Below are 72089 nucleotides of genomic sequence, written 5' to 3'. Positions count from 1 at the left end.
TCCTCAATTCCTCTTTCAAAATCACCAATTAAATACCAAAAATTGAAGATGGAATCATGGAATATTATTAAAACAAAGTAAAAAATATTTAGACCAATCCATGTAGTGAAAAGTCTCTCCAAAATCGCCCAAAATCGAGCTCTGAATTCCAAAATGTGATAAAATGAACCAACCCTTCGAATATATAAAAGTTTGCCAGTGAGTCCGCTTTTGTAGCCACAAAGTCATATCTACGACTGTCGCTTCTACAGCACATGACTCGCACCTGCGAGAAAGCCTCAACTCACCACCGGTTGCACCTACAATACCATTTCCGCCTCTACGGCCGCGCTTCTGCGTTTCAAGGGGCTATTTCCGTGGACGCACAGATGCGCCCTCGATCCTGCACCTGCAGTTTCTCGCCCTCCAATCCGTACGCACTTCTGCAATAATAATGTCCGCATCTGCAAACTCGCTTCCGCATCCAATCTTACGCATTTGCGGACTTTGATCCCAGGCCAATACTTCCGCTTATGTTCCTTCTTTCCCGCTTATGTGGCTCCGCACGTGTGCCCAAGCTTCAGTAGGTGCGATGACACCAGATTCCAGCCAAACCAGCTATAACCAACATGACTCAAAATTGTCCGAAACCCATCCGAAACTCACTTGAATCCTTCAGGACCCCGTCTGAACATACCAACAAATTCTGAAACATAACATGGACCAATTCAAGGCCTCAAATCATCCATAACAACATCAAAACCACGAATCGCACCTCAAATCAAAATTAATAAAATTTTGAACTTTCTACTTTCAAAACTCCTGCTGAACCATATCAAATCAACTCAGAATACCTCAAATTTTGCAACAAGTTCCAAATGACATAACAAATCTATTCTAACTCCTGGAACAACAATCCAAACCCGATTTTATCAAAGTAAACTCCTGGTCAAACTTATAAACCTTCCAAACCTTCAAATTGACAACTTTCGCCAAATTGTTTACCTTGAAAATGATAATTACAATTAGATTTGATTTTTTGGTTTTAAAAATACGTGATCTATTTTATGCTAGTTGTTTAGGCAATAGATTCAATGTAAAAGATTAGAAAATGAGATAAGAGCTTGTAGATAGTATAATGACCAAACCGAATGGCTGGAAATAAGGGCCTCGAGCTGGCGTATACGGGTCTCGAGGTTGAGTCGAAGGCTCGGCTAGGAGAAATTGAGGGGGGGGGGGGATTAACATTTATGATAGCTTTGATAGAAGCCTTTTATGATCAATAATGATCAATAAATGAAGAATAATAAATAGAACACAATGAATATATGCAATAAATGCAAGTAATGAGATCAAGAGAATATGTTAGAGAGCATAGAGAATGTTCTTGTGTATTCAATATTGAGCATCAGGTCCCTTACAAAATGATAAGGATCCCCTTTATATATGAGGGGGAATCCTAACATAGTACAAATGCATCTATTGCCAAGATACATGATTGATACAACTAATTAATGCCAATGTACGGGCTTGAGCTAGGCAAATAGGCTAGTTTAGCTTTAGTCACATGCCTTGGGAGTCTCCCACTTTTTCCCCATAACTTTAGATCTACACTGCCATGAGGCTGGACATCGACAACCCCTCGGGTGTTAATCTCGACCATAATCTTGAGCCTATAGAAACGTGTTTATGAAGCGTCGTAGTGATCGAAAATTGGACCCTACGATTTTACTGTATACAGATATTCCCTGAGTTTCTTAGAGTGAAAAGATAAGAAACGACTTCGATATCCATCTCCTAGACTTTCCTGCGATGATATCATACTCATGACGTAACCCTTTGTGATAACTGAGGCATCCCGTCGATTCACCTTCCCAGAACCATTCAATGTACCTTTCCATAATCATTCGATGTACCGCCAATTTATATTCTCCAAAGTGATAATGTCACCGCGGTCCAGTTCCCCAAAGCATATTGATTGCGCCTACCGGTACATCTTTCAAAGACATTGATTGCGCCGTCAGTTACGCTGCCACCCTTCCTATAAATGGAAGCCTTCTTGAATCAAAATCTCATTCAAATGTTCTTCAATCAGCCCTTTACCCTTTTCTTCTCTTCATATTCATCCATTGTTATTTCCTATGTTTGAGGCCTGTGGCCTTAAGGTTATATGGCAGTATCCTCATCAGTCATGGCCTTTTTCCAGAGCTTTCCTTTCCCAAGTGAGATTGTATTGATTTGTTGTTGTTGTTGTTGTTGTTGTTATTGTTGGCCTGAGGTAATGAGAGAGAAATCTCAAATTATATTCGCATTAAAGGATATATGGACCACGAACTTCTACTCATCTTCCCTAATTACACGGTGCGACGCCTCGCTCCTTTTGCTTTCCATGGAGTAAGGTGGTGCCATCTACTAACTGTTGCATCCCACATCGGTGCAACGTCTGAAGAAGTGGCTTCACAATAGTAGTGCTGGTGAGACCCATACTCGCCAGATTTTTCACCCAGCCACTTCTTCATTTTTTACTGTTTATTCTTCATATTCTTCTTCTTCTTCTTCTTCGTCATCATTTTCTGCTTCTTCTTTAATTTTGAAGATACGATTTGAAATATCGAGAGAAGATGGTTCTCGAAGACATTACCTTCGAGGATGTACCCCAAAAATGGATTACGCTCGTAGTCATTATATATATATTTTTTCTTTTTTCTTTGGCTTCTCTGTTTCTGTGTAAGGACCCTTCGTGGGCTTTTGTAATCATGTGTTTATGAATACAAAGATGTTTCTTCAATTTGTCTCTGATTTATGCTATATTTCCCTTTATCTGCATTTGTGAAGAATCTGAATGCATGACTCTACCGATTGGTACGAATACCATGCCCAAGTGTAAGTATTTCTTTGACTCTTGATTGATTAACACGATTCCTTGTGGAACCCTTTCCCGTTCCTTGGATCGAGCCTAGATTCGATTGATAAACTTGGGTCGTCGGGACCCCCGACTTCGAGTCGAATGAGAGTAGGGCTTCAAACTTTCAGAATGAAACTTAGCCTTTCAGTCCCCGTGATAGTCCTCGAGGGGGGATTTGCTCGGATTCCTGAGAATAAAGATAGCATTTAGGCTTTTGAGAGCAGTCCCCGAGTGGGGGTTTTTCAAGCTCGGGCGACCTGGAAACTTATTTTTGAACTCAGAGTGAAGATAGTCTTAAGGCATTGCAGATAGATCTCGGATGAGGGCTTACCCGGATTTAGATGGTACCTAGGTTAAAGTAATCGAGAGGACGGTTTTAACTCGACCCGAGGACTCAGGTAGCTCGAGGGCCGGAGGTTCAGGTAAATAACCCGTACTTACAATAACAAAAATCCTTGAGATAGGGTACCACCTCCAGGCCAAGCCCATATGCGTATGTTTTTAGAGCTTATCTTCTTTTTGAGAGAGATCCTCGAGATCAGGTACCATCTCGTGTCTCGTAATGATATCAATGGCTCCTTAGAGCCTATTTTCTTCTTGACAGAGGATCTCGATATCGGGTACCATCTCAAGGCTTATAATGATGTCAATGGCTTCTTGGAGCCTATCTTCTTTTTGACAGAGGTCCTCGAGATCGAGTACCATCTCGAGGCTTGTAATTATGTCAATGGCTTCTTGGAGCCTATCCTCTTTTTGACAGAGGTCCTCGAGATTGGGTACCATCTCGAGGCTTGTAATGATGTCAATGGCTCCTTGGAGAATATATTCTTCTTGATGGAGGTCCTCGAGATCAGGTACCGTCTCGAGGCTCATAATCATATTAATGGCTCCTTAGAGCATACATTCTTCTTGGTGGAGGTCCTCGAGACCGGGTACCATCTTGAGGCTCGTAATGATATTAATGGCTCCTTAGAGCATACATTCTTCTTGGTGGAGGTCCTCAAGATAGGGTACCATCTCGGGGCTTGTAACGATGCATGGGTTTTTGATCCCCGAAATATCGTATGACAGTGTTAATTGCATGACATGGCTTAGTCAGCATTTTTAATTGGCCTTTGAGGCAGGCGGATAGTCGCCGCTTTCTCCACATATAGGGTTATATTCCTTCTTTTGAGGATTTCGCTATTCCGAGTAGTTATCCTCCTCTATATAGTTTTTCTTTCCTATGTTAGGCCCTTCACCATTTCAACTTTGAAGCCCTTGCTCGAATTCCTGCTCCAATTCCCTAGTTTTACCACAATTATTGCTGCTACACTAGGATCCGCTCAGCAAAGAGAGGGGAGTTCCGCCCTTGAAAGCTTTTTGAACCAAAATGCTCAGGGTCATTGGGAGTATGCCTCGAAGTTTATTTCTTTAATAGGAGAGGGGAATCTTGAGTCAATGAGGAAAGATTGCGGATGGGGGGAAAAGGTAGTACTGTGGGAACCTTCCTCGAAAGAGAGCATCATCATGCCGAGGGTTTTTTGAACGTGTACATGTACCCCTTTACGTTGGGCCCCCCAATAGGGTTGTCCTCGACTTATGTCGAAAGTACCAGGTTACCTCAACATAGGTTCACCCGTCATTTTGGAGGATAGTGTTTATGATTAGGTTCTTTAGGGAAGATGTAGGGCGTGAATTCACTCTTAGTTATCCTATCAGGCTGTATCGGCCTTTTTACCATCAGGGTCTGCTGACCCTACGATGCTGATCCACCATGCATTTTGTTGTTGATGATGAAGAAGACGGGGATTAGGGATGGATGATCCGATTCGTCCGAGTACGAACTGTGAATATTATCCCTGTGGAGTTTCTGCCATTTCCCGAGGGATGGAATTTTTCACGTAAGTGATATACTTATGCCTTTGTAGTTTTGCTTATGGTGTAGGCGAGTTCCGCAAATGCGCCTTCTTTCCCTTTCTACAGTAATTTCATGGACGCCGTGCGAGGTCCCCGACCTGTCGGATTGGTCTCGGAAGCTGGCAACTCACTCGACTTATAATGAGCGTAAGTGGCAAGTTTTGTCGAAGGGCAGATGGTAGGCTAAACACCACGGTACGTGCTATGTGATTTGCTCCTTTTTTGAAAGGCACTCTCTTTTTACGCGTACTAACCCCATCATCATAGGCATTAGGGAGTCCTTTGAGGCGAGACCGTGACCTCTCGAAGAGGGAGAAGGATCACCCGCTTCTGGGCTACGGAATGATAACAATAAGCAATAAGGGCCTTCGCAAGGCGACGATGCTTATAGCAAGATGAGTCCAGGCCGGGGGCTTGGAGAGGATGTGTCGGCTGAGCCTGTTGCGCTCGAGATTTCTGGCTTTAGAAAAATGGTTCCACCTCCTTTGTCATCTTCTTTTCTCGTCGAAGGCACCTCGAGGAATGAGGGTTTTCTGCCACCAACTTCTTCTTCTATCGAAGGTACTTCGAGGGATGTTCGAAGCTAGGGGCTGCATACACTGAGCGATTGTGCCCCAACCAGGAGTGATTCTACCGGGGTAGATGGAGCCAGACTAGTAGATGGGTGCTCAACTTTCAAGGAAGCCCAACAACTCTATTCTAAGGTGAGTTTTGTTCGTCCGTGTTGATTTTATAGTTTTGTAATTTTTACTCTCTTATCGAGTTTCTCTTTCATAGGCTTTTAACAAGCTTAAGTCCGAGCTGCTCTGTCGTGAGACTAGGTTGCGAGAAGCCGTGGATGCGGAGAAATCCCTCAGGCTTCTCTTTGATGAATGGGAAGACGAGTTGGCACACTTGTGGTATGAGGCGAGTCGAAGTCTGGACTACAAAAGCTACCTCAAGGAGCAGGTAATGTTTGTTTTGAGAGAGTGCGTGTTTCTTCTTCTACCTTCCGAGGCTAATGTCTAGTTTATTTCAGTTGCAGAAAAAAACGAAGGATATGGAATGCCTTAGGAGCAAAGTTGGTCAAGCCAAGTGCGAGCGTTATGAGCTAAAGCTTGGGTGGACACCCATATGTTGACTAAGAAAGACGCTTTGGCCAAGGCTTCCGCCCTCGAGGTGCAACTTTGCAACGCTCATGAAAAAAGCTTGTTCCGAACGGACATGATTTCAAAGCTCAAGTCTGAGCTCCTGAAGGTGAAGGCCGAAGTTGTGGATGCTCGGGCTGAAGCCAAAGTAATCTGAACTAAGGCTGATAAGAAAGTGGCTGTCTATTTGAAGGACGCTACCGACACTCATGTTGAGCTATGGGGGGCTCTCGACCAGGAGAGTAGGAATAAAGAGTACGTAAGGTGTAAATCTCGGAGGGAAACCCTCGAGGAAATACATGCCAGGGCTTCAACCTCTAGGAAGAGATAAATCAGGTGGAGGCAGAAAAATATGGTGCCAAGATCCTTCTGTCCGATGCCGAAGATGGCGAGAAGGAGGCCGACAGACTATATTCTCCGAGGGGGATGTAGATTAGGCCCTTCCTTTCTTGTTTTATGTGTAGTGCTTTCAGAGAACTTTTGTAAATGAAGCTTGTATTCTCTCACATACATGTATAAAAGTAAGCCTCACGGTTTTATTTTTCATGCATTCCTTTCTGCCTTGATATTTGTTTGTCGTTAGCCAGATGAATTGGTCTTCAAGTTAAAAGGAATCCTTAGATTTATAGTATGGCCCTGGAGCTCATTAGGCTGGCCTGTAGGCTCTTACGTGCTTTGGTCGGTATGACCTTTTAGTATAAGCCGACATTTGAGCTCTTATGCTTTTGCTCTTAGGCATATTTAGTTAACTGTTTCGGGTTCAGTCTCCGAGTCGGGTTTCGACTCGAGCTCATTTGTTCCTTAAGTTTTTGAATTTAAAGCTGGCCCTTAGGCTCTTATGTGTTTGGTCGATACGACCTTTATATGGGTTGGCGGTAGTGGCTCTTACGGGTTGGGTCGGTACGACCTCTAGTATGGACTGGCGATAGTGGCTCTTACACATTTGGTCGGTTCGACCTCTTATATGGGATGACGACAGTGGCTTTTATGCATTGGGTCGGTACGACCTCTAGTATGGGCTGGCGATAGTGCCTCTTACGCATTGGGTCAGAGCGACCTCTAGTATAGGCTAGCAATAGTGGCTCTTACACATTGGGTCAGTACGACCTCTATTAGGCTTTATTTTTCCCTCGTTAAGGACTTTTGAAATTGTGTTTGCCTGACTCTTTGACGGTTTGATAAGGACCTCGATTGTGAGTCGTTATATGGCGATGATCGAGCACCTCAGGAGGTTTGGTTCGGTGGCTGAGTATCTCGAAGCCAATAGTTTGGAGCTGACATGGTCGAAGCTCTTTTGCCTATGTCGAGGGTAGCCTATTTAATCAGTTCTTTTCGAAGTATTTTCGAAGTAATTGAAGGCCTGTGATTTTATAGCGATGGTCGGGCATCCTCGAGTCGTGTTAATTTGGCTGGTATAGCCTTGTGACCGTAGTAATTGGGTTTGGCCGGAGCCTTTCAGTTCCCGAGTGAAGTAATTTTGGCGTCTATATCGAGGGTATGCCTTTTTAGGGGTCTTACAAGTTCAATATATAGCCTTAACTTTAAGATCGGGTTTATTCCTTTTGTAAGGTCTTACAAAATTTTACATACCTTAATTGAGGTTTTACAGTTTTGGTTACTTGGTGCAAGTATGGTTCATGCCTTACTTGAGGTTTTACAGATATTGTCACTTGGTACAAGTGTGGTTCATGCCTTGCTTGAGGTCTTACAGATATTGTTATTTGGTACAAGTATGGTTCATGCCTTGCTTGTGGTCTTACAGATATTGTCACTTGGTACAAGTATCGTTCATACCTTGCTTGAGGTCTTACAGATATTGTTGTTGCCTTATATAGGTCTTACGAGACCGAGGCTGCTCGCATGTAGTCTTATGGCATCGGGTTATGATAAGTCGATGGGGGTGACGATTGGCGGAAGTCCCCAAGTCATCGAAAGTTTCTTGGCTCGGGAGCCATTACTTGTAAACTTGGTATTACCTCATTGAGGGCTTACGATTTTGGAGTTTCCGACACAGAGGTCATGTGGTCTTGAGTTTTCGATGCCAGTCCCAGAGTGTTCGGGATGTTTTTGGCTCTGGGGACGTTTTGTGATCTTGATGTTGCCTCATTGAGGGCTTATGAGTTTGAAGATCCGACCTGGGGGTCATACGGCTTCGAGTTGTTGACGCCAGTCTCCGAGTGTTCGGGACGTTTTTGGCTCTGGAGCTGTTTTTGCAGAAATACCGAGCTTCTTTGAAACATTAAATGCTTTGGAAAGTATTCTTTGATTAATTGGTACAAGTATACACGTTTTTGCTGTTAAAGGCTCAGTTATTCTATACGGACGTAGTTCGTTCGACCGTTTGGCCCGATACATTATTTTCCTATCGAGACCTTATTTAGCGCATCTTGGCTTCTCCGAGTAGGTGACCTTCCGGGGAGATGCCCCTCAGTATTCGAGTTTGATTGAAAAAGAAGCCTTGAATACTTGTTGAGTCTTCCTTAGGTAGCATATAGATGTTGCCTCGTTAAAAACCTTGCCGGTAAAACCCTTCTTAGGATAAAAACATGGTCAAAGAAAAAGAGTGCAACGTATGCTTTTGGAACCGAAGGCCTTCTAGTTGGAAAGCATTTCGGCCATTTAGATCGGATACTTGTATTCAGGTTAGCATAAAATGTAACTGAAAAAGGGGAGATGACCATACCTTAGTGTTGACGGCGCTTCAGACCTCGATGTGATTCAATCGTTTGTTTTAAGGACTGGGTACGGTCCTTCGTTTTGCTTAGTCGGGCGCAGCCAAGAATGTAGTTTGTTATAGCTATCTTACTATTTTCTTATCCTTCGGCTCCTTCTATTTTGGAGGCATTGGTGTTGGTGTCACATCGTGCACTGCGAACATTTCTTTTGCCGTATGCTGTTCCCCGTAGACGGTTTTTACCCCATCCTTTGTCAATTTCATTATTTGATGGAGGGAGGATGGTATTGCTCTCATGTAGTGTATCCATGGCCTCCCGAACAAGGCATTGTATCGCATGTCTCCTTCGATGACATGGAATTTGGCATTTTGGGTTGTGCCGGCCACGTTGACTGGGAGGGTGATTTCCCCTTTCGTTGTTTCGCTCGCCATGTTGAATCTGTTGAGGACTCGAGAGGTGGGCGCATGATTTGGTCAAGCAGTCCGACCTGCTCTAACACCCTCGACCTGATAATATTGGCTGAGCTACCTAGATCCACAAGTACGCATTTAATTTGACATGTATTTACAAGGAAAGCGATTACTAATGCGTCGTTGTGAGGCTGATACAAGGTCTCGATGTAATCATCGCTGAATGTGAGAGCATCCTTGGGTATGTAACCCCGAGTTCACTTTTCTATGGTGTTGGATATGTTTGTTCTTATGATCATGGGTTCTTGTGGAGCATCGATGCCTCCCAAGATCATGTCGATGACATGTTGTGGCTTATTTGTTTCGTTTTTCTTGGTCGCCTCTCTTTCCTGGAAGTGATTTTTGGCCCGGTCGCTGAGGAATTCTCGGGGTGACCTTTGCTGAGTAGTCGGGCTACTTCTTCCTGGAGGTGCCAGCAATCCTTAGTCCTGTGACTGTGCGTGTTGTGGAATTCACACACTAAGTTATGGTCCCTTTTTGAAGGGTCTAATTGCACAGGCCTTGGCCACATGGTGTCTCTAATTTTACTGATGGCGAATACAATGTCTGAAACATCGACATTGAAGTTGTATTCCGACAAGCGAGGTGCCTCCGTTGGCCCTGTGTGCCTACCGAATCCAGCTCTGCTGACAAGTCCCTGAAGGTTCTGGCCTTGATCCATTCTTCGGTCATGGAGGGGTATGTTGCGCCTTTGGGCGTTTCTTCTATCTTCAGTTTATGGTTGGTATCTCTCTTTATTCAGCTTCGACTCCTTCGCCAGGAGCCTGCTAGGATATACCGAGCCTAAGGGGGCTCCTAGTTGGTCGTCTTCGACCCTGATCTTTGATTGGTATCGGTTGTGGACGTCCGACCAAGTTACGGCGGGATATTCGACTAAGTTCTACTTCAGCTGCTTCGAGCTACCGAGCTTCGCTTGATCAAACCTTGAGTGAAGGCCTGCATCGCCCAGTCGTCAGAGACCGGTAGTAGTTCCATTCATTCCATTTGAAAGCGAGATACGAACTCTCACAGTATCTCGTTCTCCCTTTGCATGATTTTGAAGACGTCAAATTTCCTTGTAGCTACTTTGATGGCACAAACATGTGCCTTTATGAAAGAATCTGCCAGCATGGCAAATAAATCTATTGAGTTTGGGGCCAGGTTGTGATACCACATCATTGCCCCTTTTGAAACATCTTTCCAAACATTTTCAGTAGGACGAACTTGATCTCATCATCCTTTAGGTCGTTGCCCTTCACTGCACAAGTGTAAGCAGTGATGTGCTCATTGGGGTCCGAGGTTCTGTTGTAATTCGGAAGGTCGGGCACTCTGAACTTCTTTGGAATGAGTTTTGGGGCCGCTTCTTGTGGGAATGGATTTTATACAAACTTCTTCGAATCTACACCTTTCAGAATCGGGGGTGCGCCAGGAATTTGATCGACCTAGAATTGTAGGTCTCGGCCTTCTTGTCGTTGGCTTCTATCTTCTTCTCGCTCGACTCGATCCTCTTTGTGAGGTTCTCGAGAATCTTTATGATGGGGGGAGGGGTCGGCTGCTGACCTGTTGTTGCTTGATCTTTCTAGTACCTGCTCGGCTCGAAGAGCTGTTTCTCGAGCTACCGTACTGGGAGTCTTTTGGTGGCGTTGCAATTGAGCAATCGCCAGCTGTTGTGCTTGTAACATTTCGAAGATGACATGAAGGCTAACCCCTTGTTCTTCTTGAGCCGGGGTTTTTTGTGCTTCTTGTTGATCTTCCTAGTGTATGCTCCTTTTGGTGTGGGAGCTTATTTCGAGGTGTTGAGCGTTGCGTGAGACCACGTCCACGGGAATTGGTTCTGGTGCATTCTCAGGGTTTCATGGTGGTACACCAACACCTGGAACATCCACACCATTTTCTCCATGGTCTTAAAAGTTGTTGTTTTCACGTACATTTACTGAGTTAGACATTTTAACCTGAAATCAAAAGATCTTGGACAAGAAAAAGCGTGAAAGATAACTTACGTTATGTAGTAAAACCAGCAAGTGTAGACATGTAATTTTTGACCCGCTTATTATAATTACCCTTAATAGTCCTAGTATTTTTTGAATATTACTTGAGCTTGTTCCTATATTAGTTCACTCTATTTTTAAATTTAATTCTATTTCTAGGCACAAAAAAGAGAAAAATACAAAAAATTAGTTTCACTTTTCTATTTAATTCAATATTAGGTATTTTGGAAAGATATATTATTTTTTAACCTACTTTTATTTTAATATAATCATTGAAAAAAAATACAAAAATAGTTTTATATTTTATCTTATTTCTATTTAGTTTAGGTTATTAATATTTTTATAGCAATATACTTTTGTTTTTGTCATGATTTTCACTTTTATTTTTGAATATAATAATTTATATAAAAAAAGATATATAAAAAATATAGTTTCATAGTATGATATATTTAGCTTTAATTAATTAGAATTAATTTTAAATCATTTTTCTAAAAAAGAAAACTTCAAGTTTCTAATTATTGGATTTAAAAGAGGTAGAACCCACTAAATTTTGGCCCAATTTCTGGCAAGAAGAGGCCCAAATCTGGACAGCCCATCGCTTTTCCCTTAACCGCCTGAGATCTGCCCAAACGACCCATCTACCCGTCCCATTTACCCCTCTAAATCTTACCCATTCATCTCATAAAATCCAATGGTCCATATCTATCATCCTTACCATATAAAAGCCATATTTTCCCAAACCCTAACCCTAAAGAGACCAACCCAAAACGGCCCCCCTCATCTCTGCCACCTTCCGCCCGCCCAAAACTCGCCAGAAAACTCACTGATTCTGGAGAGTTAACTCATTGTCCCCTTTCCCTTCTCTCTTTCTTCCACGTGGCCTGGCAAATAACCGATTTTGGTTTGAATATTCCCTTACTCTTTCCTATCCGCATTTTTGATTTGCTTTCTCACACATGAATCTCTTTCAATGGTAGATGATGGACGAAGGGTAGGATATGATTAATGAAAATTAATCATACCCCTCCATTTGCCCAGATTTTTACCGAAAATAAGGAGATTTTCGGAATTTTGGAGTTCTTTTTTCGGATTTGGAGATAAAAATCGATTTCTTGGTGAAGAAGCATAGAAAGTTCGAGACCCCCTATATATTGGGGTGGTTTCTCAGATTTTGGGTGAGAAAAAAATCGGAACAAATTTTCAGAGGAAAAAGCTCTAGGGTTCGGTTTTAGGCTTGGCATAGCTTTCTTCTCTTCTTTTTTTTTTGTTAGAAATTCCATAGTAAAGGTCATTCAAAAATATCAGTCGTTCTTGTTCTTGTTTTATTTTAAAGGTTAGAAAAATTATTATTAAAAAAAAACACACACAAAAAATTAGTTCATTTCTTCTCTTGGATTCCATATTTGATTTAAGCATGGAGTGAGATTGAGTTCCGGTGGTACTCGATTGAAGTTCTGATTGTCGTTCGTGGTTCGAGCTCATAGTTCTGGATTCGATCGTCATTGTTTCATTCAGTCCCTACTAAGTTCATTGTTCGATTTTTTGCTTGTATCATATCCGGACAGACTTATTGGAAATTCGAATTTCAGGTTATCCCATTCTCGTTTCTTCTTACGTTTAAGAGTGTGAATCAAATATTAATAATGAGTTCGTGAGTACAGTTATTCCCTATTTGGTTTCTTTTGATGAGTTTGTTTTCGGAAGTTTGAGTCATGGTTAGTTTCATTTAGTTTATACCTTGCTGCAGTATACCATATGAATTCATATTGACGGTTTGGAGTATTTGTTGTTGTTTCTGTTTGGTCATCTTTATATGAAGAGCGATAGCTAATTTCTGTTATATCATCCAAAGCGTCGAATCATATTGCCTCAGTATTATTTAGTATTTGCAGAATGGGTATTAAGAACCAGTTTAGCTGCTAGAGTTAGATCAGCCCATCTTCTGGATCATGATAATTTTGAGGACAAACTCATCCTACTGTTTTCTTCTAAAGGTGTCATAAAACTATTTCACTCGTTTATTTAATCAAATCTGATATTATGTCTCAATATTAGATGTTGGAATGTTCATTCTTATTCAAATTAGTTAAAGCTCTAAAAATTGGTGTTCCTAGTATGTTGTTTCATTTTTCCGTAGTTACTAGGAGCCTTTTTTAGACTGGTGTAGTAGCTATTTGAGTAAGATTTTGAGTTTATTAGTCTATTTTTCTCAATCTCAAATGATGCACTCACTGTTAGTGTAAAACTTGACTTTTAACTTTCTTTGAAGTGGGCAAAGTGTTTCCGCTCCTACTCCGATTTTGTCTTTCTTGTGGTTTCAGAATTTCCCAACATTGTACCTAATTACTTAAAGTATATTGAGTTTCTCCAAAATCAATGGTAGTTATGTTAATTACTCTTCTAAGTCCACTACGTTAACTCTCTTTTGTCTTGGTGAATTTACTAAGCACTATAAAAATTCTTTGGAGAAAAAATAGTCTTGGCTTGGTTCCTTAGTTAATGGTTTGTTTTCTTGGTTCAATTCTTGTTAAGGTGCAACATGGCGTGAGCCAGTGATGCTTTAGGTGCACCTTGATCATCTAGCAATTGTGATAAACTAAGAAGGCAGATTGGTGCTTAGTGAAATTTGGTTTAATTAGGTGAGAGTGGAAGGCGGGTTAGCTAGATTTAACTGGCTCTTATCAAGATTAAATTCATCGTGTAGTCTTTACTGTTACTCCTTTCTTTCTTTCTTTCTTTTAGCTTGTATGTTCTGGATATCCCTGTTACATGTTTGTGTGGATGATCGCTCGGTTCTGTGATTATTGCGCCATAGGGTAGGGAGAGGCCGAAGCTCATTAGCGATTAAACTATCTGCATGCTTTAGGATCAGGCTCGGCCTAATAAAAATGAAAAGTTAAAAACAAAGTATGAGCATGAAATTGATTTTTATTTATTTTAGTTTTTATTTATTTTACTTTTATTATCTTGTTCGCTAGGAGCATGATTAGGCCGACCACACTCGGGTAGACAAAATTTAGGATTTCCATTTTCTTTTCTTTTATATATGGTGAGAGGTCGCCTCCTTAGTTGAATTTATCCAGGGAATACCCCACGAGATTTGTATATATTTTATCTGGGGTGTGCCCCGAAGTATTTGTATTTGGAGGCTGAAAGTAGAACTCGTAGTATTTCTATTTTTCTTTTATTAGGTGGGGGCGACCTTAAACCTTTCTATGTTCATTTACACTTTTGTGTGTTTTACCTTAATTAGAATATTCCTAAAATCCAACTAGTTCGGGTATGCAACCGTGATTTTTACGGGACTTGGGGAGTGCCTAAACCTTCTCCCCGAGTCAAATGAACCCACTTACCCAAATCTCTGGTGTAGACTTAGTTTTAGAGTTCAAAGTATTTTGAAAGGAAAATTATTATTTTTAGAAAAAACGGTGACCTAACACACAATTTTGTCACTTTTCAAATTGAAAACCTTTTTCAAGCTTTTACTAAATCTTTTATATATTTAAGAGGGTTTAGTTAGTCGTAAAAAAAGGGGTATGACAGCTCTGACGACTCGGCTGGGGAGTTACAGGTTCGAGCTAGTACTTGATCTTGTTGGCTTTTAGGATATTCGGTTGAGGTTTTTATGTGTTTTATTTGCTTTATTCAAGTTTATTTTGATTATGTCGTTTTATTTTGCTAGTTGCTTATTTGCTTACAGTTTTTTCTTTATGTGTTACTGCTTTATAAACTGTCATCATTTGCATAACCACGAGTCTTATTTATGCAACAAGTCTTCCGGAGTATGTTTGAGCATACACAGACTTTTTGTGAGTTACCCATGTCTTTAGGGGGTGGCGTGGGAGCGTGGAATGGGCGGACAGCTAGAGCAGCCGCCATCGACCACGTGCCACCCCGAATTGCCTTGTCTAGTGAACCCCAACCGTAGGTCAGCCTTTAGGTCATGTTTATTTACATCATATCATTTAAACTTAGCAGGGTTTGGTCCAAGACACCGTGTCCTGTTGTAGGAGGCCTATCCAAATTATGTCAAAAATGGGCTTATGGCCCAAAAAGACATTTAATCATCCTTATGTGCTACATGCAGCATTTCTTTAGGGGCAAATGGGTCATTTGGAGGACCAATGATATTTGAGGGTGAAGTATAAAATGAAGCAAGTATAACCTACTCGCATTTTTCTTTCATAATTTTCCAAAAATAAAAAAAACGAAAATGGAAAATCCAAAAAGATTTTGCACTTTTTCATTTTTTTTCAAAAATTCAAAAAAAGGGAGAAAAAAAAATCTAAAAAGATTTTACATTTTCCATTGTTTTCCAAAAATTCAAAAACGGAGAAAAAGAAAATGTGGTTTTTCCAAATTAGTTGCAATTTTTTTAAGGGCTTTCTCCCATATCCAATCTTTCCGAACTACGCGAACCTGATTTTCGTCTTTCGAGACGTGATACGTAGGCAACCCACATAGGGTCCGGTCTTCCTAGTGTCTTAGGTTCTTGGTTTTGCAGTGTCTTAGCCAAATCTTGCATTTCTAGCCTTTTTTGGCCATATCGGCCATTCTTGCAAAATGGTATCATTTTCGCAAAAGTGGTTCAATTACCCATGTCTTCGAATTTTGAGTTCACAACTAGGGGTCATATTACTTTAAAGTCCGTCCTTTTCAAGTTTGTATCTTTAGCCACTTCTGGCCATATTGGACGTTCATGCAAAATGGGCCATTTCTGAAAATTATTTTTGGGCCATGATTATTGGGAGTTTGAACCCATATAAGCTTTAGTGAGGTATTTCCATGTCTTTGAGGTCACCCTTGTTGAGTTTGCACTTTTAGTCGCTTTCGGCCCCACAGGCCATTTTGCAAGAAATAGCCCAACCATCCCCTAGGAAATGTTGTGGTGTCACATAATATCTTGAGTCATTAACCATGTTTTCCCCATTCGAGTATGGATCCACTTACAAATGCTAGAGTATAGATAGTGATCAAAGTCCCTAGAAGGCTAGTAAAATGATGGAACATGTTTACATTACTTGAGCAGCGTGATCTGATGGGTAAATTAGGGACTCTTATTTCTTTGATGGACATCACTCCCCGTCCCGACCTTGTAGAAGCAATGTTGACATTTTGGGACCCACAGGGAATGGTATTCAAGTTTGGGGATCTTGAGATGACACCCACCTTAGCTGAGATAGCCGGGTTAACTCGCCTGCCATACCTAGACAAGGATTTGATTTATACAAGGGCTCATTCAAGCACCAAGTTCCTTAAGATAATAGGGATGGATTTAGAAAATCACATGGGATGTTTAGATCAATCTTGGGTACCTTTGGACTTTTTATTCGAGAGGTTTGCTCGTCCTACTGGGTATGAGTCTTTCATAGATGAATTTTCTATATCATATGATTCTTGGAAGAAGAGGCATCCTATAGTATTCACTATTGCATTGTTGGGTCTTCTGGTATTTCCTTTGGAGGGTAGACATATTAGCACGCGTTTGGGGTCAATATCCTTTGCACTTTTCCTCGATAAACACAGTAGTAAAGTCACCTTGGTTCCGACAATTTTGGCAGAGATCTATCGTGCTTTGACTAGGATTCGAGAAGACGGGAGGTTCTTCGAGGGAAGCAACTTGTTGCTACAGCTGTGGATGATGGAACACTTACATCCCGCCGCCATGTTTGAGAAAGATATGATTAACCGTTGTCTGAGAGATTGAGTGAAGTGCATCGAGCATAGAATGACGTTCGATAAGTTTGCCTTACCACTCGGAGTTCAGGCTTGGGTTGATTATTTTGGATCTTTGACTGAAGAGAAGACTTTGTGTACATACCTATGGATTGATTTGGACGTGATCTTAGTAGGATCTCGCGTTCAAGACTTCTTGGTACTGATTGGACTTTGGTGTACTAGACCATATACCCCTGCTAGAGTGATGCGTCAGTTAGGGAGGCGACAAGAAGTCCCCTACATTCCTGATTCTTGTGACTTCACTAGGGAATTTGACACTATGCCTAACAGGGAGGTTGACATCCAGACCTATTGGCATCATGCAATGAAGATGAGTAGAGATACTTTAACAGCTGACCCACATTCACCTGGGTATACCCATGAGTACTTCATATGGCTACAGTCTACTCACCGGGGGGTTAGCAGGCCATTGCCCCGACGTGTTAGAGGAGTATTTGACAAAGAGGCCACCTCGCAGATATTACTTAGACAGTTGATGGATCGATTTACCCAGGCAGAGGAGGCCCATGCAACAGAAAGGGTTGGGGTTTGAGCTATACTTCAGTCGCTAAGATCACAGTTGGCAGGGTTGGTAGAGAACATGGGACAACACCGTGAGTACCTTACTAGAGTCAGCCTTCCAGATGCAGGCGCGCATTCTAGGATTCTCATTCCCAGCTTCAAAGTGTCCTTGCAGGGTATAATACAGAGCTTATATTCGACAAGATTGATAGGGCCATCCGGACCTTCATCAGACCCGTCCTAGCCAGGACCGTCACATTCAGGAGCAGCTTAAAGAGTCGTTCTATTTAGATGTTTTGGGATTGTCTTATGTTTGTCTTTTACTTTCATGTCTTGTCTAGGAGTACTGAGTCCTTTAGGTAGTGTCAGAGTCTGTCATCGTATAGTCGAGTCTGTCAGGCCTTTCATTATCGTACTTCCCATTGTATTTTAATATCAAAAACTTTTTAAATGAAAATCCCAAAAAGATTTTATTTTTAGTTTATTTTTCATCACTTTTATAGAACTATGTTTGGTCTGATTCATGAGGGATATGATATGTAGGCAACCTACATCGGGTTCGATCAAGCCATTTTTGGTTCCAAAAAAAAGAGAAAGAAAAGAAGAGAGTGATAAGCAAATAGAAAAGAGTGGAAAGAAAATGATGTGCAAGAAAAGAAAGAGAAGGAAGGATTGAAATGAGCAAATTGGGATGATGCCATATGACCCTGCGACCCTCAAGGCCATTTTAGAACCGTTAATTGTTGCTAGGTGCATTGCACGTAACATGATATTATTATTTGATAAATGCCCTAACGCTAACATGGTCATTTTGTGTTGTTGTCCTCTTTTATTTTTATTCAGTTTTTAGGAAGGTGGTTAGTTTGTTGGCATCCTAGCAAGTCATCCATACAACACCTGATCAAAGCGCCAAACAATCATGGCTAGCAAGGAAACAGATACTAGAGTTGTAGACCCACCAAGGGAGAATATTGAGTCAGAATCGGAACTGCAAGAGGAGGTCCAAAGGATGAAACATCAGATGGCGGAAATGTATCAGGCCTGGATTAAGGGATACCATCCACCCTCTTCCCTACCAACTACACAGAAAACCCTGATTCCATTCCACCACTCTCCCAATCCCAGATTCCCAATACCATTGATCTCTCCCCACAACACGCACTGGGCTTTACCCCTTACCACAACTACCCCGGCACTTCGGCCCAAACTTTTCAGGCTCCACTAGCCAAAACAACCTCGTACCCTGTTCCAATATTTGCTCCTATTTTTGTACCCCCTCCACAAGCTACCATTCACCGATCCTCTAGTGAGCCTGCATTCCCAGCTCCAGATACCCAATATTATGCCCCGGAACCCACATTCAAAGTCCCAGATCCTTACTCCTACACTCCCCACTTTGAGCCTCATGTTGAAACTAACAAACCACCCAAGAATGCAGAGCAGGAGGAGATGTTTATGAAGGTAAAGAGTCTGGAGCAATCATTGAGAAATATGTAAGGGTTGGGAAACCAGGTGAGTGTGGCCCATAAGGATTTGTGTTTGTTCCCTGATGTCCAACTGCCTGCCAGGTTTAAAATGCCTAAGTTTGACTTGTATGACGGACATGAGGATCCTGTAGCTCATCTAAGGGGTTATTGCGTTAATTAAGAGGCACCGGGGGAAAAGATAAATTACTAATGGCGTACTTCAGCCAGAGTCTGAGTGGGGCAGTTTTAGAATGGTACACCCGCCAGGACGCCAACATGTGGTACATATGAGACGATATGGCTCAGGCCTTTGCCCGGCACTTTCAGTACAATATAGACATTGTCCTGGACCGCCTATCTTTGACCAAGGTGGAAAAGAAACCCAGTGAAAGATTTAGAGAATATGGGTTCCGATGGAGGGAGCAAGCTGTACGAGTCAATCCTCCGATGGAAGAAGACGAAATGGTTGAATACTTTCTTTAAGACCTGGAGCCCACTTACTATGGACACTTAATCTCAGCCATTAGTAAGTCTTTCAATGATGTGGTTAAAATGGGAGAAATGGTGGAAGAGGGGCTCAAGTCGAGCAAGATCATGAGCTATTCTGCTATAAAAGCAACGAACCAGGCAATCCGGAGTTGTAACGGGAGTATGCTAGGCAAGAAGAAGAAGGAAGATATAACCATAGTTGTCTCTGGACCACGGTATGGCCAGAGGGGTTCACCTTATCAATACACCCATCCTCGACCCCGACCTCAAACCTACGCCCAAGCTCCATATAATCCACCCCAACATTACTTTCCCCCCACAAAACCCCCAATACTCAGCTAAGACATCCCAATACCTTGTTCATCATGCACAGTCATATGCTCAACCCCTCCTTGCCCATAATGGTGTGCCCCAGCCCACAGAATACCTACCCAGCTCCACAAAATACCTTCCACCTCCACAACCCTACCAAAACCCCAATGGTTCAAATTTTCGATCAAGGCCGGAGTATAGAAGAGAGAGGCAGCAGCGGAAACAAACTTTTACCCCGCTTGGAGAGTCCTATGCTAGTCTGTTTCAAAGGTTAAGGCAGTTAGACGTCTTGAGGCTGATTGAGTCAAAGATACCAAATCCCCCTCCAAAGAACCTCGATTATTCCCTAAGATGCGCCTAATGTTCTAATGCTACAGGGCATGACATAGAGAAATGTTTGAATTTGAAAAGGGCAATCCAGGAGCTTATTGATACAAACCAAATTGTAGTCCAAAGCCCAGACACGCCGAACATCAACCAAAACCCTTTGCCAGCCCATGCAGAGACGCATATGATTGAAATAGTTCACAAGGATGGGGAGCCCAAGAAGTTTTCTATGTCCATCATGATGATTCAGGCTAGTGAAAGTAATTTGGTTAAAGCTCCAAACTCTACCAAAGCAAAGCCCTTGATAGTTGAAGGGGCAACAAAAGAGCTGAGCTCACTCAATTTGAAACCCCCGGTGTTGGTCGTGAAAGGGCCTTCGAAAGATATTGGGGCAAGTCCGGAAAGTTCAAAAGTAGTAGTGTCAGGGATTCCAAGTAAGCCTGTCATAGTTGTGAAGGGGGCTCCTATCACCCCTATCATCATTAAACCAGTGACCCAGCTGCCAATGGTTAATGCCAAGGTTGTTCCATGGAATTACAAACAAGTAATAGTGACATACAAAGGAAAAGAAATAGAGGAAGAAGTTAATGAAACTGGAGGATTGACTCGTTCTAGGAGATGTTTCACCCCAGAAGAATTAAGGAAAGCCAAGCCATTCAAGGATAGCCAAAAGCTAGTAAAGAAATCGGTCACCGAGGAGGAGGCTTAAGAGTTCCTAAAAAAGATGAAAGTGCAGGATTATTCCATTGTGGAGCAGTTAAGGAAAACACCAGCTCAGATTTCTCTTTTAGCTTTGCTAATACATTCAGATGAACATCGCAGGGTCCTGATGAAGATTTTGAATGAGGCACATATTCTTGATAAGATCACATTGAATTACCTGGAAAAGATAGCCATCAAGATCTTCGAAGTAAACATGATCACCTTCTCAAATGATGAACTTCCTATGGAGGGTACAAAACACAACCGAGCTCTTTATCTCACGGTGAAGTGCAAAGATTCTGTTGTCTCAAGGGTTTTGGTTGATAATGGCTCTAGTGCTAATATTTGTCCCTTATCTACTCTGCAAAAATTGAATATTGGCACCGAAAGAATCCACATGAACAATATGTGTGTTCGAGGCTTTGATAGGGGAGGTAAAGATTCTATTGGAGATATAATGCTCAAATTGTTGATAGGGCTAGTTGAGTTCACCATGGAATTCCAAGTGTTAGATGTGGCTGTCTTCTACAATCTGTTATTGGGCAGGCCCTGGATACATGCTGCTAAGGCAGTCCTGTCTTCTCTACACCAAATGGTGAAGTTCAAATGGGACATGCAAGAAATAGTTGTGCACGATGATGAGGACTTGTCATCTTGTAATGACACAATTGTTCCATTTATCGAAGCTAAAGATGATAAGGGACCTTAGGTCTATCAAACTTTCGAAACAGTGTATGTTGAGAAGATTCCTGAAGGAAAATGCATTCCGGGTCCTAAGCTATCCTCCGCGTCTGTCATGGTAGCGAATGAAATGTTGAAGAATAATTTTGTGCCGGGCAAGGGTCTGGGCTCATCTCTGCAGGGTATTGTGCATCCAGTGCGCCCCAGTGGGAATTCGGGTACATTTGGTTTGGGATTCATGCCCATAGAGAAGGATGTGAAAAGGGTTAAAAATATAAAATAAAAGGTATGGTCACTCCCCAAGCATGTCCCACACATCTCTAAGTTTTTTGTCAAGCCAGGGGCCGAAAAACCTCCAACCTCCTCAATCTCAAAATTTGTGGTCGATGTTGATGAAGAGATGATCAAGAGGTTCCATAATCTATTCGATGAGGTCAATATGGTAGAAGTTGGTGAAGGCTCTAGTAAAGCAGATGTGCAGCTCGTTGGCCCAAACGTGAAGCTTAGCAATTGGGAAGCTACTCCTCTCCCCACCAAGAAGGAGTTTTGGTAGCTTGCTTTGTTTTCCTTTATATTATCTGGGTTATTCCAGGGTTTTAATCCAGATTTTTAGTTTTTGTTTGTTTTGATGTTCAAACCCTTCTATCCTTTTATTTTCAATGAAATGCAATTTCCCGTTTTCCATTATTCCTAATAGTGTTTTATTTTGTTCTTTTTTTCTTTTGTACAGTTCTTTTTATGCTGGTTGCAATGATATGACATGCATGAAGAATTTTTAGTCGAGTCTTAAAAGCCAATCTAATTCTGAAATAACAATCCAAGAAGTAGAATATGATGATGAAATCGAATATGATGAAGAAGCATCATTTGAGGAAATCAGCAAAGAGCTAAAACAATTTGAAGAAAAACTAAAGCCTAATCTGAGTAAAACTGAAGCAATCAATTTAGGGGTCCAGGATAATGTCAGGGAAACCAAGATAAGTGTGCATTTAGAACCGCAAGTTAAGAGGAGATAATCAAAACATTGTTTGATTACAAAGATGTTTTTGCATGGTCATATGACTATATGCCGAGCTTTAGCACTGATATGGTAGTTCATAAATTGCCAACTGATCCAGCATTCCCTCCCGTCAAGCAAAAGTTGTAAAAGTTCAAGACTAATATGAGTGGGAAGATCAAAGAAGAAATCATAAAGCAGCTTACTGCAAAGGTCATTCGGGTCATGCGATATCCCACTTGGTTAGCTAATGTTGTGCCAGTACCAAAGAAGGATGGTAAGACCAGGGTGTGTGTTGATTACCGTGATCTTAACAAAGCAAGTCCAAAGGATGATTTTCCATTGCCGAACATTCACATTCTGATCGATAATTGTGCCAAGCATGAGATTGAGTCTTTTGTGGATTGTTATGCGGGATATCACCAGATCTTGATGGATGAGGAAGATGCAGAAAAGACAGCATTCATCACGCCATGGGGGACATATTGCTACCAGGTAATGCCATTTGGTCTGAAGAATACTGGGGCAACCTATATGAGGGCGATGACCACCATATTTCATGACATGATACACAGGGAGATTGAGGTTTATGTAGATGATGTGATCATAAAGTAAAAGAAGCAGTTTGACCATGTCAAGGATTTGAGGAAGATTTTCCAAAGGCTCAGCAGGTATAACCTCAAGCTCAATCTACCAAAATGTGCATTTGGTGTCCTATCGGGGAAACTGCTAGGATTCGTGGTTAGTCGACGCAGTATTGAGTTAGATCCATCAAAGATAAAATCCATTCAAGAGCTACCACCACCCAAGAACAAAACTAAGGTGATGAGTTTGCTTGGAAGGTTAAATTACATCAGCAGGTTCATTCCTCAGCTCACGACAACCTATGAGCCCATCTTTAAGCTACTAAAGAAGAATGCTGCAATCAAGTGGACCGACGTGTCAAGAAGCATTTGATAAGATTAAGAGGTACCTGTCAAACCCATCTGTACTGGTCCCACCAGAGCCTGGGAGACCCTTAATTCTCTATCTGATAGTCTTGGATAATTCTTTGGCTGCGTATTGGGTCAACATGACATCAACATGAATCTATTATCTCAGTAAAAAGTTCACTCCCTACGAGGTTAAGTACACTCTGCTTGAGAGGACATGTTGCATCCTGATTTGGGTGGCACAAAAGTTGAAGCATTATTTGTCGTCCTACACTACTTACCTCATTTCTCGCATGGATCCCTTGAAGTATATCTTTCAGAAGCTTATGCTCATGGGAAGACTTGCAAAGTGACAGATTTTACTTACAGAGTTTGACATCATCTATGTGACTCGGACCGCGATGAAAGCCCAAGCCTTGGCCGACCACTTGGCCGAGAATCCAGTGGATGATGAATATAAGCCACTAAAGACTTATTTTCCTGATGAGGAAGAGATGCATGTTGACGAGGTTGACCATGATGAAAATCCAGGTTGGAAACTCTTCTTTGATGGAGTTGCTAACATGAAAGGAGTCGGAATAGGGGTTGTACTTATCTCTGAAACAGGGCAACACTACCCTGTAATAGCCCAGCTTCGATTTTATTGCACCAACAACATGGCTGAGTACGAAGTATGCATTCTAGGTTTGAGGTTAGCTGTAGACATGGGAATCCAGGAAATACTGGTTCTGGGAGATTCAGATTTGTTGGTCCACCAGATTCAAGGAGAATGGGAGACTCGAGACTTGAAGCTCATACCGTACCGACAATGCCTGCATGATCTTTGTCAACGATTCAGGTCGGTAGAATTCAGACATATTCCTAGAGTTCATAATAAGATTTCCAATGCCTTAGCTACCCTAGCATCAATGTTACATCATCCAGACAAGGCTTATGTCGACCCCGTGCATATCCAAGTTCGTGATCAACATGCTTATTGTAATGTGGTGGAGGAGAAAATCGATGGTGAACCTTGGTTCCATGATATCAAGGAATATATCAGGTCGGGGGTATATCCAGTATATGCCACAGGTGACCAAAAGAGAACCATTCGACGTTTGGCTAGTAGATTTTTCTTAAGTGGGGGAATCCTGTACAAGAGGACTCCAGATTTGGGACTGCTGAGGTGCATAGATGATAAAGAAGCTTCAACTATCATGGCCAAAATGCACTCTAGAGTTTGCGGGACGCATATGAATGGGTATGTATTGGCAAAGAAGATACTTTGACTAGGTTATTATTGACTCACCATGGAATGAGATTGCATCAGCTTTGTTCGCAAATGTCATCAATGCCAGGTACACGGTGATTTGATTCATTCTCCCCATCTGAGTTAAACACAATGTCTGCACCTTGGCCCTTTGTTGCTTGAGGCATGGATGTCATTTGACCAATTGAACCGGCAATGTCAAACGGGCATAGGTTTATTCTGGTGGCCATTGATTACTTTACCAAGTGGGTCGATGCTGTAACTTTCAAGTCCGTGACAAAGAAGGCAGTGGTGGATTTTGTTCATTCAAACATCATTTGTCGATTCAGAATTCCCAAGGTGATCATCACAGATAATGCTGCTAATCTCAACAGTCATTTGATGAAAGAGGTATGCCAACAGTTCAAGATCATGCATCGGAACTCCATTCCGTACCGCCCCAAGGTAAATGGGCTGCTGAGGCTGCCAACAAGAACATAAAGAAGATACTTCGTAAGATGGTTCAAGGTTCTAGGCAGTGGCATGAAAAGCTGCCTTTTGCCTTACTAGGTTATCGCACTACTATTTGCACTTCAGTAGGTGCAACTCCTTATTTGCTAGTATACAGAACTGAGGCAATTATACCTGTAGAAGTTGAGATTCCATCCCTTTGGATCGTTGCAAAAGTTGAAAGTGATGATGATGAGTAGGTCAAAACCCGGCTAGAGCAGTTGAGTTTGATTGATGCGAAAAGATTGGCTGCAGTATGTCATGGTCAATTGTATCAGAAGAGAATGGCAAAGAGCATACAACAAAAAGGTGCGTCCTCGGAAATTCGAAGTGGGCCAGATGGTATTGAAACACATTCTTCCTCATCAGGTGGAAGCTTTTGCAAGTTCATCCCAAACTGTCAGGGGCCATTTGTTATGACAAGAGCATTGCCCAATGGTGCTTTGTATTTAACAGACATAGAAGGCAAATGTGTAGATATGGCTATCCATTCTGATGCAGTTAAGAGGTACTATTTATGATTTCTTTGCTTACCTTCAGTTGTATTTTGTACTTGGCATGTTCAAAGTTGAAATGATGAAGGCATTTTGTTCCGCTACCTAAACACTGTCATCCTTTGCTACCCCTTTTGGGCCTTGTTTATTTTCTTTCACACCCCTCTTTTAGATTCAGTAGCAGAAGTGGAGAATGAAAAAAATGAAAAATAATGATGAATGAGTGAAAATAAGAAAAATGGAAAAAGAAGGAAAAGAAAAGAAAAAAAAAGAAAAATAAGAAAAAAAAGAAAAAAGAAAAAAGAAAAAGAAGAAAAGAGAAGAAAAGAAAAGCAACAAAAACAAACAACTTTCTTTTGAACTATGTTCGACCTGATTCCTTTTAAGGATACGTAGGCAGCCTTATGGTTCGGTCCCATCAAAATAAAAAAAAATTCCCCAGACCTAAAGAAACAGGGGCAGAACTTTTGGTTTTGAAAAAATCTGATTCCAAAAGTTGTAATTTTGACCCCTTTCAACTTAAATTATTTTGAGCCTTCATGCTACCCTTTCTTTCTAACCCTATCCAAAAGCCTACATTACGGTCCAAATAAAGACCCTCCGATCAATTTTTGAGGATGCCAAGACAAGCGAGATGGAGGTATGATTTACATCATGGGTAACACTTCGTTCATGGACACAAAGGAAAAATGAATAAAATGAGAGTCTTACCGGTGAAAACCCTCACGGGCACCGTAAGGCGATGGTGAGCTGAGAGAAAATTTAAAATGAGAGAGTCTTATTGGTGAAAACCCTCGCGGGCACCGTAGGCCGATGGTGAGTTGAGAGATGAACAAATGAGAGAGGCTTATTGGTGAAAAACCTTCGGGGCACTACAAGTCGAATGAGGTTCATGGCTTTACAGAGAAATTGGATCAGTGAAAGCCCGACTTTTGAAGTATGAATACATGACATAAACTGAAAATATGATTGGTTGGGCGGATTAGGCTAATCAGTCCGAAGTGCATGTCATGATCATTGGAGCTGGTTGTTTCCCTCTGATAAGTCTTCTTTTTCTCATTCTTCTTCACATAGTTATCTGTGTTCAAAATTTTCCTTTGTTCCTTTTGTCAAAAATCATTTCACTTTGCTCTTTGAGTCTATCTTTATGAGTCTCTTTCGAGTTAGCCTTGTTGAACAACCAGGAAAAGATTTCAAAGCCTACTACCAGCTTATAAATTGCACAAAGCGGAGTTCGGCCAGGCACATCACAATTGACTTGATTTAGAATAAGCAGTATGGTGCTAACTGAGGTTCAGGCAATCATTTGAATCTTGAATTTTGAGAAAATACAAGGACTCAACAACTTTCACAATGAAAACTCAATGCAACAAGTGAGCGTAAGAGATTCAGATCAATTAGAGATTTTGTGGTCCAGTTCCAATCAAAAGGTTAAAAACTCCTTGCTGGCTCGAAGCAGCTGATCAGAATGAAACATGGCAGTGGCAGAAGCAGACGCTCAGCAATGATGCCACAAACTAACCACCACGTTTTCCAACTAACAAGATTTTATTTGTCTGAAACAGGGGCAAGAAAATTTATTATTCCACAGGGACCCTCCCACGAAGAAGGCGTGGTTCAGGGGCAAGAAATTCTGTTCATAATCCTCCAAGACAAAAGCATGGCTTAGGTAAGTTCATTCTCGGCTCTCAGGACCCTCCTGGATAATGAGATTTACTTTAAAATTCTCAGGACCCTCCTTGATAACGGAATTTAGTTTTAAAAATTTTCAGGACCCTCTTGGATAATGGGATTTAATTTAAAATTTTCAGGACCCTCCTGGATAATGGAATTTAGTTTTTAAGTTTTCAGGACCCTCCTGGATAATGAGATTTAATTTAAATTTTTCAGGACCCTCTTGGATAATGGATAATATTTAATTATAAATTTTCAGGACAATCCTGGATAATGAGATTTAATTTTAAATTTTCAGGATCCTCATGGATAATGAGATTTAATTTTAAAAGTTTTCAGGACCCTCTTGGATAATGGGATTTAATTTAAAATTTTCAGGACCCTCCTGGATAATGGGATTTAATTTTATAATTTCAGGACCCTCCTGGATAATGGGATTTAATCTTAAAAGTTCTCAGGACCCTCCTGGATAATGGAATTTAATTTAAAATTTTCAGGACCCTCCTGGATAATGAGAATTAGTTTTAAAGTTTTCAGGATACTCCTAGATAATGAGATTTAGTTTTAAGTTTTAGCGTAAGTTCTCCCTTTAGAAAATATAATTTAGCTTTAAAGTTATCAATCTTAAGATGAGATTTAATTTGAAGTTTTGAGGTCCCTCCTGGATAATGGGATTTAGCTTTTAAATTCTTAGAGCTCTATAAGTAACGTGATCCGATTAACACTTACAAATATGCCCAGATCCCAAACTGGGGCAGAAAAATTTCTTTTGTTTTGTCTATTTTGTTGAAATGTCAGGCGCCCACCTGGATAATGAGGGAATACAATTCAAGTTTTGGCAATCAGGCGCCCACTTGGATAATGAGGGAATACAGTTCAAGTTTTAGCAATCAGGCGTCCACCTAGATAACGAGGAAATACAATTCAAGTTTTAGCAATCAGGCACCCACCTGGATAACGAGGGAATACAGTTCAAGTTTTAGCAATCAGGCGTCCACCTGGATAACGAGAGAATACAATTCAAGTTTTTGGCAATCAGGCGCCCACCTGGATAACGAGGGAATACAATTCAAGTTTTTGGTAATCAGGCACCCACTGGATAACGAGGGAATACAATTCAAGTTTTTGGTATTCAGGCGCCCCCTGGATAACGAGGGAATACAATTCAAGTTTTTGGTAATCAGGCGCCTACCTGGGTAACAAGGGAATACAATTCAAGTTGTTGTCAATCAGGCACCCACCTGGATAACGAGGGAATACAATTCAAGTTCTTGGTAATCAGGCGCCCACCTGGATAACGAGGGAATACAATTCAAGTTTTGGAAACCATGCACCCACCTGGAGAATGAGGGAACTTATTCTATACCAAAGTCAAGCTATTGGCAGGCGCCCACCTGGAGAACGAGGAAATTCATTTCAGAGTTACTTCAATTCGCAAATTTAAGAAGCATCAGGAGGCCGCCTGAAGAACATGGTCCATTTTTTTCCAGTTTCATATTGAAGATCAAATAAAGATTCAAGGAAGATTCAAGACAAGAAGTAGATAGGATCTTGTATTTTTCTTTTACTTTGCTGTAATTTTTCCTTTTATTTTTGATGTAATGGCAGGAACCGCAGACCGGAACCTCGACGACACTTCACTCGACTCTCCACCTCGGTACTCCATCATCCTTCTCACTTGTGAACTACACGTGGCCTGATTCCTTTATAACCAAGGATATGTAGGCAGCTCAGATAACAGGGCTCGGCCGCATTCTCTTTTCTTTTAGTTTTTATCTCTCTAAATAAGGGTCGGGTCAAAAACACGTCTTGTTGTTCTTTGTCTGAAAATACTTCGTGTTTCCCGTCAAAGAGGGGCAGCTGTAGACATGTAATTTTTGACCCGCGCATTATAATTACCCTTAATAGTCCTAATATTTTTTGAATATTACTTGAGCTTGTTCCTATATTAGTTCACTCTATTTTTAAATTTAATTCTATTTCTAGGCACAAAAAAAGGGAAAAATACAAAAAAGTAGTTTCACTTTTCTATTTAATTCAATATTAGGTATTTTGGAAAGATATATTACTTTTTAACCTACTTTTATTTTAATATAATCATTGAAAAAAATACAAAAATATTTTCATATTTTATCTTATTTCTATTTAGTTTAGGTTATTAATATTTTTATAGCAATATACTTTTGTTTTTTCCATGATTTTCACTTTTATTTTTGAATATAATAATTTATACAAAAAAGATATATAAAAAATATAGTTTCATAGTATGATATATTTTGCTTTAATTAATTGGAATTAATTTTAAATCATTTTTCTAAAAAAGAAAAGTTCAAGTTTCTAATTATTGGATTTAAAAGAGTTAGAACCCACTAAATTTTGGCCCAATTTCAGGCAAGAAGAGACCCAAATCTGAGCAGACCATCCCTTTACCCTTAACCCGCCTCAGATCCGCCCAAACGACCCATCTACCTGCCCCATTTCCCCCTCTAAATCTTAACCATTCATATCATAAAATTCAATGGTCCATATCTATCCTCCTTACCATATAAAAGCCATATTTTCCCAAACCCTAACCCTAAAGAGGCCAACCCAAAATGGCGTCCCTCATCTCTGCCACCTTCCGCTTGCCCAAAACTTACCAGAAAACTCACTGATTCTGGCGAGTTAACTCATGGTCTCCCTTTCCTTTCTCTTTTTCTTCCACGTGGCCTGACAAATAACCGATTTTGGTTCGAATATTCCCTTACTCTTTCCTATCCGCATTTTTGATTTGCTTTCTCACACGTGAATCTCTTTAAACGGTAGATGATGGACGAAGGGTAGGATATGATTAATGAAAATTAATCATACCCCTCTATTTGCCAAGATTTTTACCAAAAATAAGGAGATTTTCGGAATTTTGGAGTTCTTTTTTCGGATTTGGAGATAAAAATTGATTTCTTGGTGAGGAAGCATAGAAGGTTCGAGACCCCCTATATATTGGGGTGGTTTCTCAGATTTTTGGTGAGAGAAAAATCGGAATAAATTTTCAGAGGAAAAAGCTCTAGGGTTCGGTTTTAGGCTTGGCATAGCTTTCTTCTCTTCTGTCTTTTTTTGTTTGAAATTCCACAGTAAAGGTCATTCAAAAAAATTAGTTCGTTCTTGATTTATTTTTAAAGTCAGAAAAATTATTATTAAAAAAACACACAAAAAATTAGTTCATTTCTTCTCTGGGATTCCATTTTTGATTTAAGCATGGAGTGTGATTGAGTTTCGGTGGTACTCAATTGAAGTTCTGGTTGTCGTTCGTCGTGAGTACTGTTATTCCCTATTTGGTTTATTTTGATGAGTTTGTTTTCAGAAGTTTGAGTCATGGTTAGTTTCATTTAGGTTATATCTTGCTGCAGTACACCATATGAATTCATATTGACGGTTTGGAGTATTTGTTGTTGTTTCTGTTTGGTCATCTTTATATGAAGAGCGATAGCTAATTTCTGTTATATCATCCAAAGCGTCGAATCATATTGCCTCAGTATTATTTACTATTTGCAGAATGGGTATTAAGAACCAGTTTAGCTGCTAGAGTTAGATCAGCCCATCTTCTGGATCATGATAATTTTAAGGACAAACTCATCCTACTATTTTCTTTTAACGGTGTCATAAAACTATTTCACTCGTTTCTTTAATCAAATATGATATTATGTCTCGATCTTAGATGTTGGAATGTTCTTTCTTATTCAAATTAGTTAATGCTCTAAAACTTACTGTTCCCAGTATGTTGTTTCATTATCCCGTAGTTACTAGGAGCCTTTTTTTTAGACTGGTGTAGTAGCTGTTTGAGTAAGATTTTGAGTTTATTAGTCTATTTTTCTCAATCTCAAATGATGGACTCACTGTTAGTGTAAAACTTGACTTTTAACTTTCTTTGAAGTGGGCAAAGTGTTTCCGCTCCTACTCCGATTTTGTCTTTCTTGTGGTTTCAGAATTTTCCAACATTGTGCCTAATTACTTAAAATATATTGAGTTTCTCCAAAATCAATGGTAGTTAGGTTAATTACTCTTCTAAGTCCACTATGTTAACTCTCTTTTGTTTTGGTGAATTTACTAAGCACTATAAAAATTCTTTGGAGCAAAAATAATTTTGGCTTGGTTCCTTAGTTAATGGTTTGTTTTCGTAGTTCAATTCTTGTTAAGGTGCAACATGGCGTGAGCCAGTGATGCTTTAGGTGAACCTTGATCATCTAGCAATTGTGATAAACTAAGAAGGCAGATTGGTGCTTAGTGAAATCTGGTTTAATTAGGTGAGAGTGGAAGGCGGGTTAGCTAGATTTAACTGGCTCTTATCAAGATTAAAATCACCGAGTAGTCTTTACTGTTACTCCTTTCTTTCTTTTAGCTTGTATGTTCTGGATATCCCTGTTACATGTTTGTGTGGATGATCGCTCAGTTCTGTGATTATTATGCCATAGTGTGGGGAGAGGCCGAAGATTATTAGCGATTAAACTATCTGCATGCTTTAGGATCGGGCTCAGTCTAATAAATAATGAAAAGTTAAAAACAAAGCATGAGCATGAAATTGATTTTTATTTATTTTAGTTTTTATTTATTTTACTTTTATTATCTTTTCGCTAGGAGCATGATTAGGCCGACCACACTCGGGTAGACAAAATTTAGGATCTCCCTTTTCTTTTCTTTTATATAAGGTGAGAGGTCTCCTCCTTAGTTGAATTTATCCGGGGAATGCCCCACGAGATTTGTATATATTTTATCCGGGGTATACCCCGAAGTATTTGTATTTGGAGGCTTAAAGTAGAACTCGTAGTATTTCTATTTTTCTTTTATTAGGTGGGGGCAACCTCAAACCTTTCTGTGTTCATTTACACTTTTGTGTGTTTTACCTTAATTAGAATATTCCTAAAAGCCAACTAGATCGGGTACGTAACCGTGATTTTTATGGAACTTGGGGAGTGCCTAACACCTTCTCCCCGAGTCAAATGAACCCCCTCACCTAAATCTCTGGTGTAGACTTAGTTTTATAGTTCAAAGTGTTTTGAAACGAAAATTAATATTTTTAGAAAAAACGGTGACCTGACACACTGAAATCAAATGTCAGGTGGCGACTCTGAGTTAATCCTTTTGAACACACAATTTTGTCACTTTTCAAATTAAAAACCTTTTTCAAGCTTTTACTAAATCTTTTATTTATTTAAGAGGGTTTAGTTAGTTGTAAAAAAAGGGGTGTGACAGCTCTGGCGACTCTGCTGGGGAGTTGCAGGTTCGAGCTAGTACTTGATCTTGTTGGCTTTTAGGATATTCAGTTGAGGCTTTTATGTGTTTTATTTGCTTTATTCAAGTTTATTTTGTTTATGTCGTTTTATTTTGCTCGTTGCTTATTTGTTTACAGTCTTTTCTTTGTGTGTTACTGCTTTATAAACTATCATCATTTGCATAACCTCGAGTCTTCTTTATGCAACAAGTCTTCCGAAGTACATTTGAGCATACACGGCCTTTTTATAAGTAACCCGTGTCTTTAGGGGGTGGCGTGGGAGCGTGGAGTGGGCGGATAGCTAGAGCAGCCGCCATCGACCACGTGCCGCCCCGATTTGCCTTAACCGTAGGTCAGCCTTTAGGTCATGTTTATTTGCATCATATCATTTAAAATTAGCAGGGTTCGGTCCCAGGCACCGTGTCCCGTTGTAGGAGGCCTATCCAAATTATGTCAAAATGGGTTTATGGCCCAAAAAGACATTTAATCATCCTTATGTGCTACATGCTGCACTTCTTTAGGGGTAAATGGGTCATTTGGCGAACCAATGATATTTGAGGGTGAAGTATAAAATGAAACAAGTAGGACCTACTCGCATTTTTCTTTCATAGTTTTCCAAAAATAAAAAAAATGAAAATGAGAAAATCCAAAAAGATTTTGCATTTTTCCATTATTTTTCAAAAATTCAAAAAAAGGGAGAAAAAGAAAATCCAAAAAGATTATACATTTTCCATTATTTTCCAAAAATTCAAAAACGGAGAAAAAGAAAATGTGATTTTCCAAATTAGTTGCATTTTTTAAGGGCTTTCTCCCATGTCCAATCTTCCCAAACTACGCGAACCTGATTCTCGTCTTTCGAGACGTGATACGTAGGCAACACACATAGGGTCCGGTCTTCATAGTGTCTTAGGTACTTGGTTTTGCGGGGTCTTAGCCAAATCTTGCATTTCTAGCCACTTTTGGCCACATCGGCCATTCTTGCAAAATGGGATCCTTTTCGCAAAAGTGGTTCAGTTACCCATGTCTTCGAATCTTGAGTTCACAACTAGGGGTCATATTACTTTAAAGTCCATCCTTTCCAAGTTTGCATCTTTAGACATTTCTGGCCATTTCGACCGTTCATGCAAAATGGGTCATTTTTGCAAATTAATTTTGGTCCATGATTATTGGGAATTTGAACCCATATAAGCTTTAGTGAGGTATTTCCATGTCTTTGAGGCCACCCTTGTTGAGTTTGCACTTTTAGTTGCTTTCGGCCCCTCAGACCAGTTTGCTAAAATAGCCCAACCATCCCCTAGGAAATGTTGTGGTGTCACATAATATCTTGAGTCATTAACCATGTTTTTCCCATTCAGGGGTATGGATCCACTTACCAACGCTAGAGTATCAATGGTGGTCAAAGTCCCTAGAAGGCTAGTAAAATGGTGGAACATGTTTACATTACTAGAGCAGCATGATCTGATGGGTAAATTAGGGACTCTTAGTTCTTTGATGGACATCACTCCTCGTCCCGACCTTGTCGAAGCAATACTGACATTTTGGGACCCACAGGGAATGGTATTCAAGTTTAGGGATCTTGAGATGACACCCACCTTAGCTGAGATAGCCAGGTTAACTCGCCTGCCATACCTAGACAAGGATTTGATTTACACAAGGGCTCATTCAAGAACCAAGTTCCTTAAGATCATAGGGATGGATTTAGAAAATCACACGGGATGTTTAGATCAATCTTGGGTACCTTTGGACTTTTTATTCGAGAGGTTTGCTCGTCCTACTGGGTATGAGTCTTTCATAGATGAATTTTCCATATCATATGATTCTTGGAAGAAGAGGTGTCCTATGGTCTTCGCTATTGCATTGTTGGGTCTCCTGGTATTTCCTTTGGAGGGTAGACATATTAGCACGCATCAGGGGTCAATAGCCTTTTCACTTTTCCATGATAAACACAGTAGTAAAGTCACCTTGGTTCCGACAATTTTGGCAGAGATCTATCATGCTTTGACCAGGATTCGAGAAGGCGGGAGGTTCTTTGAGGGAAACAACTTGTTGCTACAGCTGTGGATGATGGAACACTTACATCCCGCCGCCAAATGAACCCCCTTACCCAAATCTCTGGTGTAGACTTAGTTTTAGAGTTCAAAGTGTTTTGAAAGGAAAATTATTATTTTTAGAAAAATAGTGACCGGACACACTGAAATCAAATGTCAGGTGGGGACTCTGAGTTAATCCTTTTGAACACACAATTTTGTCACTTCTCAAATTGAAAACCTTTTTCAAGCTTTTACTAAATTTTTTATTTATTTAAGAGAGTTTAGTGAGTCGTAAAAAAAGGGGTGTGACAGGTTGGCGACTCTGCTGGGGAGTTGCAGGTTTGAGCTAGTACTTGATCTTGTTGGCTTTTAGGATATTCGGTTGAGGTTTTTATGTGTTTTATTTGCTTTATTCGAGTTTATTTTGTTTATGTCGTTTTATTTTGCTAGTTGCTTATTTGTTTACAGTTTTTTCTTTATGTGTTACTGCTTTAAAAACTATCATCATTTGCATAACCTCGAGTCTTCTTTCTGCAACAAGTCTTCCGAAGTACGTTTGAGGATACACGGCCTTTTTGAAAGTCACCCGTGTCTTTAGGGGGGTGGCGTGGGAGCGTGGAGTGGGTGGACAGCTAGAGCAATCGCCATCGACCATGTGTCGCCCCGAATTGCCTTGTCTAGTGAACCCCAACCATAGGTCTGCCTTTAGGTCATGTTTATTTGCATCATATCATTTAAACTTAGCAGGGTTCGGTCCCAGGTACCGTGTCCCGTTGTAGGAGGCCTATCCAAATTATGTCAAAATGGGCTTATGCCACAAAAAGACATTTAATCATCTTTATGTGCTACATGCTGCACTTCTTTAGGGGTAAATGGGTCATTTAGTAGACCAATGATATTTGAGGGTGATGTATAAAATGAAGCAAGTAGGACCTACTCGCATTTTTCATTCATAGTTTTCCAAAAAATCAAAAAAAATGAAAATGAGAAAATCCAAAAAGATTTTGCACTTTTCCATTAAATTTCAAAAATTCAAAAAAAGGGAGAGAACGAAAATCCAAAAATATTTTACATTTTCCATTATTTTCCAAAAATTCAAAAACGGAGAAAAAGAAAATGTGATTTTCCAAATTAGTTGCATTTTTTCAGGGCTTTCTCCCATGTCTAATCTTCCCGAACTACGCGAACCTAATTCTCATCTTTTAAGACGTGATACGTAGGAAACCCACATAGGGTTTGGTTTTCCTAATGTCTTAGGTTCTTGGTTTTGCGGGGTCTTAGCCAAATCTTGCATTTCTAGCCACTTTTGGCCACATCAGCCATTCTTGCAAAATGGGATCATTTTTGCAAAAGTTGTTCAGTTACCCATGTCTTCGAATCTTGAGTTCACAACTAGGGGTCATATTACTTTAAAGTCCGTCCTTTTCAAGTTTGCATCTGTAGCCACTTCAGGCCATATTGGTCGTTCATGCAAAATGGGTCATTTTGCAAATTAATTTTTGTACATGATTATTGGGAATTTGAACCCATATAAGCTTTAGTGAGGTATTTCCATGTCTTTGAGTCCACCCTTTTTGAGTTTGCACTTTTAGTCGCTTTCGGCCCCTCAGGCCATTTTGCTAAAATAGCCCAACCATCCCCTAGGAAATGTTGTGGTGGCACATAATATCTTGAGTCATTAACCACATTTTTCCCATTCTGGTATGGATCCACTTACCAACTCTAGAGTATCAATGGTGGTCAAAGTCCCTAGAAGGCTAGTAAAATGGTGGAACATGTTTACATTACTTGAGCAGCGTGATCTGATGGGTAAATTAGGGACTCTTATTTCTTTGATGGACATCACTCCCCGTCCCGACCTTGTAGAAGCAATGTTGACATTTTGGGACTCACAGGGAATGGTATTCAAGTTTGGGTATCTTGAGATGACACCCACTTAGCTGAGATAGCCGGGTTAACTCGCTTGCCATACCTAGACAAGGATTTGATTTACACAAGGGCTCATTCAACCACCAAGTTCCTTAAGATAATAGGGATGGATTTAGAAAATCACATGGGATGTTTAGATCAATCTTGGGTACCTTTGGACTTTTTATTCGAGAGGTTTGCTCGTCCTACTGGGTATGAGTCTTTCATAGATGAATTTTCCATATCATATGATTCATGGAAGAAGAGGCGTCCTATGGTCTTCGCTATTGCATTGTTGGGTCTCCTGGTATTTCCTTTGGAGGGTAGACATATTAGCACGTGTCTGGGGTCAATAGCCTTTGCACTTATCCATGATAAACATAGTAGTAAAGTCACCTTGGTTCTGACAATTTTGGCAGAGATCTATCGTGCTTTGACCAGGAATCGAGAAGGCGGGAGGTTCTTTGAGGGAAGCAACTTGTTGCTATAGCTGTGGATGATGGAACACTTACATCCTACCGCCAAATGAACCCCCTTCCCAAATGTCTGGTGCAGACTTAGTTTTAGAGTTCAAAGTGTTTTGAAAGGAAAATTATTATTTTTAGAAAAGACGGTGACCTGACACACCGAAATTAAATGTCAGGTGGCGACTCTAAGTTAATCCTTTTGAACACACAATTTTGTCACTTTTCAAATTGAAAACCTTTTTCAAGCTTTTACTAAATCTTTTATTTATTTAAGAGTGTTTAGTGAGTCGTAAAAAAAAAGGGTGTGACATCAAGAAAATAATCACTATTATTTTTAGCCCCACGGTGGGCGCCAAACTATTTACCTTGAAAATGGTAATTACAATTAGATTTGATTTTGTGGTTCTAAAAATACGTGATCTATTTTTATGCTAGTTGTTTAGGCAATATATGCTATGTAAAAGATTAGAAAATGAGTTAAGAGCTTGTAGATAGTATAATGACCAAACCGAATGGCTGGAAATCAGGGCCTCGAGCTAGCATATACATGTCTCGAGGTTGAGTCGGAGGATCGGCTAGGGGCAATCGAGGGGGGGGATTAAAAGTTATGATAGCTTTGATGGAAGCCTTTTATGATCAATAATGAGCAATAAATGAAGAATAATAAATAGAACACAATGAATTTAAGCAATAAATGCAAGTAATGAGATCAAGAGAATATTTTAGAGAGCAGAGAAAATGTTCTTGTGTATTCAATATTGAGCATCAGGTCCCTTATAAAATGACAAGGATCCCTTTTATATATGAGGGGGAATCCCAACATAGTACAAATGCATTTATTGCCAAGATATAGGGTTGATACAACTAATTAATGCCAAGGTACGGGCTTGAGCTAGCCAAATAGGATAGGTTAGCTTTAGTCACATGCCTTGGGACTCCCACTTTTTCCCCATAACTACCGATCTACGCTGCCTCGAGGCTGGATGTCAACAACCCCTCGGGTGTTAATCTCGAGCCTATAGAAACGTGTTTATGAAGCATCGTAGTGACCGAAAATTGGACCCTCCAATTTTACTGTATACACAAATAGTGCCAATATCTTCTAGAAACATCCAAATGCCAATTCGGGCATATGCCCAAGTCCAGTATTACCATCCGGACCCAACAGAACCATCAAAATCTGATCCGGAGTCAAATACACAAAAGTCAAATTTGATTAACTCTTCCAACTTAAAGCTTCCAAATTGAGAAATGTTCTTCCAAATAAATTCCGAATCACCCGAAAACTAAAACCGACAATGCACACAAGTCATAATACATCATACGAAGCTACTCATGCCCTCAAACCACCAAATAGAATGAAAATGCTCAAAACAACCGACCGGATCCTTACACGATAGCTCAACAACAATATATACAAAAGAAAATCATAGCAATAACATAAGAGTGGGGGAAATGAACAATAATAAAACATGTTTCATATTACAAACAATACCAATTCAAGGCATATTAATAGCCTAAAATCTAATCTGATCAAGTATCATATATACGCCCGCCTACACACTTGTCACCTCATGTACACGTCGTTTCACATTGCACAAATAACACAAATTAGACCAAATCCTTAGGGGAATTTTTCCACGCAAAGTTAGGCAAGATACTTACCTCAAACAAGCTAAGTTAATACTCTAAGAAGCCCTTCTCGCATGAATCAACTTCCGGATGACTCGAATCTAGCCAAAATAACTTAATAGTATCTATAAAAGCCATGGGAAACTATCCCAAATAATAAAGTTACGATCTTGGTTCAATTATGCAAAGTCAACCCGAAAAGTCAACCCTGGCTACCACAGAACCGGACAAAACTCACAAATTCCGAAAATACGAGTCTAGATAAATGTGTTTCACCTAATTCCGACCTCAAATCGACTTTCAAATCATCAATTTTTATACTAGAAAAGTTTTTACTGAAATCCCCAATTTCTTAAATTAGATTCATCAATCAAACACTAAAATCGAGGTTGGAATAATGAATAATAAACAAATCCAAGTCAAAATACTTACCCCAATCCAAATCGTAAAAATTCCCTCCATAATCGCCAAAATTCTAGATCTCTAACTTAAAATATGGTAAAATAACCAAAACCAACCGCTGAACCTTCTTTGCGAACGCGATAGCCCATTTGCGAAAGAGATGCCTAACTCAACAGTGCCTATGCGAACGTGATGCCTCACTCGCGAACGCGGAGGCCAAAGACCTGGTGCCCCTTCCAGCCTTCCCTTGTATGCAAAGGCCACAAACACCCTAAGTTCCGTGAACGCGGTCTCCCCTTCGCGAATGCGTACAAAAAAAATACACCCGCCACTAAATACTCTTCACGAACGCGACCCTCATGTCGTGACCGCGATGAACAAAACTAGACACCAACATCAATAGTCCAAAACAAGAGGAAATGGTCCGAAACCCATCTAAAACACACCCGAGGCCCTGGGACCATGTCTGATCACACCAACCAACCCCAAAACATAATATAGACCTACTCGAGGGCTCAAATCACATCAACCAACATCAAAACTACGAATCACATGTCATCTAATTAATTTTCAATTTCCAAAACGCATGCCGAACCATATCAAATCCACTCGGAATGACCTCAAATTTGGCATGCAAGTCCCAAATTACATAACTGATCTATACCAACTCCCGAAATCACATTCCAAACCCGATATCAATAAAGTAAACTCTCGGTCAAACCTATCGGCCTTCCAAACCCTTAATTTTCTAACTTTCACCAATTCATGACAAAAAAACTTAGGAACCTCCAAACCTAAATTTAGACATACGCTTAATTCCAAAATCACCATTCGAAGCTATTGGAACCATCAAAATACTATTCCGGAGTAGTATCCACAAAAGTCAAACTCCGGTCAACTCTTACAACTTAAGCCTCCAACCAAGGGACTTAGTATCCCAAATCAATCCGAAACCTCCTTGAAACCAAACCAACCATCCCCACAAGTAACATGACCACAAATATGCATATATAAAGCATCAAATAGGAGAAAAGGGGCTAAAATACCCAAAATAATCGGCCAGGTCATACTTTCTCCCCCACTTAAACAAACGATTGTCGTTGAACGAGTATAGAAACATACCTGAAAGGCCAAAGAGGTGAGAATATCGACTTCGCATATCATGATTGGTTGCCAAGTCGCCTCTTCGACCAATTGATCTCTCCATTAAACCTTTACCAATGCAATGTTCTTTGACCTCAATTTATGGACTTGCCTTGTCATACCCTAAATCGGAGGGGCACGACGGGCAGTCGAGCCTACCTCACCGATCACCAACATAACGTGCATCCATAACCATGCTATCATACCTAAATGAGCCGAAAAGGCTGCCACGAGATAATCTAATTAAAACATGAAAGAAAACTCGACAAAGGATGGCTCAAAATATTATACAAGCTTATATACATGAGACATACGGGCCTACAAGGCTGCCATGACCATCAATACACATAACATATGTGTACATGCCTCTAAGCAGTACATAAATATCATAAGGTTGGGACAAGGCCCTGACTTACCCAAATATGTTCATATATGCAACTATCATACCTACTAGCTCACTAGATAGCTCCGGAAGAAAGGAGCATGACAACCTTCAGCTGAGTTGAGTCACCTATTGTGAAGTATCGTCTGAATCGCTATCTGTATCTGCGGGAATAAAATGCAATGCCCCGGTAAGTGGTTGTCAGTATGAAAGATGTACGGAATATGTAAGGCAGATAAAAAACATAAATAGAAGATGAAAGACGAAGGAAGAACACAGAAGTCAACCTGAAATTCATAACAAGCCTCTGAGGGCTTACACTATCATAATCATGGATATATATATGCATTTATATAATAATTAAGCCACTCAATGGGGTCATATAATATTATATCAAGCCACTCTATGGGGCAATTCATATCATAACATAACATAACCCGCTTCGAAGAGGACTCATTGTCACACCTCCCTTTTTACACACCCGAAGGTAGTACAAGGGAGTTTTTCCACTTTAAGTGACATTATTCGAAATGGGATTAATTATTCATTTTTGTTCAGAGTCACCACTTTGGATGGTTTGTTTTTGGTGTTCCAAGTCACCGGTTTATTTTAAAAATCCCAAATAGAGGAAAATTCGACTTTCCTTTTGAATTCTTCGAACCAGAAATTCTGATTAAAGAATTCTGTTAACCCGAGGGAAGGTGTTAGGCACCCCCGGATTCCGTGTTTCTAGCACGGTCGCTTAAACTATTACAATTGGCCTATTATCTTATTTTAATACTTGTTTTAGCCTATGGTATAATTTTAAATTATTAGCCGCTTTTTAATTATTTTTTTAGGAAGATTCAACGTTATTTAAAACACGTCTTTGAACCACGCCACATGAAATGCACCCACGGTACACGACACATTTTATTTAATGTTGTTGAGATTTGAATTTGGGTCACATGAAATACACACCCGATTTAGGAAAGTAATATTATTAAAATAACGCACCTAAAACAACTACGCATTTTTAACTTTACGAGGGCCATGGAAAATTCGCTAAATGGCACGCCTCGAATTCTAAGGATTAAAATATTAACTAAGCGAGGGCCATGTATTTTATGATTTTATTTGGCACGGCCCCTCATTTCCAACTTTAAAAGGGAATTCGAACTAAACTTTGGAGGACCAAAAGCCATTTGTGTTATCTAGTATGGCTCACTTCCACCAATTAAAGAACTTAATTATCTAAAACACTAAGAGAGTTATGATTGTACTATGGCCCAAATTAGCTAAAAAATACCTTTTAAAAGAAGGGGGCTGATTATTTAAAGACCTTGCTTAGGCCCGGCTTAAAGCCCAATGTTCATGAATCAACAAACCATTAGATATCCATCAGCTGAAAGTACATGGGACTCGTAATTAAACTAACATTTCATTTTGTGAATTACTGATTATTTAAATAAGTTAACTAAAGCTGAATTTCTAAATCTCTAACGTGAATAGTCGAAGGCAAATTGATACTACATTTCAGACTATTGCTTTCATTTTCAACTTCCAAATCCAACTTCAAAAACAACAAAGCCTCTTAGTGTGTACCTGGAAATAAGACAGAATCTAAAGCAAAGCAGGATCAGTAGCTAGCAGCTAATAACACAACTCCCAGATCCAAGAAAATCAACATAAAACCAACTCAAACCAAGTGGTACAAAACGGAGCCCAGGACCCAACTTCGTAGCAGTTTTAAATCCCAAATTAATTCATACTCAATCTCAAATGAAACAGAGAGTATTTCAGAACTGGAAAATTTCAGAAATCAATAAAGAAATTAATGAAACAGTAGCAATTTTGTCCGTCTTTTATTTTCTGGAATTCTAGCTCTCCAAAAAAAAAAAATCCCTTGAGCTGCAAGTAACTTATGCCTTTATAGGCAAGTTACTAGGGCAACTTTAATAAATTCACAATTGCATTTCAAACCTTCAGAAATTTTTGTTTTTGCTTAGGTATCCTTCTTTTAAAATTCAGAACTTCAGAATAACCCAAACCCCCAGCTTCCTAGAAGCTTCCTAATGCAGTTACACCAAAGATTCCCTAAGCCAATTTCCTAAACTACCCCCACAACCCCTGAAATTACCTTCAGCAAATTATATGAGTTAGATTAACCCAATTTGAAGTGTTGATGGATCAAGTTTGACCCAACACTTAACAGGCCCCTATGAAATATTCAAAAACGACCCCAAAGCCAAAACAATATCAAAAGCTCATTTTGAAATTAGGAGAACAAAATTACCTGAATAAACTAAGTTCTCCTTTTAGATTAAAACAACGAGCTACAATTTAACTAGAGCCAAATATATGATTAGGAACACAAACCAGAACTGAAATAGGCAATATGCACAAGTTACAACAGAATTCATGAGAATTTTTACAAGAAAAATTATAAAGCTTACCAAAGGAACCAATATTCAGTGTTTTAATACTTCACCCCATTCAAACTCAGAAATTAAAGTAAAGAAAACTTAGAAGAAAATGAGAGGGTCAGTTGAACAGAAAACGGACAGAAAAGAGAAGAAGCAGAAGGGTGCGAGTATACGGAAGATGTAGATGAAAGGGCAAAAAGAGAAATACCTAGGAAATCACATGGACAGAACTTGGGCAACCTTAGACGACTTCAACTTGACCCGAAACTGGTATTAACCGCGTGTTCTCTTTGAGAACAGATGAATAATACTAGTCTCGAGCCGCATCGTTCATAGAAAACTTGACAGCTTTGCCAGATTGTCTCCTTCTTCGTTCTCAGATTTGATTTGGACCTGGTTTGGTGAGGATTTGGGGAGAAATGGTGGTGAATTGGGGTTACGGGAATGGTGATGGTTGCATGGCTAGATTTTGGGTGGTGTTCGAGCTCCGCCGCCGGTCAGGGTTGGGAATTCTAGGGCGGCCGTTAGGGTTTGAGGTTTCGAATTGAGATTCGAATAGTTGGGGTTCGATTTGAGGGAAAAGGGTATGGATATGGGATGTGGAGATGGAGGAGGGTATTTGGTGTAAGTTTGGGGTCGATCGGAGAACCACCGCCGGCGGAGATGATTTCCGGCCGGCGGTTCCGATGGGGATGGTGAGAGGGGTGAAAGAGATGAGGGGGGGGGGTAGGGGAACATTTGGATCCTTAAATATCACATGACCCGGGCTTCAGGACCGTCCGATCAAGAAACCTCGACAGTCCTGATCTATTGCCCATGAAACGATGTCGTTTGGTTTTGGAGGGGTGAAACCGGAACGGGTTAGGGTAGTTTGGGCCGGGTATTGGGCAGTTTCCATTTGGGCTGGGACGATTAAATTGGGTTTGAGCCCAGATTTGGATTTCTTTCATTTCTTTCCTTTTCTTCTTTTTTCAATTTCAAAATTGTTTTCTTTTCAAAATTAAAATAAAACCTAAATTAATAATAATTTTTTAAACTAAATTAACCGACCCAATTAGATTAATCACTCATCATAGTATTTACAATAATTAATTAAATCCTAAATTTAAAGAAAACTATACAATTCAAAATTAAAAGTAAAAATGCAAAATGAATTATTTTTGTGATTTTTATTTTTTATAAAACAAACTAATTTACTGATTAATCTAAAAATATAAAATTAAATCCTAAATGCGGATGCAACGTATTTTTCATATTTTTCATGAATTAAATAAAATAAACATGCACAGACAAATGCAAATAATTAACAGGAAATGCCACGAAATCCAACAAAACTGCAAACACTGAAAGAAATTATTTTGTTTTGAATCTGTTGGAGTTATATATATAGGGCAAAAATTACGTGCTCACAGCTGACCCTCTTTGCCCGAAAATATGAAGAGTTTCCGTGCAAAGAAAAGTGAGCGGATACGAGCGATTTTTGCCCGTTTAAATACTCCGCGGGAAGCATTTTTGAAAGATTTGACCGCACCCTGCTTTCGAAGTTGCCTACATATCCTTGGCTAAAAAGGAATCAGGTCAGTGTAGTTCAGGAATGTCTGGTAGCTGGGACTACCATGGAGCTGTGATTTCACTGTTGTTGTTGCTGCTGCTCACTGAACCCCTTATTACACCGTGCCAAAAATAAAAGAAGCTAGACTATGATCTATGCTTTACAAAATCCTATCTAGATCTTCAAACTTGATCTTGTGTTTCTTGTTGCCTTGTTGTCTTGTATTCTCTTGGTAAAATTCCTTTGTTGCCGTATTGAATTGTAAACTGAGATGCTTCCCTTTCTCCAGGCGGATACCTGACTGATGAACTTGATATGTATTCCCATGCTATCCAAGCGGGCTCCTGACTTCAAAACGTGAATGTATTCCCATGCTATCCAGGCGGGCTCCTGACTGCTAATCTGAAAGTGTTCCCCGCTTTGCGGGCGGGCTCATGATTTCAAAGATAGACAAAACAAAGAGTTTGAACGCTAAAACTTAAATTGTACTCCCTTGTTCTCCAGGTGGGCTCCTGACTGCTACGCTTGAAAGTATTCCCTGCTCTCTATGCGGGCTCCTGACTTCAACTTGAAAGTACTCCCTGCTCTCCAGGCGGGTTCCTGACTTCAAAGATAGACAAAACAAAGAGTTTGAATGCTAAAACTTAAATTGTACTCCCTTGTTCTCTAGGCGGGCTCCTGACTGCTACGCTTGAAAGTATTCTCTGCTCTCCAGGTGGGCTCCTGACTTCAACTTGAAATGTATTCCCTGCTCTCCAAGCGGGCTCCTAACTTCAAAGATAGACAAAACAAAGAGTTTGAACGCTAAAACTTAAATTGTACTCCCTTGTTCTCCAGGAGGGCTCCTGACTGCTACGCTTGAAAGTATTCCCTGCTCTCCAGACGGGCTCCTGACTTCAACTTGAAATCTATTCCCTGCTCTCCAGGCGGGCTCGTGACTTCAACATTTGAAAGTATTCCCTACTTTCCAGGCGGGCTCCTGACTGCTACGCTTGAAAGTATTCCCTGCTCTCCAGGCGGGCTCCTGACTTCAACTTGAAATCTATTCCCTGCTCTCCAGGCGGGCTCGGGACTTAAACATTTGAAAGTATTCCCTACTTTCCCGGCGGGCTCCTGACTTCAACTTGAAACGTATTCCCTGCTCTCCAAGCGGGCTCATGACTTCAAAATAGATAAAACAAAGAAAATTTTTATGCCACGGTTTGGTGGCTGGGCATAGATGTGAGTGTAAAACTAAATCGTATCACCAAGTATTACTAAGAATTGAAAGCTAGGTCCCATTATCCAGTAGGGTCCTGAAATTCCTAGTTAAACGACAATTAAAAATCTAAGTTATATCTTCTAAAGTGTGACTTCTGCTAAATCTTGTTATCTAAGAGGGTCTTCAAACTACTCCCTATTATCCACAACGGTCCTGAAAATCAAAAGTTGAGTTTTATCTTAAAAGTGACAGCTTTTATGGTTGAGTTATACTACCCCTACAGCAAAATTTTACACTAAATGTTTCTATCTAATCGAAATCTTAAAGCTGAGTCCCATTATTCAGGAGGGTCCTGGAAACTCCTAATTGAACCCTATCTCAAACATGCAAACTTCTAAGCCAACTTATATACCCTTAGGATACATTTATGCTAGATTATGCTATATTTGAACTTTAAACTAGGTCCCATTTTCCAGGAGGGTCCTGAAAGCTTACAATCAAATCTGTTTTGATGCTTGCTCTTTCCCCTGCGGAGAGTTTCTCCGAAGCAAATGAATTTTCTGCCCCTGTTTCAATCAAAGAAAAATTTGTCAGTTTAAAGTGGTGGTTAGCTGATGGCATTCTTGCTGAAGATCTCTCCACTGCATTGTTTTGTTCTGAATGGCTTTCCCGAACTGGCCCTGAACCGCTTTGACTTTCTAGCTGACTTTCAGATCCCACGACCTTTGACGAACCGAGTGTTCTATACCCATGTTGTTTCACACCTCTGGCCCCTTTATCTGAACCTTTGCATCTCCCATGACATTACCAAATCATTCCACCGATGAAACTTCCGGTGATTCCTTGTACCCCACCTTACATCATGTTGTCTTTAGTATGTTCTGACCACATTGTGATTTGCAATTTTGGGAGTTGGTAGTGAGCTTTGAAACTCTTTTCCATTTACTTGGGACAAGACTGACATTAAAACCTCTTAGACAAATAAATCCAAAAGAAAATGAAATGCAATGACTTTGCGGGTTAAGGATAAGAAGAATCCAAAACCAGATAACTGCTACAAAGGGAAAAAGAAAAAGAAAAAGAAACTTATCTGAGTGGAACAGCTGGTACCAATGATCATGACATGCATTTCGGATTAATTGGCCCAATCTGTCCAACCAATAAACTTTTAGTTGCCGTACTTTGTCGCCCCAGAGTTTCCATGACCGGATCACTTTACCCAAACCTTGACCTTGTTCATCCTGCGGTGCCTTGAAACAGTTTTCCACCAACAAGACTTTCTCACGTGTTGACTTTTCAACTCACTTTCACCTCAAGGTGCCCGTGAGGGTTTTTACCAATAAGACTATCTCATTTTATTTCTCTCAACTCCCGTCGCCTTACGGTGCATGTGAAGGTTTTCACCAATAAGACTCTCTCATTTTTATTTTTCCTGCTTGAACCAGAGTGTTGCCCCTGACATGAATTACCTTTACCTACTCGACTTGGCATTTCTCAAAGATTGATCAGAAGGTCTTTCTTTGGACCGTAATGTGGGCTTTTGGACAGGGTTGGAAAGAAAAGGTATAAAAGGCTCAAAACAATTCAAATGGGTTAGAATTACAACTTTCGGAATCAGGTTTCTCACAACAACCACAACTTCTGCCCCAGATTCTTGCTTGGTGGTTTTTGGATTTTGTTTGATGAGACCGAACCGTGAGGCTGCCTACGTATCCTTAAAAGGAATCAGGTCAGACGTAGTTCATGTTGTCACACCTCCTTTTTCCGTCCCCGCGAGGGGTGAAGGAGTTTTTCCAATTAAAGGACAATCGAAACGGGATTTGTTTATTTATTTCAGAGTCGCCACTTGGGAGATTTAGAGTGTCCCAAGTCACCAATTTAATCCCGAATCGAGGAAAAGAATAACTCCATATTACAGTCCGCAAACCAGAAATCCGGATAAGGAATTCTGTTAACCCGAGAGAAGGTGTTAGGCATTCCCGAATTCCGTGGTTCTAGCACGGTCGCTCAACTATCATATTTGGCTTGTTTATCTGATTTTATACCATTATGCGCTCATGTGCAATTTTAACTCTTTACCGCTTTTATTATTATATTTTTAAGAGAATGTGAACATCGTTTAAAACATGTCTTTGGATTACGTCACATGAAATGCACCCGCAATCCGGAACACATTTTTATTCAATGTTTTGGGATTTAGATTTGGGTCGCATGAAATGCGCACCCGAGTTTAAGAAGGTAAGATTAATTAAATCGCGCCTAAAGAGTCTAGCGCGTTATTATCTTTGGGGAAGGAAGTGAAATTCACTAAACAGTCCATCCCAAATTCTAAGTATTTATTATGACCAATTAGTGAGGGCCCCGCAATTTGCATTTTTTATTTGGCGAGGCTCGTCTCATTATATTTAAAAGGATAATCCTAGCATGACTATATTTTTCTATTTTTTCGTTTTCTAAAATAAATGAAGATAAGGTCCTACTTTATTTACATACTTTCGAGTTATTATAGTTAAGTTTCGAAAGTTAGTTGTTTAGAGAGTTTACATGGTAACGCATGGAACATATACATACAGACAGTAAAAGAAAGAAAGGACTACATTAAACTACAACTTCAAATCTTTCTCATTTTTGCATTCATGCTTCGAGTGGCTTACAAGATGAACCAGTGTATCAGTTTGTGTACCTGGTATTTGGAAAGCAAGGAAAGAAGATGAAGATCAGTAGAAGCAGTAGTAGTGCAAATACACAGCAACAGCAGTAACCCAACAGCAATTCGACCCAGATTCAAGGCCTAGAAAACTTTGAAGAAAAAAACCGAACAACTCAATAGAACAAACCCAAAAGTTTGTAAACAAACTAAACAGCAACCACCCACGCGTGTATTAAACTTGAAAACTAAACACGTTTCTCACTTTGTTTTTGTTTTCTCTTTTTAAACTCTCCAACACTCTCTTAGGATTTTCAGAATGTCTTCCTCTCTTTCTAAGTAAGTTTTTTTCAGTTCAAGTCTTTTCTCTCAAGTCTTAAAGCCCTCTCTCAAGTCTTGGTCCTTTTATTAAAATGTGTCAAATGACTCTATTTATAACAAGACTCTTGTCTTGAATCCCAAACCCGAAATATTCCCCCAATTGCATGCTTTGTCCCCACTAATTAATGTTTTCTTTATTTTAAACCTTGTCCTCCATGCTTAACATAAATAATTACATTATTCCCACCCCACTACATTATGTCTTGTCCCCCACTATACTAAAATATTATATCAACCCCAACCCATTACATCTTGTTCCCCATGCTTAACATAAACAATTATATTATTCTCCCCCACTACATTATGTCTTGTCCCCCATTATATTAAACAATTATATCAACCCCAACCCATTACATCTTGTCCTCCATGCTTAATATAAACAATTACATTATTCTCCCCCACTACATTATGTCTTGTCCCCCATTATATTAAACAATTGTTCAAATGTTCAATTCCAAAAATACCCCTCCGACCTTACTGCAATTACCATTTTACCCCTGAACGTACTGCAATTTACCAAACTACCCCATCAGCTATAACCAATTCACCTAATCGATTCCAACCAAAATATAGCCAATATGACCAATTTCTAAACAAATTCAACAACCAATCTCATGAACACAGATGAATCATACAACTTCAAATTAATGGGAATAAGTTAACCATATTGGGAACCAATCCTGGTTAACTTAAACCAAAAATGAATGAGCAAAGACACAACAATATCAACAATAAAAATAAACTTGAAACAACATGAATCACAATGAACAGGAACGAAAATGCAAACTGAATCTCATATGATGAACAACAAAAGCAGGAAACCAAACAATACACAAAACAAAATCATTTGAACCCATACAAGAATAAACACTCATGGGAATAGCCACAGTTTAAACCAAACATTTGAACTTCCTAACTTGAAATATGCAACGATAAAGAGAAGGAGAAAATCAGAATAAACCAAACATTTAATTTTACCCGGAACGAGAATTGAATAAAAATGAACGAAAGCTAACAAAACACAAAAATTGGTCGGAATCCTACTATATTAAAGGGATTGGGTTTGAATGACAACCTCGACGCACTGCAACTCGACGACCTCGACCGTGTATGAACTGTTTCGACAAACCCCGACCAAAGCTCGAACAAACGAGATGGTTGAGTCTCGTTTTTTGGACTGGACTGAAAGCGACAGACACAAAAAGTGAAGCAGTAGCGATGGAGTTTGGTCTTGAACCAGATGCTCGACGAGGCTGGATGAAGCAGGAGCAGCAGAAGCGAGCTGGTCGCTTGGATGGAGAAAAAAAATGAAGCAAAACCCAACATCCATGGATGGAGCTCGGAGATGGCAGTGGTGAGCGGAGGCAGCCATGGGAGCTCGAGCTCGAGCTCGATGGAGACGAAGAAGATGAAGCAGCAAGGGGCAGCCATAGGAGCTGGACCTCGAGGGTAGTCGTTCATAGCGGAACTTCATGCCATGAGGTCGCTCATGGTGAAGCTCGCGACTGGAGCTCGATGGAGGAGAAAAATGGCGGTGGCTGGAGCTGTTCGTGGTTGAGGGCGGGGTCGTTGGGATGTCATGAGGACAATGAAGAAGAAGCAACAGCCATGGATGGGCTGCTGCGTGTGTGTGTGTGTGTTTTGTCGTGTATGTGTTTGTGTGATTGACGGAGACGACAAAGATGAGGCAGCAGTGGAAGCGTGGTCTATTTGAAGTGAGCTTGAGGGGCAGCCATGGATGGTCTTGGAGAGCTTTGGAGAAGAAGAGGGAAAGAGAGAGGTGGGCGGATGGTTTTTTTTGGTTTTTAAGGGTTTTTTGGTTTTTTAGGTTTTTTTTTTTGGTTTTTTTGTTTTGTTTTTGTAAGATAGGGGGTGTTGGGTATTTGGGTTATGGACCGGGTCGACCCAGTTTGAAATGGACCGGGTCATGGGGAAGGTTGGGTATTTTTTGGGCCTGTGGCTTGAATTTGAACAAGAGCCCAATTTCGATTTTCTTTATATTTTTGCTCTCTTTTCTTCTTTTATTTTTGCTTAAACTGAAACTAAATTCTAAAATCCTTAAATTATCATATAGAACTAAATTAATTTATAAAAGCGCAAATTAACTCCCAATAACAATTAACACACAATTAAGTAGTAATTAAGCATAAAATTGTACAATTGGACATTAAATGCTAAAAATGCAAACGATGCATATTTTTGTAATTTTCATTCTTGTAAAACAAGCTTAATTATTCATAATTGTAGAATTAAATCCTACATGCAAAATGCGACATATTTTTGTATTTTTTTTATTAATTTAACAAATAAACATGCACAGACAAATACAAATAATTATCCAAAAATGTCACAAAAATTCTTAAAATTGAACACCAAGGAAAATCATTTTATTTTAAATTTTTGGGAGTAATTCTTTCATAGGGCAAAAATTACGTGCTTACACATGTCATAGGAATTACTTTGTTGTTGTGATTTTCTCTTTTCTCTTTCTTTTCTTGCTTTCTTTTTCTCTTTTTGTTGTTTTTTTTCTTCTCTTTTTCTTTTCATTCTTTTCTTTCTCTTCGCTTTTTTCTTTTTTTTTTCTTTTCTTCAATTTTCATTTTTCTCCTCTCCCTTTCGTTCTTTTCTTTTCTCCTTTTCCTTTACTTATCTTTCACGCTTGTGCTTCTAATATTTGCTACTGATTCCGAAGGAAGGGTAAGAAAGAAAATAAATAAGGTTCAAAAGGGGTGACGAGGGATAAAGTGTTTAGATAGCAGAACAAAACACCTTCGTCATTTCAATCTTAAAAATATGTCAAATACAAACAAGTACAATCAAACAAAGGAATCATACATAGTATCTCTTGACTGCATCGGAATTGATAGCCATTTCCACACATTTACCTTCCACATCTGTCAAATATAGCGCGCCATTGGACAACACCCTAGTTACGACAAATGGCCCCTGCCAGTTTGGGGCAAACTTTCCTTTTGCTTCAGCCTGATGAGGCAAGATACATCTCAACACTAACTGACCCACTTCGAACTTCCATGGACGTACTTCTTGTTATATGCTCTCGCCATTCTCTATTGGTATAATTGGCCATGAAATACTGCTGCCAATCTCTTTTCATCAATCAGACTTAATTGCTCCAAGCGGGGTTTGACCCATTCCACGTCATCAATTTCTGCCTCAGCGACAATCCGAAGGGATGGGATTTCGATTTTTGCGGGTATTACTACCTCTGTGCCATACACCAACAAATAAGGAGTGGCCCCTACTGAAGTGCGAATAGTAGTGCGATAACCCAACAATGCGAAAGGTAACTTCTCATGCCATTGTCTGGACCCTTCCACCATTTTCTGCAGTATCTTCTTTATGTTCTTATTGAATGCCTCGACTGCTCCATTCACTTTAAGGAGATATGGGGTGGAATTGCGATGTACAATCTTAAAATGCTGATAGGTCTCCGTTATCAGATGACTGTTGAGATTAGCACCATTGTCCGTGATGATTACCTTCGGAATCCCAAACCAACAGATGATATTTGAATGCACAAATCCGAACACCACTTTCTTGGTCATAGATTTGGAAGTTTTCGCTTCAACCCACTTGGTGAAATAATCAATGGCTACCAGAATAAACCTGTGTCCGTTTGATGCTGCTGGCTCGATTGGCCCAATGACATCCATGCCCCAAGCAACAAAGGGCCATGGTGCCGACATTGTATGCAATTCAGATGGTGGGGAATGAATCAGATCTCCGTGCACCTGGCATTGATGACACTTGCGCACAAAACTGATACAATCTCTCTCCATAGTGAGCCAGTAATAACCTGCTCAGAGAATTTTCTTCGCCAGAACGTACCCGCTCATATGCAGTCCACAAACTCCGAAGTGTACCTCAGTCATGATAGTTGTGGCCTGTCTGGCATCTATGCATCTTAGCAATCCAAGATCTGGAGTTCTTTTGTATAACACCCCTCCACTGAAGAAGAATCCGCTTCCAATCATCGAATTGTTCTTTTCTGATAACCTGTGGCCTGTACCGGATATACCCCCATCCAGAGGTATTCTTTGATATCGTGGAACCATGGCTCCCCATCAAGTTCTTCTTCTACCATATTACAGTAAGCATGCTGATCGCGGACCTGAATCTGCAAAAGGGTCCACAAAAGCCTTATCCGGATGATGTAATATTGACGCCAGAGTAGCCAAAGCATCGGTGAATTCATTATGGATCCTTGGGATATGTCTGAATTCTATTGACTGAAACCGTTGACAAAGATCATGCAAACATTGTATGTATGGTATGAGTTTCAAATCCCGTATTTCCCATTCTTCCTGAATTTGGTGCACCAAGAGGTCTGAGTCACCCAAGACCAAGACTTCCTAGACACCCATATCCACAACTAACCTTAAACCCAGAATGCATGCCTCGTACTCAGCCATGTTATTGGTACAGTAAAAACGAAGTTGAGCCGTAACAGGGTAGTGCTGCCCTGTTTCAGAAATAAGTACTGCTCCTATCCCTACGCCCTTCATGTTTGCAGCCCCATCAAAGAAAAGTTTCCACCCCGGCTTCTCGACTTGTTTCAACTCATCAATGTGCATCACCTCTTCATCAGGGAAATAAGTTTTCAAGGGTTCATAATCTTCATCAACCGGGTTCTCTGCCAAATGGTCTGCCAAGGCCTGTGCTTTCATTGCAGTTCGAGTCACGTAGACAATGTCAAACTCTGCGAGCAGGATCTGCAACTTTGCAAGCCTTCGTGTGGGCATAGGCTTCTGAAAGATATACTTCAATGGATCCAAGCGAGATATGAGATAGGTAGTGTAAGATGACAAATAATGTTTCAGCTTCTGCGCCACCCAGGTTAGGGCACAACATGTCCTCTCAAACTGAGTGTACTTGACCTCGTACGACATGAATTTCCTGCTAAGATAATATATGGCTTGCTCCTTCCTTCCAGTGATGTCATGTTGACCGAATACACAACCGAATGAATTATCCAAAACTGTCAAATATAGAATCAACGGTCGCCCTGGTTCTGGCGGGACCAACATGGGTGGATTTGACAAATACCCCTTTATCTTATCAAACGCCTCCTGACATTCATCTGTCCACTTGACCGCAACATCTTTCTTTAACAGTTTGAAGATAGGCTCGCAAGTTGTCGTGAGCTGAGCGATGAACCTGCTGATATAATTCAATCTCCCCAACAAACTCATCACCTCGGTCTTGCTCGTCGGAGGTGGCAATTCCTGGATGGCCTTGACTTTCGATGGATCCAGTTCAATGCCCTGGAGGCTGACTACGAACCCCAACAATTTTCCAGACGGCACCCCAAAAGGATACTTTGTAGGATTACACTTGAGATTGTACCTACGAAGCCTTCAGAAGAACTTCTTCAGATCCCTGACATGGTCAGACTACTTTCTAGACGTCACGATCATATCATCCATGTACACCTTGATTTCTTGGTGTATCATATCATGGAATATTATTGTCATTGACCTCATGTAGGTTGCCCCAGCATTCTTCAAGCCAAATGGCATGACCCGATAGCAATACGTTTCCCACGGCGTGATGAACGCCGTCTTTTTTGCATCTTCCTCGTCCATTAAGATCTGATGATAACCCACGTAACATTCCATGAAAGAACCAATCTCATGTTTGGCGCAATTATCAATCAAGATGTGGATGTTAGGCAATGGGAAATTGTCTTTTGGACTCGCCTTGTTGAGATCCCATAATCAACACACACTCTGGTCTTGCCATCCTTCTTCGGTACAGGCACAACATTGGCTAACCAGGCGGGATACCGGGTGACCTGAATGACTTTGGCATCGAACTGCTTGGTGACCTCTTCTTTGATCTTTACACTTATATCCGTTTTGAACTTTCTCAGCTTTTGTTTGACAGGAGGGAATGCCGGGTCAGTGGGCAACTTGTGAACCACTAAATCAGTGCTCAGACCCGGCATGTCGTCATAGGACCATGCAAAAACATCTTTGTATTCGAACAGTGCTTTAATTATCTCCTTCCTGAGTTGAGGTTCCAAATGTACACTTATTTTAGTTTCATGGACATTATCTTGGTCCCCTAGATTAACTGCTTCTGTATCGTTCAAATTAGGTTTGGGCTTTTTCTCAAAATGACTTCCTTACTAATTTCTTCATAGGCCTCATCATCATCAAATTCCAACTCGTCATCATACTCAATTTCTTGTATTATTATTTCAGACTTAGATTGGCTTTTAAAACTGGGCTGAAGATTCCTCATGCATGTCATGTCATTGATATTAACATAAAAAGAACTGTACAAAAAGAAGAAAACAAAAAATAAAATTAGAAGAAATGAAGGAAAAGGAACAATTGCATTTCATTGAATTTAAAGATAATAAGGTTTTAACACATCCAACTGGACGGAACATAATATCTGAATTACAGACCCTGGAATAATTCAGACAACAAAAGAAAATCAAAACCCACTACCAAGACTCCCTCCAGGTAGGAAGAGGAGTAGCTTCCCAGTTGTTGACTTTTGCACGTGGTCCCACGAATTGAACATCTGCCCTGCTGGACCCTTCCCCAGCCTGAACCATGTTAACCTCGGCGAATAACCTTTCGAACCCCTTCTCCAAGTCTCCATCGGCACTAATCAGTGGTCCAGGAACCTTTGACAACAGTTGCTTTCTAATACCCGGCCTGACGAATGATCTAGACAGACGCGGGATTGGCTTTGGCAATACCCATGCTTTCTATTTTATTTTTCTAGCTCTTCTCACGTCTGCAACGGTAGGCTTGAACCCCAGACCAAAAGTATCCAGATTCTTCAGAAGAGAAACTGGCTTCACAATACCTTGCAGAGATGCACCCAAACCCTTTCTAGGTACAAAACCATTTTTCAACATTTCAACAACTACCGTAAATGATGCCGCAACCATCTTTGGAGTTGGAATGCACTTTCCTTCCGGAATTTTCTCTACCGATACTGTGTCGAAAACCTGATAAACCCATGGTCCCTTGTCATCGTCAACCTCTATGAACGGAACAATGGCACCGTTGGGCACACACAAATTATCCTCGCCGTGTACTACAATTTCCTATCGATCCCATTCAAACTTGACCATTTGATGCAGAGTAGACGAGACTGCTTTGGCCGCATGGATCCAGGGTCGTCCCAATAACAGATTGTACGAAACAGCCACATCGAGCACCTGGAATTCCATAGTAAATTCAACTGGCCCTATTGTGAGCTCAAGCACTATGTCCCCGACTGAATCCTTCCCTCCACCGTCGAATCCCCGAACGCAAATACTGTTCTTGTGAATTCTTTCATCCTCCACTTTCAGCTTGGTCAATGTGGAGAGAGGACAGATGTTCGCGCTAGACCCATTGTCAATCAGTACCCGAGTAACCATGGAATCTTCGCATTTCACCGTTAGATAAAGGGCTCTATTGTGCTCGGTACCCTCCACGGGCAACTCATCATCAGAAAAAGTGACTCTGTTTAGCTCAAATATCTTATTAGTTATCTTTTCCAAGTGGTTTACTGAGATTTTGTCAGGAACGTGGGCTTCATTCAAGATCTTCATCAAAGCATGACAATGCTCGTCTGAATGGATCAATAATGACAAGAGCGAGATCTGAGCTGGTGTCTTCCTTAACTGTTCCACAATGGAATAGTCTTGCACTTTCATATTTCTCAGAAATTCTTCTGCTTCTTCCTCAGTCACCGCTTTTTTCACCAACATTGGATTATCTTTTGAGGTCTTAGCTTTTCTCAACTCCTCGGGGTGAAGCATCTCCCCGATCGAGTCAAACCATGAGTCTCACACACTTCTTCTCTAACCTCTTTCCCCTTGTAAGTCACGGTCACTTGTTCATAATTCCATGGGACTGCCTTGTTGTTGTCTATCGGTAATTGAGTTACCGATTTGATAATAACAGGATCTTTGGGGGCGCACTTCATAATTACCACAAGCTTGTTCGTCACTCCTGGCACAACCACTTTTGCTCTTTCATGTTTTCCTGCAACGTCACTGGAGGATCCCTTCTTGACCTCCACAGATTGTTCATCATTTGCCCTGTTCAACTTGATCACAAACTTCTCACTTGTTGACTTTTCAAATGGTCTGGCTTCACTAGCCCGAATCATCATGACGGTTTGCAAAGGCTTCTTAGGCTCCCCTCCCTTATGCACTATCTCAATCACATTTGTTTCATGATGGGATGGCAAGGGATTCTGATTGATATTGGGTGCCTCCGGAGCTTGGACCTCAATTCGATTAGTGTCAATGAGTTCTTGGATAGCTGCTTTCAATTTCCAGCATTTCTCTGTGTCATGTCCCGGGGCCCCTGAACAAAACTCACAACTCACAGAGCGGTCAAGATTTTTGGGAGGGGGATTCGGCAATTTAGCCTCGATCGGATTCAACATACCCAATTGTATCAGTATGTGGAATAGACTAGTATATGACTCTCCCAGTGGAGTGAAAGTCTTTTGCTTCTACAACCTCTCATTCTTAAAGGCTTGGTTGGGTCGAAAACCCGTACTAGGAGGATTTCTGTAGGCTTTTGGGGGTGGATGGTTATTTTGTGGAGCTTGGTATGGGTTTTGTGAAGCTGGAGCACACCATTGCGAGTGAGAGGGCGGTTGTGTGTAGGTTTGTGCGTGATGGATAGAAAAATGGGGATCTGGCGGTGGGTAATAGTGTTGTGGTGGGTTATATGGAGTGTGGGGGTAAGTTAGGAGATAGGGTCGCGGCTGGTTGTAGTAACGAGGAAGGTTCCTGGATCCAACCCAAGCTCCTGACTCAATTGTCGCAACGTCCTCCTTTTTCTTCTTCCCGAGCATAACCCCGATACCGTTTTGAATGGCCTGAGTGGTCGCCTTGATTGCTGAATAACTCATGATCTTGTTGGACTTGAGTCCTTCTTCAACCATGCCTCCTATTTTCACGACTTCATTAAAGGACTTACCTACTGCTGACACCAAGTGACCAAAATAAGTGGGTTCCAAGGCCTGCAAGAAATAATCAACCATCTCGCTTTCTTTCATCGGAGGGTCAACCCTCGCTACTTGCTCTCTCCAGCGGAATCCATATTCCTTGAAGCTCTCACTGGGCTTCTTTTCTAGCTTTGTCAATGACATACAATCTGGGATAATTTCGAGGTTGTACTGAAAATGGCAGGCGAAGGCTTGGGCCAAATCGTTCCATGTGTACCACCTGTTGTGATCTTGTCTGGTATACCATTCTAAAGCCGATCCACTCAGACTTTGGCTGAAATATGCCATCAACAATTCATCCCTTCCACCTGCTCCTCTCATTTTGCTACAAAATCCTCTCAAGTGTGCTACTGGGTCACCATGCCCATCGTACAGATCAAACTTGGGAATTTTGAACCCTGCTGGCAACTGAACATCTGGGAACAGACATAAATCCTTATAGGCCACACTCACTTGACCTCCCAGCCCCCTCATATCTCGGAACAATTGATCTAAGCTTTTTACCTTTCTGATCATCTCTTCATGCTCGGGATTTTTGGGCGGTTTCTCGGTCTCTGCCGTGATATCAAGATGAGGGGTGTAAGGATATGGTTCTGGAACTTTGAAGGTGGGTTCATGGGGATAGTACTGGTTGTCATGAGTTTGAAACAGGGGTTCACTGGAAGATCGGTGTAATGTAGCAGGTGGAGGTGCCACAAAAACAGGTGTAATTGGTGGGGGAGGGTATGGGACTTGTTTGGGTGGTGGAGCTTGAGAAGTATGGGAAGTGGCGCCATGGCATTGTTGGTAGAGGGGAAAGGCTGGAGATGAGTTCACAGTGGGAGGCTCCGGAGGTTGGGCTGATGGTGGGATATAAGCAGGGTTGGCGGGATAAACCGGTGGTGGATGCCCCTTCGCACAGGCTTGGTACATTTCAGCCATCTGTTGCTTCAGCTTATACATTTCTTCCCTCATCGCATTAACGTCAATTTCTTCCACCTCTTTCGATGGGTTGACAATACTTGTTTCCGGTTCCTGGTTGGCCATATTCAGCCTATCTTTCGATCGGGTGTTGTAGGAGTGAGTTGCCAGAATGCCAATCGACTAACCACCTGCCTGAACTTAATACATCAAACAACAACCTTGTTAGAGATTAGGCTTTAACAGATTGGTAGCCGCACATTGGGCATGCATGCACCTAAATAGTTAACCGTCTCTATTATGTATTTGATCGGTTGCATGCGTCATTCCGGCCTATTCTTACTTTCGATTGCAAACCTCCCCCTTTTCTTTCTTTTTCTTTTCCTTCCTTTCGTTCTCTCTTTGTTTTTATTCTCTCTTGATTTTTATTTTCTCTCTTTTCTTTCTTTGTTTTTCTGCCCTTTCTTTCTCTCTTTTATTTGGTTACGGTCGAATCCTATGGAGATTTCCTACGTATCATGACCCCGCATAAATCAAACCAAGCGTAGTTCTTGGGGATAAGTGCGAAATAAAACATTTTTGGGATTTTCAGTTTTCATAAAAAAAAACAACTGCTTCCATTACAAAACTCAAAACTAGCAAATTCCAAAAGACTAACAGATTTCGATGCAAAGATGAAATACAGACTCCAAAAATAGACATCTTATTCCAACAGAAGAAAATAAAGACTCGAAAACAATTTGACGGACTCTAGCAGAAAGAAAAACTCAACATGACTGACAGACGCTTAACAAAAGGGAAATGCAGACTCAAGCGAAAAAATCATGAGTACATCAATGCTCCTGGTGCCCGCGGGACATCATTCGGTCTCGCCGCGGGCCTATATGCAAGCTCCCTTTGAAGTCGATCCAAGTCGTTCATTATCTGTTTAACAAATGTCATTACTGCTACAAAGAAGGTAGTGCGGGTCATATCCTCACAAATCTGGCACTTCATAACGATGTAGTCGGCAATGCTTCTAATTCTCTCTCTTATGGCGCCCTTTTCTTGTAACAAACGCCCAATCTGCTGGGCCCTGGCTTCCAAAGTTTGCTCAGCCACATGATTTTGCTCCTGAAGTTGTGTCAAATCTATTTCTAATTGCGCCAATGCTGTATAACAATGTTCCCTTTCAACTTTGAAGTCTTTTGCCTGTTTGATCATTTTGTTTTCCGTGGCAATGACCCTTTTCTTTAACCCTGCGACCTCATCGTCGTACCTTTCTCTCAATTGCTTAACCAGGCGTACTCGTTCATCTGCGTTTTTAGCCAATTGCTTTCAAGCCTTGGCTAGTTTACTTTCTGCTTTGTTCAAATCAAAACTATAGTCATTTACTTTCTACCTCAGGTTAGCGATGAGTTTTTCATCTCTGTCGCTCCGGGCTAGATTTTCTGCCGCTACTTTCATTTTCTGAATTTGAGCTCGAAGGGCCTCATTCTCTTCGGCTAGCTTTTTCTTTTCTCCTTCATCCGCCGCGACCTGCAGGCTATTCTCGAATTGAAGTTCTCTGACTTGCTTTTCCAATTTGCTTATGGTAGCCCTGTACTCGTTTTCTTTGGTCAACCAGTCCCATTGCACTTGTGCTCCGTCGGTAAATTGTTGGACATGGGGCCTCTTTGCGGGCATGTCAGGTTCATATTGCGCTCGTGATCTTTTACCATACCAAGCAGTATAACTAGGCTCCACCTTGCCTCTGGATAAGTCTCGTACTTGAGTATTAGGCCCTAAGAATCTGCACTGATGCCAAATCCGGCGCACTTTCTCTTCTGGGAAGGCAGATTTTGGATCTAACTCAATGACTTGCCGACTCAAATCTTCATTGTGTGGGATGGTCTGGTATCGGCCTGACCAACGTAAGACTTTGTGCGGAGCATAAGGCTGGATACTTCGCAGACCCATCAACAGCAAAAAGCATACCTCAGCCGACATATAGATTACTTCGTTGATCGAGAGCCATCCGAATGTCCATCCGGAAACTCATAACCCTCTACTCGCTTTTCATGTTTTTCAATGCACTCAAGGCCGGTCATACCGCAATTCAAGTAGCCGGGACGGTGGCAAAGGCATTCCTCCATCCATATTTGTAACAACATATTGCACCCTTCAAAGAATTTGGCTCCTTCTCGACAAAGAGTGAGAGCTCGATAAATTTCTGCCAAGATCAATGGCACTATAGTCCCATTTGCCTTTTTCATCATAAAGTCAGCTATCCCTACTAGCCCCATCTCTATGTTCCCGTCTTTTCTCGGGAAAACCAAGATACCCAGGAACGCAACTATAAAAGCTAATCCTCTCCGAGCTTCCCACTTGTCTTGATTTCCAGCGTGAGTAAGACCGGTATCTGGCGTTTCGAAGCCACGGGGATTCCCGTAACGTCGATATAGAAAGTAGAAGGTACAAAATCCTTTGGCCAGATTTCTGTATCGGGTATCCCGACTGATGCTTAACAAGTCCAAAAATTTGTAGGGGTTCACTGTTCTTGGTGCTACCGGGTATTGACTTCTGAGATTCCCTTCGAAACCGGCATAGCCTACTATCTCTTCTAGCGTAAGAGTTAACTCGAAATCCACAAAATGGAACACATTATGTGCTGGGTCCCAAAACAGTATCAAGGCCTCAATCACGTCTGTTCTGGGCTTGACCTTCAACAGCCCAATGAGACCGCCCAGCGCTTTTGTCACAACTTTCTTGCTGTCGCCCCCCAAATCATGCCACCACATATGTAGCTCCAAAGGGATCTCTTCACGGACTGAGAAAGGTTCATTTTGATTTGTGCTCATCCTGCACATTTATTAAGGTGATTTTAATTAAAAGAAAGCCATGACTCGTTTTGACTTAAGAGAAATGACTATTTTCAAAATTTCACCAAAACATCTGGCCTTGCCAACACGGCCTTTCAGCACTTCAAAAACGAAGATTTTAAGCCTATGTAAGCTAACCAACCAAAACCTTAAAAGTGACAAAAAGTGGTTGTTCTTGCAAAAACAGCCTTCCGGTGCCCTTTTAGGGACATTCAACTATTTCTGACAAGAATGGCATCACCCTAATTATTTTCAAATTAAAGCAAATTTTTTGTTCTTTTGGCTACTTTCGCAAAGAGGAAGTTGGACCCTATGGGTGTTGCCTACGTATCCCATACCTTGTGAGAATCAAACTAGCGTAGTTCGGGCAAATAAAACAAACTACTTTTTATTTAAAAACAAGACTGTTTTTTCTCATTTCATTGGCAAATAAAACTATTTTTGAAAACACCAACTTTTGTTTTTCCTCTCTTTTTTTTGTTGTTATTTTCTCAAAAATTCGGCAGAGTTTCGACACTGTTTGGACATTGGTTTCTTTTTTCAGAAGAGGCGATTAACTCTCTTTAACCCTCATACTGCTATTTCTATTTCCTCAACTTTTCCCAATATTCATAAGCCGGTCAGCATGCATGTCCGAAGCAAATAAATGCACAAGTAGCAAGTATGATGCATCAGGATGGTCTTTTGTTTCGGGTGCACCTGTCCTAGACGGACCCAACCCCTGTGTTGAGTCCCAAAGACAAATGCACGTGATGCAAGCAAACGTTCCTACTAGGGATCCGACATGAGGTCTTGTTATACTAGGTTCAAAACCTGGGTTTATTGTTCTAGACTTGGCTTACCCGAGCGAACAGCTCGAGCCGGGGGGGGGAGGGCAGCGTACCGGGAATACAGAAGCTTCACCGGCTTTGCAACTTGTCCGTACCTCGTTCTAAATTTGGAATATGGCTCTAACAGAAAAGAAGTCACACGAAGTGCACACTTCTTCATGATTTAGAAGACTTAGAGATAAGAGAGATTTCGCAACAGTTTATATACAGTTCACGGAATATCAAAGCGGTAAAAGCAATCAATTAACACATTAGGCCTAAATCATGTAACAAAATCAGATAATGGATAAAGCCAATCATAACATTTATTCTAAGCTTGAATTCTTGAACCCTGAACCAGAGATTCTGGGTTCGATCCCCAGCGGAGTCGCCAGAGCTGTCACACCTCCCTTTTTACACACCTGAAGGTAGTACAAGGGAGTTTTTCCACTTTAAGTGACATTATTCGAAATGAGATTAATTATTCATTTTTGTTCAGAGTCGCCACTTGGGATGGTTTGTTTTTGGTGTCCCAAGTCACCGATTTATTTTAAAAATCCCAAATCGAGGAAAATTCAACTTTCCTTTTGAAGTCTGCGAACCAGAAATTCTGAGTATGGAATTCTGTTAACCCGAGGGAAGGTGTTAGGCACCCCCGGATTCCGTGGTTCTAGCAAGGTCTCTTAAACTATTACAATTGGCATATTATCTGATTTTAATACATGTTTTAGCCTATGGTATAAATTTAAATTATTAGCCGCTTTTTAATTATTTTTTGAGAAGATTCAACGTTATTTAAAACACGTCTTTGTACCACGCCACATGAAATGCACCCGCGGTCCACGACACATTTTATTTAACGTTGTTGAGATTTGAATTTGGGTCACATGAAATGCACACCTGAGTTTAGGAAAGTAATATTATTAAAATAACGCGCCTAAAGCAACTACGCGTTTTTAACTTTACGAGGGCCATGGAAAATTCGCTAAATGACACGCCTCGAATTCTAAGGATTAAAATATTAACTAAGTGAGGGCCATGTATTTTAAGATTTTATTTGGCACGACCCCTCAATTCCAACTTTAAAAGGTAATTCGAACTAAACTTTGGAGGACCATAAGTCGTTTGTGTTATCTAGTATGACTCACTTCCACCAATTAAAGAACTTAATTATCTAAAACACTAAGAGAGTTATGATTGTACTATGGCCCAAATTAGCTAAAAATACCTTTTAAAAGAAGGGGCTGATTATTTAAAGACCTTGCTTGGGCCCGGCTTAAAGCCCAATGTTCATGAATCAACAAACCATTAGATATCCATCAGCTGAAAGTACATGGGACTCGTAATTAAACTAACATTTCATTTTGTGAATCACTGATTATTTAAATAAGTTAACTAAAGCTAAATTTCTAAATCTCTAACGTGATTTGGGCCTGAGTCTACCTTAGACTCATATGGCCTCTTTATTTGAAAATTGAGCATTGGCCCAGTAGAGCCCAGATCTTTGTAGCTTGACATCAACGAGTGCAAGACTTTATATCGAGTCTTCAATAACGCATAATAACAAGTCAAAATGGCTTGCAACAATACCCCAAATGATCATTACTTTTCTGGGAAAGAGAAACTGAACATTGAACAAGAATAAAAATCGACACCTTGGTTTCAATTAAGATAAATCAACAGCTTATTGCATGAAGTTCGAACCCTGACTGTGATCTTGCCAACGCCCATGAAAACCTTACATATCTTAGTAAATTTGGTAACTTGTCAAACCTTAACTCATTGTTTGAATCGTAGTTCTTCAAGAACACAAATGTTTCACTTGAATTCTAAAAGGCAATGTGATAAAAGACTATGATGCAAGACTTAGATTCTAAAAAAAAAACTAAACTAAACCTGAAATCAATTTAAACTAGATCTAAAGAAGAGTGAAGAAGCAAATCCAGAACACACATTAAAGGGAAATATAAATGAAACCAGATTCATTTGACTAACAACATGAATAAATGAGTTGATAAGCGTATGACTCATAGCTAGTCCAATGAATCCCATACAGCCATACCCCATTCAACCCAAAAGCATTACAGTACACACTATATAAAACCACAAATGAGTGCAAATGCTAAGCTATTGATTCAGTCGGACAAGCTACTTTCTCTCAAACTTCATGACATTTCCCAATCAATTAAAATAACAAAGTCCCTAACTCAAAACAGAACTGAATCGATTAATCCATAACAACAAGCTGATAAAATAAACATAATACTCCAAAGCAATACAGAAAAGTCGAAGGCAAATTGATACTACATTTCAGACTATTGCTTTCGTTTTCAACTTCCAAATCCAACTTCAAAAACAGCAAAGCCTCTTAGTGTGTACCTGGAAATAAGAAAGAATCCAAAGCAAAGCAGGATCAGTAGCTAGCAGCTAATAACACAGCTCCCAGATCCAAGAAAATCAGCAGAAAACCAACTCAAACCAAGTGGTACAAAACGGACCCCAGGACCCAACTTCGTAGCAGTTTTAAATCCCAAATGAATTCATACTCAATCTCAAATGAAACAGAAAGTATTTCAGAACTGGAAAATTTCAAAAATCAATAAAGAAATTAATGAAACAGTAGCAATTTTGTCCGTCTTTTATTTTCTAGAATTCTAGCTCTCCAAAAGAAAATCCCCTTGAGTTGCAAGTAACTTATGCCATTATAGGCAAGTTAGTAGGGAAGCTTTAATAAATTCACAATTGCATTTCAAACCTTCAGAAATTTTTGTTTTTGCTTGGATATCCTTCTTTTAAAATTCAGAACTTCAGAATAACCCCAACCCCCAGCTTCCTAGAAGCTTCCTAATGCAGTTACACCAAAGATTCCCTAAGCCAATTTCCTAAACTACCCCCCACAACCCCTGAAATTACCTTCAGCAAATTATATGGGTCAGATTAACCCAATTTGAAGTGTTCATGGATCAAGTTTGACCCAACACTTAACAGGCCCCTATGAAAGATTCAAAAACGACCCCAAAGCCCAAACAATATCAAAAGCTCATTTTGAAATTAGGAGAACAAAATTACCTGAATAAACTAAGCTCTCCTTTTAGATTAAAACAATGAGCTACAATTTAACCAGAGCCAAATATGATTAGGAACACAAACCAGAACTAAAACAGGCAATATGCACAAGTTACAAAAGAATTCATGAGAACTTCTACAAGAAAAATTGTAAAGGTTACCAAAGGAACCAATATTCGAGTTTTAATACTTCACCCCATTCAAACTCATAAATTAAAGTAAAGAAAACTTAGAAGAAAATGAGAGGGTCAGGTGAACAGAAAACGGACAGAAAAGAGAAGAAGCAGAAGGGTGCGAGTATACGGAAGATGGAGATGAAAGGGCAAAAACAGAAATACCTAGGAAATCACATGGACAGAACTTGGACAACCTCAGGCGACTTCGACTTGACCCGAAACTGGTATTACCCGCGTGTTCTCTTTGAGAACAGATGAATAATACTAGTCTCGAGCCGCATCGTTCATAGAAAACTTGACAGCTTTGCCAGATTGTCTCCTTCTTTGTTCTCAGATTTGATTTGGACCTGGTTTGGTGAGGATTTGGGGAGAAATGGTGGTGGATTGGGGTTAAGGGAATGGTGATGGCTGCATGGCTAGATTTTGGGTGGTGTTCGAGCTCCGCCGCCGGGCAGGGGTTGGGAATTCTAGGGCGGCGGTTAGGGTTTGAGGTTTCGAACAGTTGGGGTTCGATTTGAGGGAAAAGGGGTACGGATCTGGGATGTGGAGATGGAGGAAGGTATTTGGTGTAAGTTTGGGGTCGATCGGAGCACCACTGCCGGCGGAGACGATTTCTGGCTGGCGGTTCCGACGGGGATGGTGAGAGGGGTGAAAGAGATGAGAGGGGGGGTAGGGGCACGTTTGGACCCTTAAATATCACATAACCCGGGCTTCAGGACCGTTCGATCAAGAAACCTCGACGGTCCTGATCTATTGCCCATGAAACGACGTCGTTTGATTTTTTTGGGGGGGGGGGGAACCGGATCGGGTTAGGGTAGTTTGGGCCGGGTATTGGGTAGTTTCCATTTGGGCTGGGATGATTAAATTGGGTTTGAGCCCAGATTTGGATTTCTTTCATTTCTTTCTTTTTCTTCTTTTTTCAATTTCAAAATTCTTTTCTTTTCAAAATTAAAATAAAACCTAAATTAATAATAAATTTTTTTAAACTAAATTAACCTACCCAATTAGATTAATCACTCATCATGGTATTTACAATAATTAATTAAATCCTAAATTTAAAGAAAACTATACAATTCAAAATTAAAAGTATACATGCAAAATGAATTATTTTTGTGATTTTCATTATTTATAAAACAAACTTATTTACTAATTAATCTAAAAATATAAAATTAAATCCTAAATGCGGATGCAACGTATTTTTCGTATTTTTCATGAATTAAATAAAATAAACGTGCACAGACAAATGCAAATAATTAACAGAAAATGCCAAGAAATCCAACAAAACTGCAAACACTGAAATAAATTATTTTGTTTTGAATCTCTTGGAGTAATACATATAGGGAAAAAATCACGTGCTCACAGCTGCCCCTCTTTGCCCGGAAACACGAAGAGTTTTCGTGCAAAGATAAGTGAGCGGATACGAGCGATTTTTGCCCGTTTGAATACTCCGTGGGAAGCATTTTTGAAAGATTTGACCGCACCCTGCTTCCGAAGTTGCCTACATATCCTTGGCTAAAAAGGAATCAGATCAGTGTAGTTCAGGAATGTCTGGTAGCTGGGACTACCATGGAGCTGTGATTTCACTGTTGTTGTTGTTGTTGCTGCTGCTCACTGAACCCCTTATTACACCGTGCCAAAAATAAAAGAAGCTAGACTAGACTATGATCTAGCATAGGCTCTACCTTAATGAAATATAAGTTTGGCTTTGAAGTTTTCATGCCTAGGATAAGATTCAATTTGAAATTTTCAAGACCCTCCTGAATAATGGGACTTAGTTTAATACCTCCCTCAGATGCTAAGATTTAGCATAGGTTTCACCGTTAGGAAGTTGAATTTAGCTCTGAAATTTTCACCCTTAGGATGAGATTTGATTTTAAATTTTAAATTTAGCCCTGAACCAGAGATTTTGGGTTCGATCCCAGCAGAGTCGCCAAAGCTGTCACACCTCCTTTTTACCTTACACCCCGAAAAAGGGTGTAGATGAGGGAGTTTTTTCCAACTTAAAGTGACAATCGAAACAGGATCAATTTAATTAAAGATTCAGAGTCGCCATTTGGGATAATTTATGGTGTCCCAAGTCACCGGTTCAAATCCCGAATCGAGGAAAAGATTGACTCTGTATTACTGTCCGCAAACACAGAAATCCGAGTAAGGAATTCTGTTAACCCGAGAGAAGGTGTTAGGCATTCCCGAGTTTCGTGGTTCTAGCACGGTCGCTTAACTGTTATTATTGGCCTAATTATCTGACTTTAAAACACTTTTAAACATATGTGCATTTTAATTTTAAAACCGCTTTTAATTATTTTAAGGAAGATTTCAACGTCATCTGAAACACGTCTTTGGACCACGCCATATGAAATGCACCCGCAGTCCGAGACACATTTTATTTAACGTTGTTGAGATTTGGATTTGGGTCACATGAAATGCACACCCGAATTTTAGTAGTAGCCGTGAGTTGAAGGTTTAATTACTAAAATTTTAACGAAAATTCCATGAATGCAATTAAGAAACTATATTGGGCAGCCTATATCTTAACATATCAAAAGCATTTTTCTTTTCCACGAGCCTACTCCAACGAATTAACAAATGGGTTACGGGTTGGCATCGATGAAAGATTCATGTCCTATTTCCAAATAAATCAAACGCCCTAAAGCAAAAGCATAAAGGAGCAGCTTCAGTCCCCTCCTTTCTCATCGACTCCTCATCGTCTTCAGCCATTACGCTAGTCAATTTTAATCAAACACTAATCCATTAATACAACTGATCATAGGAGCTCCATTTCAATGCATATGATATCAAGCAAAGCACGAACTGATTTAATAAAATTATGTATCAAGGAAATCTAAATTCCAACAACAATCTTATTTCAATCAAAGAGCAAGAGATTACTAAACTTCATCACTAGTTGAATTTCATGTTCCGAATTTGAACGGCTCTCCTTGTATCTTACCACACATAGAGAACAATTGATATTAAAGAGAAGAATAAGATAAACCTGAAGTTAGAGTTCTCTGATTAGTCAAATTGAGGCAATTGCACGGACTGAAGCAGAGCAACAGTTACAACCGGAATTTTGGACTTAAACCTCCAACAACAACCTCGATCGGCAACTCCAACAGCGACGAGCTCGCTCAATCCAGATCCATATGAACAGAAATCAGAGAAGAAAACGGAACTCTTTTCCTTTCCCAATCTATTTCCTCCAAAATTCTGTCCGGGACAATCAAAGAGGGGGGTGGTTGTCGGCAGGGTTGGAGGTGGGTTGCGGCGCTGCTGAAGAGGTGTGTGTGGGGAAGAGGTCGTTTGGTATAAGGTGGGGAGCTGGTTTTTGAATAGGACTGCTACTGATATCTCTTCTATGTTGGAATTGGAATGAAGAGGAGAAGGTTTAGGGGAGGGGCCCTTTTTAAGGTGTAAAGTTGCGCATCTTTTTAGCTTTTTTTTCGTTCTTTTTCTCCAGCTTTTTTTAAAGATTACTTTATAAATAGAGTCTAGGTTTAGGTGTATTTTTGTATATTTTGCCAATTAGTCCCTAGGTCTTTTGTATATTAGCTCCTTAGGGTCTTTTGTTTGTTTTTATTCCAAAGAAAAGTCTAGAAGGGTCCCTAAGCTTAATGGACTAATCCGAATTAGGCCAAGAACTGAGTTCAAAAACTCTTAAAATTGTGATCCAACACCTTAATTGACTCATTTTAAAATAAGATAAAAATATTACACAATGCAAAAGCTAACATGAAACTATTATATATTTTTTTTGTATTTTCAAAATTATATAAAAATAAAAATAAGGTACTATTTTTGTATTTATTTATTATTTTTTGTTTTAAGAATTATGAAAGATACATACTAAAGTATTTTTTTGTAATTTTCCATTTTTTATGACGAAAATAAAGTAAAGAAGTCAAAAATAGTTGAAATAGTTATATTAGGCCTAAATTAAATATTTACGTGCTAAAATATGAAAAATCTTGGGGAGGGTCAAAAATCACATGTCTACACTCATCGTACCTGGCCTTAATAGGACTCGATAATGTCTTATGTCATATCATAACGTACCCGACCTCGAGGAGGACTCGGTCGTACCCGGCCTAACAAGACTCAGTAAATGTCAAAACCAGATGCAGCGAAGTAAACATATAAGTTATGTACCCGATCAACTATCGCTTGTCGTTAAGAACATAGATACATATATACAAGTGCAATGCAAGCAATGACTTGAAAGGCTTTATGGATTTGATCAGAGTGATTCAAGGTTGTTATCCTCTGATTATCATTATGTAAATGTATCTGTATCAATTGTCCGAGAGTCAACAAGGATTATAAGAAGACATAATGTTCAAAGGCTATTAAGGCGGAAAGTGATTCCAACAAAGAACGACGATACGGGCCATGAAATATATATATATATATATATATATATATATATATATATATATATATATATATATATATATATATCAATATGAAACAATGAGGTTCACTAGCTTTAATTTTACAAATAGCGTTCCTTTTGAAGGGACATTTTTATGGTTACGTTTATTCATAGATCATGCCAAAAGAACAAAGGGGTGAGCCTTAACATACATCTATAATTTACTTAACGACTCAAAATATATCTTTCCAAATACTTCAATCTACATTAGGACAGTAAAACTTCATAGTTAATGCCATAGAAGGACTACAAACATGCTTCTAGGCTATAGGTCACATATAGAAAATCGGATAGTATTTCCCCTATAAATTTCCACTTCCATCCAAATCAAACCAGAACCAAAACAATAGGAACAACATCAACAATAATGTATCCAAGATACTACATAAAGAACCAACCAAATCCTAGCTCAAAAAGCTTTCAGAACAGTTCCATATGCACTAGCACCTCAACTTCACTTTCAATTCATAGCTTCGTATGTTTCTTTCATCAATTCCCTTGATAAACATATAGACAAGCATAAAAACATAAACCATATCATGATCAAGTTATTTTCCACAATATTCATCCATCACAAATCATTTATCACCTCAAAATAGCCCAACAAAATAGTAGCCATATTTTAGGCTATTCCAATGCTATCTCATAGTATTTTTATTCAAACAACCTCACCAACATCGAATCAAACTTAAGCACAATCAATGAGATAATATAATTACCTGATATAGAACCTACAATTCGAAATCCAAGTTTGTCTTAGCTCACAACAACCCATAGTGCGACGACATAATCTCGTAGAGGTGTTCTTCCTTCTTTAAGCTAACTTGAAATTGGATTTTGGTGTATTTTTTTGGAATTTGCTTGGAGCCTTGGGGGTACTGTTTGGGAGGGTTTGGAGAGAGTGAGGATTGAAGGTGGTCGAAAAATGAGCAAAGATCATCCCAAAAACGAGATAAAAATAGGTGAAGGTCGGTGATGATGTCCAAATTCACTACTATAAAGTAAATGGACACAGTCGCATGCAACATAATTTATCCAACTATGAGTCGGGGTTGAATCCCACAGAGAACAATATGTAGGTTATTAGGCGTGTAAGAGAATTATCACTTATTATGCTAAGCCAAACACTTAAAAAGGTTTTGAGAAAATATTATGTCTAAATGCGAAAATGTAAACTAACCTAGAAAGAAAATAAAATGATCAGTAGCTACAAGTATGGATACATGGGGAATTGCTCTCAAGTAACAATCCAATGTATTTCACGATTTTACAAATATGAGCGAGTTTATATTAATTAGCCTGGGGTAATAATTCTAAATTAGCTTCTTCCGAAAGACTAACAAGACTTTCTAATCGAATTATCCCTAAAACAAATTAAGAGATTAAGCACATCCGGATATGGCTACAAGTAGTTCAATCCTATCCCTAGGTAGAATCTATAAAGTGAGGGTTAAAGCCTCAAGTTCTTGTTAATTAATCTTTCCCAACCCCGAATTATCTTTCTCAAAATTAATTCGAAGTTAATGGGCGAGTCCTAGGATTAGCTAATCCCTTTGGAAACACTAAAGAACAAGAATAATTAAAGAAATAATAACTCATTTCATAATAAATAAAAATCATTCAATACATAAGCACAACAAGATATTTAATCTACACTTTAAATATGAATATTTTCATAAACAAGATTCAAGTATTGGAAAAAATACTACACACTTAGATATACAATACAAAGCAAGGAAATGATGAAATGAACATAAATAGGTAAGAAATTCTCAACCAAAAGCTTCAAATATTCAAGACCCAAGTGTGTATGCAAGAACCCTAGCTCCAAAACTTGTCTTCTCTAGTCTAAGGACTGAAAAATAAGTCAAAGATCTGTTTCCAGTAAGGTAGGTCATATATTTGTGGGTTTGGAATGGAGAAAATGTGAAATGCCAACATTGTCCTCAGCTGAGGCTCGTTGATCACACCTGCGGAATAAATCATCGCATGTGCGACTCCGCAAAAGCGGTCTACCAATCGTTGGTGCGAAGCTTATGTAGAATTCCCTACTCCGCAGATACAGACCTATAGTCACAAAAGTGAATTTGCAGGCATGGATTAATGACCACAGATGCGGCCCAGTGCAATGTAGCCCATTTTCGCAGATGCAGACTTCCACTCGCATAAGCGGGCTCACAGAAGCGAGCAGTGATGCACAAATGCGGAACAACTGAAGGAATTTGCACTTTTTAACTCTTTTTTGCTCAATTCAACTTCAATTTAATTCAACTCTCTTTATAGCATCATTTACCTGAAAATCTAGCAATGCACACCATAAATCACCTCAAGTTATAATTAAAGGACACAAAAACTAAAGAAAAGTGACTAGAATAAATGGAAAAATCACCACTCATCAAC

General features: G+C 40.1%; 1 protein-coding gene and 1 long non-coding RNA gene across 2 annotated transcripts; one reads left to right on the top strand and one right to left on the bottom strand.

Moving 5' to 3' along the window:
- The first annotated feature begins 22401 nt into the window (after positions 1 to 22401).
- Positions 22402 to 25106, top strand: LOC138879799 (uncharacterized). The gene is made up of 3 exons (XM_070159433.1): positions 22402 to 22513; positions 23538 to 24385; positions 24792 to 25106. Exons 1-3 carry the CDS (start codon positions 22402 to 22404, stop codon positions 25104 to 25106), a joined length of 1275 nt encoding a protein of 424 aa, XP_070015534.1.
- Positions 25107 to 64038: 38932 nt separating this feature from the next.
- On the bottom strand, positions 64039 to 68660 carry LOC104248503 (uncharacterized). The gene is made up of 2 exons (XR_716475.2): positions 68253 to 68660; positions 64039 to 64394 (listed from the first exon to the last, which is right to left on the bottom strand). It is a non-coding gene; the product is annotated as an uncharacterized lncRNA (long non-coding RNA).
- Between the last annotated feature and the right edge of the window lie 3429 nt (positions 68661 to 72089).

The sequence above is a fragment of the Nicotiana sylvestris genome, chromosome 10, assembly GCF_000393655.2.
Source record: "Nicotiana sylvestris chromosome 10, ASM39365v2, whole genome shotgun sequence".
Classification (NCBI taxonomy): Eukaryota; Viridiplantae; Streptophyta; class Magnoliopsida; order Solanales; family Solanaceae; genus Nicotiana; species Nicotiana sylvestris.
This window is presented reverse-complemented; position numbering and strand designations above follow the sequence as displayed.

What these genes read in the sequence shown, in the direction of transcription:
- LOC138879799 (XM_070159433.1), top strand. Translation starts at nt 22,402, where the DNA reads ATGAGTGGGAAGATCAAAGAAGAAATCATAAAGCAGCTTACTGCAAAG. An exon ending in GCCAGTACCAAAGAAGGATG is followed by an intron (nt 22,514 to 23,537) that starts GTAAGACCAGGG and finishes TTTTACTTACAG; the next exon opens with AGTTTGACATCATCTATGTG. An exon ending in TGGCCAAAATGCACTCTAGA is followed by an intron (nt 24,386 to 24,791) that starts GTTTGCGGGACG and finishes TAATCTCAACAG; the next exon opens with TCATTTGATGAAAGAGGTAT.